Here is a 72,089-nt window from a genome sequence, read left to right on the forward strand (position 1 = left end):
AATTGAGTGAGTGCAAGACAATGGACCAGGATTACATGAGGTGCAGTGCAAAGGACCAGAAGATGCCAAAGCTCAGCTCACAGGTGCTGCAAAGGCAGGAAGAAAAGTCGAGGAGGAAGACACAACTTGCAGGGGAAGATATGAGAGCCAAGGCATTGTTGCTGAAAAAAAAGAAAAAAAAATCATCGGCAAACACAAACCCATCAAAAGGCATGAGACGCTGTCAAGTGCTGGGACTTGGTCCAAAGAAAGCCCAATTGATTCCCATTGAAATCGCAAGATTTCGTTTCCCTTCCCGAAAGGAAATTTCATTTCCTTTCGGGAAGGGAAACGAAATCTTGCGACCCTGCAAAGAAAGGCTTACAAACGCTTGGGAAAGGAGATATGATCAAATGAAATGCGCCGGCAAAAAATCCCAAAAAACAGAAAATTGGGACATTTAGTGACTACAAGAAAATGGTGTGGGAGGAAACGGGGTGCAGTGCAAGGGACCAAAAGGTACAAAACCGAAGCTCAGACATGCAGGCAAGGCAGGGCAAATAGACATGGAGGAAGATACAACTTGCAGGGGGAGCTATAAGAGCCATGGCATGGTTGATGAAGAAATGAAAAAAAAAATTTGGAAATTGAGTGAGTGCAAGACAATGGACCAGGATTACATGAGGTGCAGTGCAAAGGACCAGAAGATGCCAAAGCTCAGCTCACAGGTGCTGCAAAGGCAGGAAGAAAAGTCGAGGAGGAAGATACAACTTGCAAGGGGACGATATGAGAGCCAAGGCATTGTTGCTGAAAAAAAAGAAAAAAAATCATCGGCAAACAGAAACCCATCAATAGGCATGAGATGCTGTCAAGTGCTGGGACTTGGTCCAAAGAAAGCCCAATTTATTCCCATTGAAATCGCAAGATTTCGTTTCCCTTCCCGAAAGGAAATTTCATTTCCTTTCGGGAAGGGAAACGAAATCTTGCGACCCTGCAAAGAAAGGCTTACAAACGCTCTGGAAAGGAGATATGATCAAATGAAATGCGCCGGCAAAAAATCCCAAAAAGCAGAAAATTGGGACATTTAGTGACTACAAGAAAATGGTGTGGGAAGAAACGTGGTGCATTGCAAGGGACCAAAAGGTACAAAAACTAAGCTCAGACATGCAGGCAAGGCAGGGCAAATAGACATGGAGGAAGACACAACTTGCAGGGGGAGCTATAAGAGCCATGGCATGGTTGATGAAGAAAATAAAAAAAAAAAAATTTGGAAATTGAGTGAGTGCAAGACAATGGACCAGGATTACATGAGGTGCAGTGCCAAGGACCAGAAGATGCCAAAGCTCAGCTCACAGGTGCTGCAAAGGCAGGAAGAAAAGTCGAGGAGGAAGACACAACTTGCAGGGGAAGATATGAGAGCCAAGGCATTGTTGCTGAAAAAAAAGAAAAAAAAATCATCGGCAAACACAAACCCATCAATAGGCATGAGACGCTGTCAAGTGCTGGGAGTTGGTCCAAAGAAAGCCCAATTGATTCCCATTGAAATCGCAAGATTTCGTTTCCCTTCCCGAAAGGAAATTTCATTTCCTTTCGGGAAGGGAAACGAAATCTTGCGACCCTGCAAAGAAAGGCTTACAAACGCTCCGGAAAGGAGATATGATCAAATGAAATGCGCCGGCAAAAAATCCCAAAAAGCAGAAAATTGGGACATTTAGTGACTACAAGAAAATGGTGTGGGAGGAAACGGGGTGCAGTGCAAGGGACCAAAAGGTAGAAAACCGAAGCTCAGACATGCAGGCAAGGCAGGGCAAATAGACATGGAGGAAGATACAACTTGCAGGGGGAGCTATAAGAGCCATGGCATGGTTGATGAAGAAATGAAAAAAAAAATTTGGAAATTGAGTGAGTGCAAGACAATGGACCAGGATTACATGAGGTGCAGTGCAAAGGACCAGAAGATGCCAAAGCTCAGCTCACAGGTGCTGCAAAGGCAGGAAGAAAAGTCGAGGAGGAAGATACAACTTGCAAGGGAAGATATGAGAGCCAAGGCATTGTTGCTGAAAAAAAAGAAAAAAATCATCGGCAAACACAAACCCATCAATAGGCATGAGACGCTGTCAAGTGCTGGGACTTGGTCCAAAGAAAGCCCAATTGATTCTCATTGAAATCGCAAGATTTCGTTTCCCTTCCCGAAAGGAAATTTCATTTCCTTTCGGGAAGGGAAACGAAACCTTGCGACCCTGCAAAGAAAGGCTGACAAACGCTCTGGAAAGGAGATATGATCAAATGAAATGCGCCGGCAAAAAATCCCACAAACCAGAAAATTGGGACATTTAGTGACTACAAGAAAATGGTGTGGGAGGAAACGGGGTGCAGTGCAAGGGACCAAAAGGTAGAAAACCTAAGCTCAGACATGCAGGCAAGGCAGGGCAAATAGACATGGAGGAAGATACAACATGCAGGGGGAGCTATAAGAGCCATGGCATGGTTGAGGAAGAAAATAAAAAAAAAAAATTTGGAAATTGAGTGAGTGCAAGACAATGGACCAGGATTACATGAGGTGCAGTGCAAAGGACCAGAAGATGCCAAAGCTCAGCTCACAGGTGCTGCAAAGGCAGGAAGAAAAGTCGAGGAGGAAGACACAACTTGCAGGGGAAGATATGAGAGCCAAGGCATTGTTGCTGATAAAAAAGAAAAAAAATCATCGGCAAACACAAACCCATCAAAAGGCTTGAGACGCTGTCAAGTGCTGGGACTTGGTCCAAAGAAAGCCCAATTGATTCCCATTGAAATCGCAAGATTTCGTTTCCCTTCCCGAAAGGAAATTTCATTTCCTTTCGGGAAGGGAAACGAAATCTTGCGACCCTGCAAAGAAAGGCTTACAAACGCTCTGGAAAGGAGATATGATCAAATGAAATGCACCGGCAAAAAATCCCAAAAAGCAGAAAATTGGGACATTTAGTGACTACAAGAAAATGGTGTGGGAGGAAACGTGGTGCAGTGCAAGGGACCAAAAGGTAGAAAACCGAAGCTCAGACATGCAGGCAAGGCAGGGCAAATAGACATGGAGGAAGACACAACTTGCAGGGGGAGCTATAAGAGCCATGGCATGGTTGATGAAGAAATGAAAAAAAAAATATGGAAATTGAGTGAGTGCAAGACAATGGACCAGGATTACATGAGGTGCAGTGCCAAGGACCAGAAGATGCCAAAGCTCAGCTCACAGGTGCTGCAAAGGCAGGAAGAAAAGTCGAGGAGGAAGACACAACTTGCAGGGGAAGATATGAGAGCCAAGGCATTGTTGCTGAAAAAAAAGAAAAAAAAATCATCGGCAAACACAAACCCATCAATAGGCATGAGACGCTGTCAAGTGCTGGGACTTGGTCCAAAGAAAGCCCAATTGATTCCCATTGAAATCGCAAGATTTCGTTTCCCTTCCCGAAAGGAAATTTCATTTCCTTTCGGGAAGGGAAACGAAATCTTGCGACCCTGCAAAGAAAGGCTTACAAACGCTCTGGAAAGGAGATATGATCAAATGAAATGCGCCGGCAAAAAATCCCAAAAAACAGAAAATTGGGACATTTAGTGACTACAAGAAAATGGTGTGGGAGGAAACGTGGTGCAGTGCAAGGGACCAAAAGGTAGAAAACCTAAGCTCAGACATGCAGGCAAGGCAGGGCAAATAGACATGGAGGAAGACACAACTTGCAGGGGGAACTACAAGAGCCATGGCATGGTTGCTGAAGAAATGAAAAAAAAAATTTGGAAATTGAGTGAGTGCAAGAAAATGGACCAGGATTACATGAGGTGCAGTACAAAGGACCAGAAGATGCCAAAGCTCAGCTCACATATGCTGCAAAGGCAGGAAGAAAAGTCGAGGAGGAAGACACAACTTGCAGGGGAAGATATGAGAGCCAAGGCATTGTTGCTGAAAAAAAAGAAAAAAAATCATCGGCAAACACAAACCCATCAATAGGCATGAGACGCTGTCAAGTGCTGGGACTTGGTCCAAAGAAAGCCCAATTGATTCCCATTGAAATCGCAAGATTTCGTTTCCCTTCCCGAAAGGAAATTTCATTTCCTTTCGGGAAGGGAAACGAAATCTTGCGACCCTGCAAAGAAAGGCTTACAAACGCTCCGGAAAGGAGATATGATCAAATGAAATGCGCCGGCAAAAAATCCCAAAAAACAGAAAATTGGGACATTTAGTGACTACAAGAAAATGGTGTGGGAGGAAACGGGGTGCAGTGCAAGGGACCAAAAGGTAGAAAACCGAAGCTCAGACATGCAGGCAAGGCAGGGCAAATAGACATGGAGGAAGATACAACTTGCAGGGGGAGCTATAAGAGCCATGGCATGGTTGATGAAGAAAGTAAAAAAAAAAAAATTTGGAAATTGAGTGAGTGCAAGACAATGGACCAGGATTACATGAGGTGCAGTGCAAAGGACGAGAAGATGCCAAAGCTCAGCTCACAGGTGCTGCAAAGGCAGGAAGAAAAGTCGAGGAGGAAGATACAACTTGCAAGGGAAGATATGAGAGCCAAGGCATTGTTGCTGAAAAAAAAGAAAAAAAAATCATCGGCAAACACAAACCCATCAAAAGGCATGAGACGCTGTCAAGTGCTGGGACTTGGTCCAAAGAAAGCCCAATTGATTCCCATTGAAATCGCAAGATTTCGTTTCCCTTCCCGAAAGGAAATTTCATTTCCTTTCGGGAAGGGAAACGAAATCTTGCGACCCTGCAAAGAAAGGCTTACAAACGCTTGGGAAAGGAGATATGATCAAATGAAATGCGCCGGCAAAAAATCCCAAAAAACAGAAAATTGGGACATTTAGTGACTACAAGAAAATGGTGTGGGAGGAAACGTGGTGCAGTGCAAGGGACCAAAAGGTAGAAAACCTAAGCTCAGACATGCAGGCAAGGCAGGGCAAATAGACATGGAGGAAGATACAACTTGCAGGGGGAGCTATAAGAGCCATGGCATGGTTGATGAAGAAATGAAAAAAAAAATTTGGAAATTGAGTGAGTGCAAGACAATGGACCAGGATTACATGAGGTGCAGTGCAAAGGACCAGAAGATGCCAAAGCTCAGCTCACAGATGCTGCAAAGGCAGGAAGAAAAGTCGAGGAGGAAGACACAACTTGCAGGGGACGATATGAGAGCCAAGGCATTGTTGCTGAAAAAAAAGAAAAAAAATCATCGGCAAACACAAACCCATCAATAGGCATGAGATGCTGTCAAGTGCTGGGACTTGGTCCAAAGAAAGCCCAATTGATTCCCATTGAAATCGCAAGATTTCGTTTCCCTTCCCGAAAGGAAATTTCATTTCCTTTCGGGAAGGGAAACGAAATCTTGCGACCCTGCAAAGAAAGGCTTACAAACGCTCTGGAAAGGAGATATGATCAAATGAAATGCGCCGGCAAAAAATCCCAAAAAGCAGAAAATTGGGACATTTAGTGACTACAAGAAAATGGTGTGGGAAGAAACGTGGTGCAGTGCAAGGGACCAAAAGGTAGAAAACCTAAGCTCAGACATGCAGGCAAGGCAGGGCAAATAGACATGGAGGAAGACACAACTTGCAGGAGGATCTATAAGAGCCATGGCATGGTTGAGGAAGAAAATAAAAAAAAAAAATTTGGAAATTGATTGAGTGCAAGAAAATGGACCAGGATTACATGAGGTGCAGTGCAAAGGACCAGAAGATGCCAAAGCTCAGCTCACAGGTGCTGCAAAGGCAGGAAGAAAAGTCGAGGAGGAAGATACAACTTGCAAGGGAAGATATGAGAGCCAAGGCATTGTTGCTGAAAAAAAAGAAAAAAAATCATCGGCAAACACAAACCCATCAATAGGCATGAGACGCTGTCAAGTGCTGGGACTTGGTCCAAAGAGAGCCCAATTGATTCCCATTGAAATCGCAAGATTTCGTTTCCCTTCCCGAAAGGAAATTTCATTTCCTTTCGGGAAGGGAAACGAAATCTTGTGACCCTGCAAAGAAAGGCTTACAAACGCTCTGGAAAGGAGATATGATCAAATGAAATGCGCCGGCAAAAAAACCCAGAAAAGTGGGACATTTAGTAACTACAAGTAAATGGTGTGGGAGGAAACGGGGTGCAGTGCAAGGGACCAAAAGGTAGAAAACCTAAGCTCAGACATGCAGGCAAGGCAGGGCAAATAGACGAGGAGGAAGACACAACTTGCAGGGGGAGCTACAAGAACCATGGCATGGTTGCTGATGAAAATAAAAAAAAATTTGGAAATTGAGTGAGTGCAAGACAATGGACCAGGATTACATGAGGTGCAGTGCCAAGGACCAGAAGATGCCAAAGCTCAGCTCACAGGTGCTGCAAAGGCAGGAAGAAAAGTCGAGGAGGAAGATACAACTTGCAAGGGAAGATATGAGAGCCAAGGCATTGTTGCTGAAAAAAAAGAAAAAAAAATCATCGGCAAACACAAACCCATCAAAAGGCATGAGACGCTGTCAAGTGCTGGGACTTGGTCCAAAGAAAGCCCAATTGATTCTCATTGAAATCGCAAGATTTCGTTTCCCTTCCCGAAAGGAAATTTCATTTCCTTTCGGGAAGGGAAACGAAATTTTGCGACCCTGCAAAGAAAGGCTTACAAACGCTCTGGAAAGGAGATATGATCAAATGAAATGCACCGGGAAAAAATCCCAAAAAGCAGAAAATTGGGACATTTAGTGACTACAAGAAAATGGTGTGGGAGGAAACGTGGTGCAGTGCAAGGGACCAAAAGGTAGAAAACCTAAGCTCAGACATGCAGGCAAGGCAGGGCAAATAGACATGGAGGAAGACACAACTTGCAGGGGGAGCTATAAGAGCCATGGCATGGTTGATGAAGAAAATAAAAAAAAAAAATTTGGAAATTGAGTGAGTGCAAGACAATGGACCAGGATTACATGAGGTGCAGTGCCAAGGACCAGAAGATGCCAAAGCTCAGCTCACAGGTGCTGCAAAGGCAGGAAGAAAAGTCGAGGAGGAAGATACAACTTGCAAGGGAAGATATGAGAGCCAAGGCATTGTTGCTGAAAAAAAAGAAAAAAATCATCGGCAAACACAAACCCATCAATAGGCATGAGACGCTGTCAAGTGCTGGGACTTGGTCCAAAGAAAGCCCAATTGATTCTCATTGAAATCGCAAGATTTCGTTTCCCTTCCCGAAAGGAAATTTCATTTCCTTTCGGGAAGGGAAACGAAACCTTGCGACCCTGCAAAGAAAGGCTGACAAACGCTCTGGAAAGGAGATATGATCAAATGAAATGCGCCGGCAAAAAATCCCAAAAAGCAGAAAATTGGGACATTTAGTGACTACAAGAAAATGGTGTGGGAGGAAACGTGGTGCAGTGCAAGGGACCAAAAGGTAGAAAACCTAAGCTCAGACATGCAGGCAAGGCAGGGCAAATAGACATGGAGGAAGACACAACTTGCAGGGGGAGCTACAAGAGCCATGGCATGGTTGATGAAGAAATGAAAAAAAAAAATTTGGAAATTGAGTGAGTGCAAGAAAATGGACCAGGATTACATGAGGTGCAGTGCCAAGGACCAGAAGATGCCAAAGCTCAGCTCACAGGTGCTGCAAAGGCAGGAAGAAAAGTCGAGGAGGAAGACACAACTTGCAGGGGAAGATATGAGAGCCAAGGCATTGTTGCTGAAAAAAAAGAAAAAAAAATCATCGGCAAACACAAACCCATCAATAGGCATGAGACGCTGTCAAGTGCTGGGACTTGGTCCAAAGAAAGCCCAATTGATTCCCATTGAAATCGCAAGATTTCGTTTCCCTTCCCGAAAGGAAATTTCATTTCCTTTCGGGAAGGGAAACGAAATCTTGCGACCCTGCAAAGAAAGGCTTACAAACGCTTGGGAAAGGAGATATGATCAAATGAAATGCGCCGGCAAAAAATCCCAAAAAACAGAAAATTGGGACATTTAGTGACTACAAGAAAATGGTGTGGGAGGAAACGGGGTGCAGTGCAAGGGACCAAAAGGTAGAAAACCTAAGCTCAGACATGCAGGCAAGGCAGGGCAAATAGACATGGAGGAAGACACAACTTGCAGGGGGAACTACAAGAGCCATGGCATGGTTGCTGAAGAAATGAAAAAAAAAATTTGGAAATTGAGTGAGTGCAAGAAAATGGACCAGGATTACATGAGGTGCAGTACAAAGGACCAGAAGATGCCAAAGCTCAGCTCACATATGCTGCAAAGGCAGGAAGAAAAGTCGAGGAGGAAGACACAACTTGCAGGGGAAGATATGAGAGCCAAGGCATTGTTGCTGAAAAAAAAGAAAAAAAATCATCGGCAAACACAAACCCATCAAAAGGCATGAGACGCTGTCAAGTGCTGGGACTTGGTCCAAAGAAAGCCCAATTGATTCCCATTGAAATCGCAAGATTTCGTTTCCCTTCCCGAAAGGAAATTTCATTTCCTTTCGGGAAGGGAAACGAAATCTTGCGACCCTGCAAAGAAAGGCTTACAAACGCTCTGGAAAGGAGATATGATCAAATGAAATGCGCCGGCAAAAAATCCCAAAAAGCAGAAAATTGGGACATTTAGCGACTACAAGAAATTGGTGTGGGAGGAAACGTGGTGCAGTGCAAGGGACCAAAAGGTAGAAAACCGAAGCTCAGACATGCAGGCAAGGCAGGGCAAATAGACATGGAGGAAGACACAACTTGCAGGGGGAGCTATAAGAGCCATGGCATGGTTGATGAAGAAATGAAAAAAAAAATTTGGAAATTGAGTGAGTGCAAGACAATGGACCAGGATTACATGAGGTGCAGTGCCAAGGACCAGAAGATGCCAAAGCTCAGCTCACAGGTGCTGCAAAGGCAGGAAGAAAAGTCGAGGAGGAAGACACAACTTGCAGGGGAAGATATGAGAGCCAAGGCATTGTTGCTGAAAAAAAAGAAAAAAAAATCATCGGCAAACACAAACCCATCAATAGGCATGAGACGCTGTCAAGTGCTGGGACTTGGTCCAAAGAAAGCCCAATTGATTCCCATTGAAATCGCAAGATTTCGTTTCCCTTCCCGAAAGGAAATTTCATTTCCTTTCGGGAAGGGAAACGAAATCTTGCGACCCTGCAAAGAAAGGCTTACAAACGCTCTGGAAAGGAGATATGATCAAATGAAATGCGCCGGCAAAAAATCCCAAAAAGCAGAAAATTGGGACATTTAGTGACTACAAGAAAATGGTGTGGGAGGAAACGGGGTGCAGTGCAAGGGACCAAAAGGTAGAAAACCTAAGCTCAGACATGCAGGCAAGGCAGGGCAAATAGACATGGAGGAAGACACAACTTGCAGGGGGAGCTACAAGAGCCATGGCATGGTTGCTGAAGAAATGAAAAAAAAAAATTTGGAAATTGAGTGAGTGCAAGAAAATGGACCAGGATTAGATGAGGTGCAGTGCAAAGGACCAGAAGATGCCAAAGCTCAGCTCACAGGTGCTGCAAAGGCAGGAAGAAAAGTCGAGGAGGAAGACACAACTTGCAGGGGAAGATATGAGAGCCAAGGCATTGTTGCTGAAAAAAAAGAAAAAAAAATCATCGGCAAACACAAACCCATCAATAGGCATGAGACGCTGTCAAGTGCTGGGACTTGGTCCAAAGAAAGCCCAATTGATTCCCATTGAAATCGCAAGATTTCGTTTCCCTTCCCGAAAGGAAATTTCATTTCCTTTCGGGAAGGGAAACGAAATCTTGCGACCCTGCAAAGAAAGGCTTACAAACGCTCTGGAAAGGAGATATGATCAAATGAAATGCGCCGGCAAAAAATCCCAAAAAACAGAAAATTGGGACATTTAGTGACTACAAGAAAATGGTGTGGGAGGAAACGTGGTGCAGTGCAAGGGACCAAAAGGTAGAAAACCTAAGCTCAGACATGCAGGCAAGGCAGGGCAAATAGACATGGAGGAAGACACAACTTGCAGGGGGAACTACAAGAGCCATGGCATGGTTGCTGAAGAAATGAAAAAAAAAATTTGGAAATTGAGTGAGTGCAAGAAAATGGACCAGGATTACATGAGGTGCAGTACAAAGGACCAGAAGATGCCAAAGCTCAGCTCACATATGCTGCAAAGGCAGGAAGAAAAGTCGAGGAGGAAGACACAACTTGCAGGGGAAGATATGAGAGCCAAGGCATTGTTGCTGAAAAAAAAGAAAAAAAATCATCGGCAAACACAAACCCATCAAAAGGCATGAGACGCTGTCAAGTGCGGGGACTTGGTCCAAAGAAAGCCCAATTGATTCCCATTGAAATCGCAAGATTTCGTTTCCCTTCCCGAAAGGAAATTTCATTTCCTTTCGGGAAGGGAAACGAAATCTTGCGACCCTGCAAAGAAAGGCTTACAAACGCTCTGGAAAGGAGATATGATCAAATGAAATGCACCGGCAAAAAATCCCAAAAAGCAGAAAATTGGGACATTTAGTGACTACAAGAAAATGGTGTGGGAGGAAACGTGGTGCAGTGCAAGGGACCAAAAGGTAGAAAACCTAAGCTCAGACATGCAGGCAAGGCAGGGCAAATAGACATGGAGGAAGACACAACTTGCAGGGGGAGCTACAAGAGCCATGGCATGGTTGCTGAAGAAATGAAAAAAAAAAATTTGGAAATTGAGTGAGTGCAAGAAAATGGACCAGGATTACATGAGGTGCAGTGCCAAGGACCAGAAGATGCCAAAGCTCAGCTCACAGGTGCTGCAAAGGCAGGAAGAAAAGTCGAGGAGGAAGACACAACTTGCAGGGGAAGATATGAGAGCCAAGGCATTGTTGCTGAAAAAAAAGAAAAAAAAAATCATCGGCAAACACAAACCCATCAATAGGCATGAGACGCTGTCAAGTGCTGGGACTTGGTCCAAAGAAAGCCCAATTGATTCCCATTGAAATCGCAAGATTTCGTTTCCCTTCCCGAAAGGAAATTTCATTTCCTTTCGGGAAGGGAAACGAAATCTTGCGACCCTGCAAAGAAAGGCTTACAAACGCTTGGGAAAGGAGATATGATCAAATGAAATGCGCCGGCAAAAAATCCCAAAAAACAGAAAATTGGGACATTTAGTGACTACAAGAAAATGGTGTGGGAGGAAACGTGGTGCAGTGCAAGGGACCAAAAGGTAGAAAACCTAAGCTCAGACATGCAGGCAAGGCAGGGCAAATAGACATGGAGGAAGACACAACTTGCAGGGGGAACTACAAGAGCCATGGCATGGTTGCTGAAGAAATGAAAAAAAAAATTTGGAAATTGAGTGAGTGCAAGAAAATGGACCAGGATTACATGAGGTGCAGTACAAAGGACCAGAAGATGCCAAAGCTCAGCTCACATATGCTGCAAAGGCAGGAAGAAAAGTCGAGGAGGAAGACACAACTTGCAGGGGAAGATATGAGAGCCAAGGCATTGTTGCTGAAAAAAAAGAAAAAAAATCATCGGCAAACACAAACCCATCAAAAGGCATGAGACGCTGTCAAGTGCTGGGACTTGGTCCAAAGAAAGCCCAATTGATTCCCATTGAAATCGCAAGATTTCGTTTCCCTTCCCGAAAGGAAATTTCATTTCCTTTCGGGAAGGGAAACGAAATCTTGCGACCCTGCAAAGAAAGGCTTACAAACGCTCTGGAAAGGAGATATGATCAAATGAAATGCGCCGGCAAAAAATCCCAAAAAGCAGAAAATTGGGACATTTAGCGACTACAAGAAATTGGTGTGGGAGGAAACGTGGTGCAGTGCAAGGGACCAAAAGGTAGAAAACCGAAGCTCAGAGATGCAGGCAAGGCAGGGCAAATAGACATGGAGGAAGACACAACTTGCAGGGGGAGCTATAAGAGCCATGGCATGGTTGATGAAGAAATGAAAAAAAAAATATGGAAATTGAGTGAGTGCAAGACAATGGACCAGGATTACATGAGGTGCAGTGCCAAGGACCAGAAGATGCCAAAGCTCAGCTCACAGGTGCTGCAAAGGCAGGAAGAAAAGTCGAGGAGGAAGACACAACTTGCAGGGGAAGATATGAGAGCCAAGGCATTGTTGCTGAAAAAAAAGAAAAAAAAATCATCGGCAAACACAAACCCATCAATAGGCATGAGACGCTGTCAAGTGCTGGGACTTGGTCCAAAGAAAGCCCAATTGATTCCCATTGAAATCGCAAGATTTCGTTTCCCTTCCCGAAAGGAAATTTCATTTCCTTTCGGGAAGGGAAACGAAATCTTGCGACCCTGCAAAGAAAGGCTTACAAACGCTTGGGAAAGGAGATATGATCAAATGAAATGCGCCGGCAAAAAATCCCAAAAAACAGAAAATTGGGACATTTAGTGACTACAAGAAAATGGTGTGGGAGGAAACGTGGTGCAGTGCAAGGGACCAAAAGGTAGAAAACCTAAGCTCAGACATGCAGGCAAGGCAGAGCAAATAGACATGGAGGAAGACACAACTTGCAGGGGGAACTACAAGAGCCATGGCATGGTTGCTGAAGAAATGAAAAAAAAAATTTGGAAATTGAGTGAGTGCAAGAAAATGGACCAGGATTACATGAGGTGCAGTACAAAGGACCAGAAGATGCCAAAGCTCAGCTCACATATGCTGCAAAGGCAGGAAGAAAAGTCGAGGAGGAAGACACAACTTGCAGGGGAAGATATGAGAGCCAAGGCATTGTTGCTGAAAAAAAAGAAAAAAAATCATCGGCAAACACAAACCCATCAATAGGCATGAGACGCTGTCAAGTGCTGGGACTTGGTCCAAAGAAAGCCCAATTGATTCCCATTGAAATCGCAAGATTTCGTTTCCCTTCCCGAAAGGAAATTTCATTTCCTTTCGGGAAGGGAAACGAAATCTTGCGACCCTGCAAAGAAAGGCTTACAAACGCTCTGGAAAGGAGATATGATCAAATGAAATGCGCCGGCAAAAAATCCCAAAAAGCAGAAAATTGGGACATTTAGTGACTACAAGAAAATGGTGTGGGAGGAAACGGGGTGCAGTGCAAGGGACCAAAAGGTAGAAAACCGAAGCTCAGACATGCAGGCAAGGCAGGGCAAATAGACATGGAGGAAGACACAACTTGCAGGGGGAGCTACAAGAGCCATGGCATGGTTGCTGAAGAAATGAAAAAAAAAAATTTGGAAATTGAGTGAGTGCAAGAAAATGGACCAGGATTACATGAGGTGCAGTGCAAAGGACCAGAAGATGCCAAAGCTCAGCTCACAGGTGCTGCAAAGGCAGGAAGAAAAGTCGAGGAGGAAGACACAACTTGCAGGGGAAGATATGAGAGCCAAGGCATTGTTGCTGATAAAAGAGAAAAAAAAATCATCGGCAAACACAAACCCATCAATAGGCATGAGACGCTGTCAAGTGCTGGGACTTGGTCCAAAGAAAGCCCAATTGATTCCCATTGAAATCGCAAGATTTCGTTTCCCTTCCCGAAAGGAAATTTCATTTCCTTTCGGGAAGGGAAACGAAATCTTGCGACCCTGCAAAGAAAGGCTTACAAACGCTTGGGAAAGGAGATATGATCAAATGAAATGCGCCGGCAAAAAATCCCAAAAAACAGAAAATTGGGACATTTAGTGACTACAAGAAAATGGTGTGGGAGGAAACGTGGTGCAGTGCAAGGGACCAAAAGGTAGAAAACCTAAGCTCAGACATGCAGGCAAGGCAGGGCAAATAGACATGGAGGAAGATACAACTTGCAGGGGGAGCTATAAGAGCCATGGCATGGTTGATGAAGAAATGAAAAAAAAAATTTGGAAATTGAGTGAGTGCAAGACAATGGACCAGGATTACATGAGGTGCAGTGCAAAGGACCAGAAGATGCCAAAGCTCAGCTCACAGATGCTGCAAAGGCAGGAAGAAAAGTCGAGGAGGAAGACACAACTTGCAGGGGACGATATGAGAGCCAAGGCATTGTTGCTGAAAAAAAAGAAAAAAATCATCGGCAAACACAAACCCATCAATAGGCATGAGATGCTGTCAAGTGCTGGGACTTGGTCCAAAGAAAGCCCAATTGATTCCCATTGAAATCGCAAGATTTCGTTTCCCTTCCCGAAAGGAAATTTCATTTCCTTTCGGGAAGGGAAACGAAATCTTGCGACCCTGCAAAGAAAGGCTTACAAACGCTCTGGAAAGGAGATATGATCAAATGAAATGCGCCGGCAAAAAATCCCAAAAAGCAGAAAATTGGGACATTTAGTGACTACAAGAAAATGGTGTGGGAAGAAACGTGGTGCAGTGCAAGGGACCAAAAGGTAGAAAACCTAAGCTCAGACATGCAGGCAAGGCAGGGCAAATAGACATGGAGGAAGACACAACTTGCAGGAGGATCTATAAGAGCCATGGCATGGTTGAGGAAGAAAATAAAAAAAAAAAATTTGGAAATTTATTGAGTGCAAGAAAATGGACCAGGATTACATGAGGTGCAGTGCAAAGGACCAGAAGATGCCAAAGCTCAGCTCACAGGTGCTGCAAAGGCAGGAAGAAAAGTCGAGGAGGAAGATACAACTTGCAAGGGAAGATATGAGAGCCAAGGCATTGTTGCTGATAAAAAAGAAAAAAAAATCATCGGCAAACACAAACCCATCAAAAGGCTTGAGACGCTGTCAAGTGCTGGGACTTGGTCCAAAGAGAGCCCAATTGATTCCCATTGAAATCGCAAGATTTCGTTTCCCTTCCCGAAAGGAAATTTCATTTCCTTTCGGGAAGGGAAACGAAATCTTGCGACCCTGCAAAGAAAGGCTTACAAACGCTCTGGAAAGGAGATATGATCAAATGAAATGCGCCGGCAAAAAATCCCAGAAAAGTGGGACATTTAGTAACTACAAGTAAATGGTGTGGGAGGAAACGGGGTGCAGTGCAAGGGACCAAAAGGTAGAAAACCTAAGCTCAGACATGCAGGCAAGGCAGGGCAAATAGACGAGGAGGAAGACACAACTTGCAGGGGGAGCTACAAGAGCCATGGCATGGTTGCTGATGAAAATAAAAAAAAATTTGGAAATTGAGTGAGTGCAAGACAATGGACCAGGATTACATGAGGTGCAGTGCCAAGGACCAGAAGATGCCAAAGCTCAGCTCACAGGTGCTGCAAAGGCAGGAAGAAAAGTCGAGGAGGAAGACACAACTTGTAGGGGAAGATATGAGAGCCATGGCATTGTTGCTGAAAAAAACGAAAAAAATCACCGGCAAAGACAAACCCATCAATAGGCATGAGACGCTGTCAAGTGCTGGGACTTGGTCCAAAGATAGCCCAATTGATTCCCATTGAAATCGCAAGATTTCGTTTCCCTTCCCAAAAAGAAATTTTTTTTTTCTTTTTTTTCCGCAACCATGCCCTGTGTCTCCTATCTCCCCCCGCAAATTTTGTCTTCCATCTCATCTATTTGCCCTGCCTTTCCAGTATGTCTGTGCTTAGTTTTTGTACCTTTTGGTCCCTTGCACTCCACATATATTTCTTCCTCCTTGAACTGACTTTCATTTCAGGTGTAGTGCTTCCCCAATACTTTTTTTTTTATTTCAGTAGAACATTTCATATGACTGAACTGAGTGCCTGTGCACATGAATTTTCATATCATTTCCAGTTTTCTGCAAAGTAAAGTGTATGCATTTAAAAACAGGGATTCATAATAATCTTTTTATACATAGGCATTCATCCCTTTTTGTATGTTCAAATAACACAACAGTGACATTGTGAAAGTAGGCATTTGTAACTACAACTCTGCCTTCTGTTAGAGATAAAACAGCAGTTTTCTTATGAGACATAGTACACTATTGCAATTATGTGATTTATTAGCTGCTTTGTCTTAAACCTTTCTTCCATGATAACAAAAGTAAATGAGTTTATTTGAATATATTTATCTGCTTAAATTACTTGAAATAAAATACTGGGTATTCACACAAAATAATACTGCAGGCTCTAGTTGCCAATTTAATTTTGTTTAAGAAATTAATTTTGTGTATGAACTGTGGGAGAAATTAATTTGAGAATTTCATTTCTTCAATCCATTTCTTTAATGAATGCATACACACACACAGGCAACCCCCTTAGACACCAATAAATTTAAATATTTTTTTTATTGATATCCTGCTGACTTTTAGGTTTTGTTAATACCAAATGAAATGCCAAAATATAGCTAAATCTCTGTAGTTTTATCTAATGCCAAATAATCAAAAACTCTATTATAAAAATGTGCTTTTGTTTAAATCTTAATACTCAAAAGAAATTTCATAAAGTACTGAAAAGGACTTCACATGCTCCCACAGATAGTATGATTATCCAGGGTTTCTGTATAAAATGTCAGTAGATGAACATTTTTGTAATTTAGAAAGATTTTTATTTGTAAATTAAAACAATATAGTTCATCTGGAATTATGTGTCTAATTTTTTTTTCCTTGGAGTTCTAAATCACATATTATGAAGAATTGACTGAAATGGTGTATTGAAGAAGATGAGTAATTTTATAAAGGAAATTAAGAGCATACATTATGATTTAGGGCAGTTGCATTATTTTCCCCATACATTTCACCATTGTTAAATGCTAAAAATCTTACATATGAGCAAACTACAATCTAATCACTAAATAAACCTAGTGAAATTTTTCTAGTCTATCATGACTGAAAGGAATTGGAAGAGATAAGCTCATCAGATACATTTTATGGTTCTAGAAAAATTTCAAGTGAAGTGTTTTTTTAAATAATAATAGGTAAGAAGTAATTGGAAATAAGTTGTACATAATTTTAAATACTTGAAAAAGCTAAGGAAGAAGTTCTGACTTTGATATGCATAATTTAATATCAAATCTCCCCTTGACTTTTGAGAGAACACTCTTTGTATGGGAGATTCTCAGGGTAACTCAAGGACCAGACTTTCACCAGGCTGCTCAGGTTTCTCCGCTCTTCCTGCCTTGAGAAAAATGTCTACACATTTTCTATTGGAAAATCCTTTCCGTATGGGGGTAAAAAAGGAGTAGAAATCCCTGGAATCTCTTGCCAGTCATTTCTGAATCTCCCATGGAGTGACTGGAGCAGTTGCAGAAATGTTCATGAATTCCAGATGTTTCACTGTTGAGAATGTGCTAGTCTTACTGCATAGACAGAACCTGGGAAAGGCACAACTAACCTAATGCACATAGGATATGAATATAGGATGTACAGAATATGCTGAACTTTTGAGCAGGAGGACATTGAGGGTGTTGGCCAAAGGCTTCATCAGTGCCTTGGTCTTTTCTCTTTTCATCAAAAAAGATGTTTCTCTTCTCAGTACTTTTGCAAATGTGATCTTCTTCAACACCTTGAAACTTTACACATAAGCAACTTCTTTTGTGATAGTTGCTGACTATTCCTTTCCCACTTAGAATGAGGAATGAAAAAAAAAATAATTGCATGGAACAAAACAAAACCACTTAGAAATATCCTGTAAAGTACTCCTCCTACCCACTGTGGTTCTGAGTAGTAGAAATCCAACCTTTTTATGTCCTTTCCAAAACTTTTGACTGTTAATTTTAATATAAAAGTTATTTTAATAAGGATTATTTTAAAATATTTTTCCACATAATCTTAACATACAAACCAAGTTTGCACTAAAACTCCATGTATAATAATGTTTAACTAATGACCCAAAAGCATTTGCATTTGATGAACCCACCTTCTGCAGCTGTGAGGTATCACAGAATCGCAGCATCACTAGATAGGCATGGCTTAGCTACTGTAATGTTGCCTTTTTCCCAACCTGGAAATGAAATTCGAGATATTTTTAGTAAGGAGGTAGTGTAAAAGGGGAGGGGATCTTTATTTGAAGACCTTCAGAAACAGTTATGGAAAGAAGTCCACAAAAGCCTAACACCCCCCCACAATTGGTGAGCACATTTTTATAGGTTTTAGAAAATTAAGTCTCCCCCTCGACACTGGCTGTTCTTTGCCTGTGAAAATATATCTAAAGAGTTGTTCTTGGCCTTGGTTCCTAGGAAGAGCCAAGACTGCACTGGGGCCATGTGCCCCCCAGGGCTTGGAGCTCTGCAATTTGTTTCAGCTTTCTGCATAGGGAAAGACCATGGAAAAGTACTGTGTACAGTAAAATGAATCATTAATACAATAGGTGACAGAGTTACAAATATATGTGTGAAGAATAGAGAAAACATATTAAAAAAATCAAAAAGGCAACACCCAAACTGGCATCACCAGTCTAGAAAAGTATGGCATCAAGCAGCTGAGTAAAATGACCATGACTAGCTGCAGACCTGCCATAACATTGGGAATGAAGGACAAAGCTATATCCTATATCTGTTCTGCAAGGTCAGACGCGAACTGAGTACTAGACGTACTTTTGCTTGCCCCATCATTAGTGGGATTCTTGATTAGATATTTGAAGCCTTTGGTAGGGAAATAATTCACCTATTATATTATTATTATTAATTATTAAAAAAATTATTTTACCTAGTTTTCGAATTTAAGAAAATCATATCTACTGAGTCTAGTGATTTTTCAAAGCCTCTACCTGCAGCAAATTAAGCTATAAATTGTTGTTGTCCTATTGCAAAGGTTTCGTACCTTCTCAGTGGTTTCTCATGAGCAGCTCCTCTGCAGCACTGCCTCCTTCTTCTCAGCACAGCCAACAAACTCCATCTCTCCTCTCGACCAGCCAACCTGCTCTTTTATAATATCCCTCTTAATTGAATACAGCTGTGGCCTATTAAGAGCAGGCTTGTTCTTAATGCTTGATAATTAGCACAGCTGTACCTCCTTAGGAGCCAGATTACCTTCACCACTGTCTCTATTCTCCTACCTTTTATCTAACCACAATTCCCCCTTTTCTTTTAATTACAAGTTTTCCATTCTTTTAAAGTCTTATAGAATGATTTCCAAGTGGCAGCCAAATCTGCAGCTGCCTTGCCCCCTTTTTGACACTATATTTCACAGTTCTTTGTTGTTTTTTTTGGTTTTTTTCCCTTTCTTTTTTTTTCTTTTTCTTTTTTTTTTTTTCTGTTTCTCTCCAACAATCTGTTTGGCACTCGGTATGTTATTTCTCATTGTGTCCCCAGCGGCTCACCTGTACTTCAGGTGTCAAAATCTGTCAGGTCCAGCTCAGGCAGCTTCCCCTGCTGCTCTCATTGCTACACTGGGCTCCATCTCCGGATGCACCTTGCCCTGCAGCCCACTCCCAATCACGTTGGGTTACTGTGGAGATGGCCACTATACAATTTTAGAGGGCTTCTTATATCTCACAGTTTTTCCTTAACTTCTTTCCATGTATATCAAGCACTATATGTTATTTCTCATTGTGTCCCCAGTGGCTCACCTGTAGTTCAGGTGTTGAAATCTGTCAGGTCCAGATCAGGCAGCTTCTCCTGCTGCTCTCAATGCTACGCTGGGCTCCATCTCTGGCTGCACCTCACCCTGCAGCCCACTCCCAATCACATCGGGTTACTGTGGAGATGGCTACTATATATTTTTAGAGAGCTTCTCTTACATGTTGTCTGTGCACTCCATATGTTATTTCTCATTGTGTCCCCAGCGGCTCACCTGTACCTCAGGTATCAAAATCTGTCAGGTCCAGATCAGACAGCTTCCCCTGCTGCTCTCATTCCTACACTGGGCTCCATCTCTGGCTGCACCTTGCCCTGCAGCCTACTCCCAATCACGTTGGGTTACTGTGGAGATGGCCACTATACAATTTTAGAATGCTTCTCTTACATGTTGTCTGTGCAGCCTTGACTCTGCCTCTCAGAGCTCCATGTTGCTGTTGTTCCAGTGCTCATGTTGCAATGACTTAGCAAACCTTCCCCCATACTCCTCAGGTGCCATGCTATTACTGAGGCACCCCCTGCTGCTGTGGCCGTGCCATTTGCCACTTCTGTCACACATCTTATGTCCTGCTGCACACACTGCCATTCAGGGGGAACCCAGCACCATCCTGGGGTCCTTGATCACATCAGGGCACCAATTGTTGCTATCTTATTGCAAAGGTTTCATACCTTCTTGAAGATATCTCAGGGGCAGCTCCTCTGCTCTTTTATAATACCCCTCTTAATTGAATACAGCTGTGGCCTATTAAGAGCAGGCTTGTTCTTAATGCTTGATAATTAGCACAGCTGTAACTCCTTAGGGGCCAGATTACCTTCACCACTGTCTCTATTCTCCCACCTTTTATCTAACCACAATAAATAGGTTTATATCCATTTCAAGTCTAGATGAAGCCTTTAAGATGCAATGCTTTCCCATCCTTCACAGAAAGTGGATGTGAAGTTTAAGGAATTAAAAGTTCAAAAAATTGCATTCAGAAGGCTAAGATTAGAAAGATTCTGCATATTTATCATGGTTGGTGAATTGTTCTCCTGAGATCCGATGTGCTATTTCAAGTGCTGAATTAATTTAAAAATGTGATTATATATCACACATTTATTTTAGTGATTTTTCTGAGAAGTAGTGAGGCTAGTTAAAATTCTACTACACCTCACAGAGAAGAAATAGCTTTGAGTATCCTCAAAGTACTCCCACCTCCTGCAATAAATGGATTAAAAGCATTGAGAGGCTGTTAATTAGTCACACTATCACTTATTATTACTAAAGTACATTATTAATATCAGAAAAACAATTTTCAAAATAAAACACTGTAATCTCTTGTTTATCCTGATTTTGTATCAATAGAAAAAGGAAGCTAGTAGGTAATTTAGTCATATCCACTGCTCAATTTAGAAAGAAGTTTCAACTCTCATGCCAAAGAGGTCTCCTTGTGCAGGTAAGTAAAAACGGAGAGTGATATATTTTGAACATTTTCTTTAAGATGATATGATATTCTTTTCAGTAACAAATCAGATGTTACCTGTCTGAAAGCATTATAAATGTGCAATAATTTACAGTAATCTGCTCTACCCACTTTGAAGCTCACCTCTTGCACCATTCTGACAAACCTTAAAGTTGGCAGTCTTGCCAGTTTGGACTTAGCACAGTAGAAAAATAATTTTTTGTGATCATTATGTTCTGAAATATCAGAACTACATCCTTACAACTGGCTATAGAGTCAGTTCTTCCAGGTTCATGATTTTTGTCAGTTTTTGAAAACGGACAATATGGAATTACTATTCCTGTTCAGGCTGCTCTACAGCCTTGGGGTTCTTTGTCTTTTTTATAGGATGTTTAACAAAATTGATTCTGAAGAAGACGGATTATAATAATCCTTTGATTCTGAAATGAAGATATCAGTGCTATCTTTTTGTGCTGTAAAGGAGCCTACAGCATGCTGAAAACACAATCAACACATAATACTTGGCCTTTGAGCAGGGTTGAGCCTTCTCTCCTTTCTGCATATGAATTGCTACAGTTTTTATTAGGGATTATTTATAAATCACTCAATGAACATCACAACTCTTTTAGATCTACTGAGATTTGGAACCTCTACTATTCAGTAGCAGAAGTCAGGAAAGAAAGGCAGTGGGTGATTGAGTAGCATAAGGGCAAGCATCTTGCCCTGACATTTCAAATATTATGAAGAAGGTGTGGTGAGGAAAAGTTCAATGCAGCTCAGCTATTTCCTTCTCCTCAGACCAGGTTCTTTCTTTATATTTCCAGGGTTAATGCAGCAGTAATTACCTGAGGGATAATATTTGCATTGATGCAAATATCTTTAAGTTAGGTCCCCCTCTATTCTTCATATCAGTCCAAAAGACTGAGAATGACCAAACCAATTCAACTCAACTTTGTTGGGATGGAAAGACTAATGTTTGCTGACTACTGAATGCATGTTGCTAGCAAGAGCTCTATCCTCTAATATCTCAGTATCAAACATATATGGCTTCAGCAAAAAGCCATACATTTGATCTTGGTAGGTTTTAGTGAACAAGCCCTAAATGCCCTCTCTTTCCAAAACTTTAACTCTTTTAATTCCTATTATTTTCTTTCCCCCTCCCTGATGTATATGTGCACATTCCTAGCAACATCCCAACATTTTAACTGAAGCAGTTTTAAATTTATCTGGACCTGACAGTAATTTCAAATAAGAAAAACGGAGAGGAAAGTATGTAACAAGAAACACACTCCTGATCACATAAGGTTTTCAACAGATGGGAAAATGGACTGAAAAATGAAGCATGAAATTTGATGTTATTGAGTGGAAGGAAATATTTTGGTTTTTTTATCAGTTCCTCATGCTACTTAGCAGAAGAGAAAGGGGTCTAAAAATAAACTGATGTATTAGAGCTATAGAAAATGTGTAAGAAAGAATGACTTGCATCAAGCTTGTAGAAAAATAAATAAATAAGGCCATTAAAGAAGATGGGTGCAGTCATCAGAAAACCTCTGACATTAACTTTTATGAAGCAGTTAAAATTCTCACTGCAGCTCCTGATTTGCATGTGAACTATGACCAATCATTCAGTCTGAAAACAATATGAGATAAATTTACAATTTAGCTTGTGTTCTGTATGGCTCAACACAAATGAATCAAACAATATGCAATAAATTTCATGGACTGTTAAGTTTTAGCTCTGGTGATGTAAATCACAGGTGGGATTGTAGCACAGAGAGAGTGCTGTTGGGTTGAGGAAACAGTAAAGCAGAGAACCAGACCTTGTTTTGACTAGACAGGATCAGTATAGTGAAAAACGCAATAGAGACATAAAGAATTGTGGAAAAAAGAAAAGCCTATTACCTTAAAGAAACTTGCATAAATAACAGCCATGAAATCACCTGTTTAACCTAACTGGAGAGGGACTGCAGAGCTTCTTCAGTGAGCTCCATTTAAAGACCGAAAATACTTAGAGGAAATTTCTACAGTAACAGTCCACAAATACAGCTATTATGATTTCTTTCAAGCTCATCTAGTTCTGTCAGCTGAAAACAAAAGTATTTTATTCTCTGGTCTTAAAACAGGATTTCGATGTCATGGCAATATTTGTACTGTATTTTACTCATGATCAGAAGATCACGCTTATTATGAAGGGGAAAATAGTCTTAGAGTTCCACTTTATGAAAATAAACTCTTATGATGGGTTTCCTGCTTGCTCATCTTGACACAAGGTTCTGAATGCACGTTCCACAGTAAATTTGGTGTTTCCAGTCAGCTACTGAGTCTGCAGATATCATTTGTGTGAATTCCATCATGACTTTTCTTCTTAAACAATCTTTTCTTTATGTGTGCATAAAGTATCCATCCTAATATCTTGGTTTGGGTATATTTAGTTTTCTTTCCAATTTAGAATTGTCTCCTGGAAAGTATGTGTTTGTGGAAAAGTCTACCCTTGACACATATATCTTTTTAGATGCTGAAAATAAAGTAAATATCAATCACTGTCACAAACACCATATAAAGAGCCTTTGCAAATAGCATCTTCTAAATAAACACTTCAGACAAATATTGTAAGGGATTTGATAATTTTTCTTTGGGGGGTGAGGTGGTGGTTATGGTGGTTTGGGTTTATTTTCTGTTTTAAGATCACTACACTTTTATAATTCACTACTGAGCTAGAAAAATAAAGAAAACCTTCCCTTGGGAGTTTTCTTAATAGGTTTTATTAGTGAAAATGTAAGCTTTAGTATTTATGGTTCCAGGTTTGCATAACCTAGTAAAGACTAGTAAAATTTTACACTTTACATGAGCAATTTTGAGAATATTTCTGTTCCAAAATCTTGGTGTGGGGGATATGTGATTTTTAATCTACTTAGGCTGTACTGTAAGACTGGTTGTAGAGAACTGAAAGACTACAGCTTTGTATTATTAAGCTTTTGATGGGAGAGGACAAATGATTCATTTACATCTAATTAATGACACAAGACTTGTGGAGACCAGTCATGAAAGACTGGTAGTAGGCTTCAAATTCAAAAAAGCAAGAAGCTCACTCGCCCACCAGCTCGTGCAAAGAAATGGTGGCTCTTAGAAGATGAAGGTGGTTCTGAAATACCTTGACCCAATGGTTAAATTGTGGTCTTTTCCTGCTTTTCTCTAAGGAAAGTAACTTCCCTTCATCTGGAGGAATAATGGCCCCTTAAGTACATTAAAAAGAAAGCACAACAATTGAAAGTGACTCAAAATGATAACTAAGTTTCAGAAGGATATCAATCTCACTTCTGATTACACTGGACCAATAGTTAACAAAAAAGTTCAAACATTTCAGAAAGAGTGAATAAAATTAATTTTAGACAACCAAACCATAGAAAAATAATAAGAACAATGAAAGGAAAGAGGAGGGGGAAGGGCATAAAAAGAAGTAAGAGGAGATAAAGAATGTATTTTAATATTTATACCCACATTTCTACAAAATCGCTTTCATCACCCAGCAATAAATTCACTGACCACTGTCTTTGTACAAAACCAAAACAGCAGCTGTGCCTCTCTGCCTGTCATTACAGAGCTCTCTCCGATGTTCTCAGAAGCAACTCATTTAGCCTGCCTTGAGCAAATGTCTTATTAATAATCTTCTTTGTTTTTGTGGGTTGGTTCATTAAGTTCATGCATGCATAAAGTTGCTGTTGCTGCAGATAATGTGCAAAACATTTATAAATTTAGGCTTTTCAGACTTTCAAAACATTTATTAATTCAGGAAAATGTTACGTGCTTCTAAAATCTTACTTCAACCAAAGCACTTAATTAGTCTTTTGTTTTTTTCTCTTTCACAACATGAGTATAGACTTTCCAAATTTTCTGAAATCAACTCTCTGCTGTGCAGACATCTTTTCTAGCAAGTGTGTCTCTCTGCACTTTCCCCACTTATTTTTATTCACACCATAATTCCTTGTGGATGGAAGCTAGGATACCAGGGTGCTGGGCATAGCTGTACAAGTCCCTTTCTTCTTTGTCTGAACTGCATGCAGAAAATAGCTGTAAGTATATGTCCAAAAATGTAAAATGCATTTTTATTTTCTCTGCTGCAAAATGGAATCAAAATGTTTTTGCTTCTGAAATGTTTCATCTGACACAACATAAACCACCAGTTTTCTAAGCTGTGGGGACATCCTGGGAAAGTGCTTTCAGTCTCTCCTACAGAGTCTGTCACACTTCAGATAAATTGTTAGATATTTGCTAGTGCATTATCTGGAATTCATCAACAAGGCAAATGGCCTAACTGCCAGGCTGGAATAATTTTTGCAGTCTGAGATAATGACTATTTAAGTATTTTTATACAAAGAGGAAACATACAAGCAAAAGACTGTGAAAGATCTGCATCAGAATATTTAAATAGCTAGAGATCAAGACATTCATGCAAAAAGTAAAGGCTACAAGTTCAAATTTTTGTCCTGTATGAAATGGAGGCTTTGAATTTTTTTTTTCCATGTGAATTTCTATTCAACAAACTATCCCATTTCTAGAACTGGGATACTTTCTATTTTTTCCATTGGCATTTCCAGTTTCTAGAATGTTGAATGCATATATATACATATATATGTATATATGTATATAATATATATATGCTCACAGTGAAGCTGGAACTTTGTACACTCCATGTAAACAACCCATTGCTAAAATGATGAATACAAGCAGTTGACACCACTTTGTTTCTTTGTTTCTTCTTTAAATGTAGGTTTCAAAATATTTCCCTTGATAAAATTATTTATTGTATAAATTACACCTAAATTGAAAAAAATAGTTTTCTGGTACAGAAAAGTAATTTTAGGCCAGTCATAGTGTTCAGAAACAAACAAACAAAAGCAAAATCTCAGATGTAGTGGTAAGAGGTGTTCAGAAAACAATAGATGCATTGTTGTGAGACAAGACAAAAAATATACAAGGTAAAGAGAACATGAGGGAGACCAAATTTAGAAAAACCCTTCATATTTCACCTATAGCTATACTTATGGCACTTAATGAATTTTGGCCTGATTGTGCATGCATTTGAACAGAAAACAATTATTATCAACTCACACTCTTAGATATGCTCTGTCAGTGTTAGCTAAACAAGAAATGGTTAATTCATTTCTGCCATAAGAAATTTTACTTCATTGTGTTCCTGGAAGATCATGTCTGAATTCTTCTTCAGCAACATATGAGAGGCACAGTAGCAACAATCTCTCTCACATTGTCCACAGAAAGAACATCACAGGCCATTTTATTCACTATTTTACTTATTAAACTATTAGAATATTATTTTATTTTATTCATAATATAATCTTTTATTATTCAATTTCATCATGTCCAAATTCTACTGTATTTGTAAAGTAAGTCCAAAGAGACAGGAAAACATAGAAATCCCTATATTGGACTGGAAATAACTAAATATAATATTTGAAATATATGTAAATATACATAGCAGAGATTACCTTCAAACTCCACATTACTTTTTTGTCTTAGCAATTCATCCTCTTGTCCCATTCCAAATGGGAATTCTACATAGTTTCCAAGTTGTCTGCTTTATGCAAAGATTTAAGTTGCAGTGCTACTGATTTTAAATGTTATTTTAACTCCTAACTTGTGATTTTGATAAAAAGCTACCTTTTTCCTCCATGTATTTGTAAGTTGTATTTTACTACAAAAGGAAACATAAAATTAATGAGGCTTATAGTTTAAAATAAAAAAATAACATTCTTCAACACCTGAGAATTTGTGTGACAGTGCTGGATCTCATTATTTCAGCCATTCTTGCTATTTTTGCTTTTCAATCCTCATGTTCATTTAATGCAGTAAGAGTATGAGAAAAAAAAAAGAGTTGTGTTCTGATTTTCTAATTTACCAGTTCACCAGTGCAGACTTCATAGACTCACTGCCTTCAAAGTAGTGGAGTGGAATTCAATATATATTGTATCACTTAAAAGGAATATAAATAGCATGAAAACTGTATTTTGCTGGTTTCTGATGCTTGAATTTCAAAATCCTGCACACTAAGAGAGATGGCATCAGTCCACACAAGTAATGTAGTTCCTTATGTACTGTTTCCGAAGAAATATAAAGTGTGGAAAGACTCCCTCTGCATTTAAAACTAGGTAAAGTGGTTTTTACAGAGACTGTGAAGGAATATTGATAGGCAGAGCCTATTGATGAGCAACTACAGGGAAGCACCTTGCAACAGTCTTTGGGGCTCTGCATGACTGTGTGGCCAGCTCAGCTGAGCTGACTTTGTCTTTGGGGTTTTTTGGGCTTTTTTTTTTTGGCTGGACTCAGTGATCTTAAACGTCTTTCCCAACCTAAATGATTTTCTGATTCTGTGATAACAGAGGTATGTGCCATCTCCATTCTGTCTCAGCAGAGAAAACAGTCTCGCTTGGTTGACCTCTGTCTTGCAATAGTTTTTGGTTCTGTGCTTCTGGAAACTAGATGTGCTGAGATAAGGTTGCACTTCTGAGAAATCTAAAGAACTTTCTATAGAAATCTAAAGAAATCTATAGAAGTTTCTATAGAAATCTTACTGTCTTTACCAGATTGCTTCACTATTTCCTAGGGTTCTAATATTGGGAATTTATTTTTCCTCCTGTACCTTTAGTTCATAGAAAAAAATGGAACTTCCTAAAACAATGTTCTGGTTTTGAGGTGGAATTAAGGATGTTTACCAGATTGAAACATTTACTTTGAAGGAAAAGCAATCAAAATAAAAGCATTACATGATACATTTTTCCATTCTTTTCCAGAAATTTGGATAGCAGTTCTGGATCTCATTATTTCAGCCATTTGGACCTTTGGCATCTGATTCACCAAATGATAATGGATGTCAGTAGTGGTGATCCTTTTAAAGTGACTGCTGTCTTCTGGAAAAGTTTTTGACTTTCTGAAACAGTAAGGTGTGGATACTTATTTAAGTTTGTGATCAGAATACTTCAAAGGAACATACATCCAAGTACTGTGCTATGAAACTCTTCAAGAAGAAAATTGTTAAATGCACATCTAAAGTTCTTAATAATCTGCAGTGACCTTGGCAACAGCTACACTTATTTGTAATGTATTACTTCAATTTTACTTTTAATGAAAATATAGGTGCAAGAACAAGACTGATATAATTAGAATAAATATTTTCAGTGTGCTGTGACAGCAGAGTGCTAATAAGTGTATTTCCAAAAAGAGGAATAATAGATGAAAAAAATGGATACTCATCATTACTAATGGAGAGGAGTGAGGTCTAATACATTGTGACATGTTTTACCTAATGGAATCTCCATTGTTTCAGTGGTTTCAGATCAGATTTACCAGAAGATGCAATGTTATACTATAACAAAATGTTAGCAAATACCAGTTAATATTACAAAGATTTTTTTAATATCTCTACTGCCTTTTCTAATGAATAAGGAAAGAAAAATGCCATTATTTTCAAAATACCATTTAAAAAATGGTGAAAGTGCACATTCTCCTTTTTGTACCCCAGAAAAACTGAAGTAAGCAGTGTTTAGTTTATTTGCTTAGAAACTTGATCTGACCAGAAAGTTATTCCATTCATTTTAGTACCTACTGGTTGCAGTAGCAGTGCCGTGTTTCAAAGGATGAGGATGATTTAGTACTGCTTATTGAAATCTTCCCTAAGACCTCAACACCCAGTCTCTTAAGACTCAAAAATATTTGTTTTAAAACTCTTCAGGCACAGCTTTTTGTTTGCTCAATAGCGTCAGTTTACATGATGGTTACTGTAGCAGAGAGTTAATAATAATATTGTGTTACTCAGCAGTTCACAACTTTGGCCTTCCTTCCACTAGTTTATCCACCCTAAGACCAAATTATTACCCTATAATAAAATGAAAAGCCACTATTACTTCTTTATGTAAGTACACTTAAAATTATTATTAGTAGTGTACTTGGTAAGGTTAAATCATGAGGTCTTTGATGCTAACTTCAAAGATTACATCTCTGATTTAACTAGAATAAATGAGATGGTTGCTTCTCTCTAATTAAAGACAAAAGTGTATCTATAGTACTCAGCAATTATCTGTCACTTAACACTGTATTATAGCAACATTTATTGCATTCATTTTATTATAATTACAATTATCTTACATTTACTGAGGGCCAATCTTCAGAAAACCAAGCAGCCTGAGGAAATGAATCATGTTTTTTGAAACCTAAGGAAGCCTGTGTACCAAACTGAAGGTGAAGTTCAGTTTGCAGAGAATTAGGATGATACTGCCAGCAGCTAGAGCCATCCTCTAGGGCCCTGTTTGCAGGGACAGATTTACAGGTGCCTTCCAAAAAGTGAAGAAGAACATTCTCTTTGGTTCATTCCTGAATTTTGGGCTGTAAGTGTAGTGAAAAGACCACATTTCCACTTACCTCTTTTTCAGGCCGTGGCAAACAGAAACTGATGACTGGTGAAGAGAAAGGGTACTCTAGCTGGTTTTACTCTTGCAGGGAGTGAAAGCAGCACAGAAAGAACAGGGCACCAGTTGAGCTGAAAGTTTAAGAGAAAGGAAAATGGGTACCCTGGAGTGAACAATGAGTGCTATTCTGACTAAACAGAACCATTCCTAAAATGATCACCTTTTTAAAAATTATTGTGAGGCAAGTGATGTTTCTTCTTCCTTCCTCTTTCCTGCTCCTGTCTGCATTCATGTTCTTTCTATTTTGTCTTTAACCATTAGCAAAATCATGCTTTGCTTGCCTGAATACTCCCTGGAAAAGAGATCCAAAACTTTAAAGCTTGAATAATTATTATAAGATTTTAAATTTTTTTTTAAACAGGGTCTTTGATTGCACAGTGTAAAGCTCATGCTGTGTGAGTTTCTTTAATCAGTGGAGAGAAAAAATTTAATGCAATCTAACTATGACCATGCAAATTATGAATATTAACAGTCTACAAAACAAGAGCTTTAGTTTTTCAGTTCTTCAAAAGAGCTGTGAAAATTTCTAAGTCCTTATTCCCCGAGACATTCAGAATAAAAGATAATTAGTATTAATTATGTTCTTATTTGCAGTGGGAAGGCAATGTTTATGAAAGGTGAAATGACTGCTTCTGTTTGTAGATTGAATACAGACAAGCAGTGAATGCAAATTCTGAATGAGTGATCAATATACTTAGAGGTAATCAAAGAGCATTTTTGTATTGTTCAAACAAAAGAGCGGGCCAATTTGTCTGTGTAAGGTCATCATATTTTGTGAGCAGCATACCTTCAAAACATTCAGAGTACAGCACAGTAGACATTTGTAGTCTCACAAACATGTCCCTACTTGTTACTGTTATAATTTACTTGGCAGATCCTGCTGCTTCATTAAGATCTCTGCCTATGCCATTGAAAGCAAAGGAAACCTTGATTTTATTGGGCACAGGATCAACGTTTGGGCATTTAACATGTCCTTGAGCCAAAACAAAACTTAGAAGGAGGCTGAGGTTAATGCTGAGAGCATTGTTTTGATTGCATAATGATGCCGACCAGCAAGGCAGGAAAAGTCTTTGGGCTGCACTGAAATGGAAAGTGTACTTGTCTGTTTTAAACTGCTAATACCTCATCTAACCTACTGTGCTGAACAGTCACAAAATGAACCTATGCAGTGACTGAATTGCTGTCCATAAAGCAAAAGCAAGCAATAGACTGTTATTCCATTTCTATAATATAGTCATTTCTATAATGTAGTTATTTCTATAATACAGTTATTTCTATGTTATTGCAGCAGTAATGAAAACCAGTATCTTAACACTGAGATGCTGCATTCTGGGAATCATTTACAGTTATATTGTTCTAAACCAGCATTTTCTGTGAAAACGGAAAATGCAGTCTTTACAAAATGAAATTATTCAGCAAGGTGATCAAAAATTTACTCCCTGAGTATATTTGTCCACCAGTACAGCAGAAAATGTAAAGCTACTGTCTTCCAAAAGATAAACGTAATAGGAATTAATCTTTAAATTAAAACCCTGTGGAAGCATATTTACTCCATCCTCAGTACTCGTCTGTGGCTTGAGGTGTCATAGCATTTTTTAGGATCTGTTTTTAACATGTGAATTTTCCTGGAAGAGTGCAATCCTAGTAGGAAAGCTACAGAGCCACATACGCATAAATTCCAGGAAAAAATATTAATATGCTAAAAGTTTTTTAAAATATGAGGATCTCCTAAACAATTTGAAGGTGTTCACAAAATAAATTTTCTTTTTAAACTGTATTTTCTTAATTCTATTGTTGAGAAAACATGATTCTCATTTTTAAACATCTCCAGTAGAATATATAAATTTTAGTACTGACCTTGGAATATGATGCTTTTTTCCTCTTCCTAACTTCATGCAGTAACTGAGGATGTGGATATCCTCACAGAATGGTGAATATGATTCTCTTCACTGACACATTACAAAGAATTCAAGAAAAAACCTGAATCTAGCTTTGGATTCAGCAGTGAATTGTTAAATTAATTTTATTAATACTGTGAAAAAACATTCCATTATGGTGAGTCAATCTGTATATTTATTTGTCAGCTGGAAGTTATACTAAATGTCTTTATAAGCACAGTTGCAAGGGTATGCACCCCACAGTTTTCACTTGCAAAATTTGTTTTCATATGTTATATGGCAACTTCTCTGGAATTATTTTCTGTTATTCTGTTAACTATTATAATTTATATATTTTAATTTTATTCTACAGTTTTAAAGTTGCTTCCATAGTCTTGTTGAAATACTTCATCCATTAATAGGAAATTTTTCTTATTGAGAAAGATAATAAGAATAGATAGGAAGATATAAAATTTTAATAGTCTTTTCAAGACTTAATGATGCAAATCAGCCAGTGCATCTGTGCATATTAATTCCAAGCAATCCTACAGTTATGAAAACAAAAACCTGTTTTTCTAAAACAATGGAAAATGCAATTAACTGAACATTTTAAGGGAAAGTGCACTCTTACTTGTTTTATTAAACATTTCATAACAATACTAAAGTATTGAATGATGTAAGCATCTGGTGTTTATGCTTTTTCTGTGGTACCACAGGTGACTAATTATTTTCCAGGTGTCATGGAGAAAAAAATTGGTTAATTACTCAGTCAATTTACCTTAATTTTCAGCAACTGAGAGCTGCTGCTTCAAGTTTTGTGTGTGTAGACATATGCACGTGGATGTGAGTCTGCACATATGCATGTAACCACATTCTGGACCTTATTCCACTTCTTAAAAGACAGAGAGCTCCAGGTTTTCGCAATGAAGTTGCACTGATAGATCCAGATCAAAGTCTTTGTGGCACAGAGAACTTAGAATCACAGAAACATTTAGGTTAGGAAAGACCTATGAGACTCCAAGCATTAACTTGGTAGTGCCAAGTCCACCACTAAACCATTTCCCTAAGTATCACATCTACACATCTTCTAAATTCCTACACGTGAAGTGGTGACTCAACCACTTCTCTGGCTAGCCTCTTCCAGTGCCTGATAACCCCTTTGGTGAAGAACTTTTCCTGACAACCAGTCTAAACGTCCCCTCACACAGCTTGAGGCCATTTTCTCCTGTCTTAACCTGAGGATATAGGGGATGAAGGAGCAGATTAAAGAAAACTTAAATTCTTTACTGACACAGATCAGAGAGACAAAAAAAGATTGAAATATGTTGAATGTCTTCTCTAGTTAATAATTGCCTAAAATGTACTGAAATGAAGACTTAGGATAAGAATAAAGTTTTGGTGAATTGGATGATCTGGCCTAACAATGCTTATCTCAACCAAGACCATTGCTGCAACTTTCCTTTATAATTAATTTGTCATCACTGCTGTATGTGAGGAGGGCAGTTGTATATTAAAAGCCATAATTAACACTTCTCTTTTTCTCAATATTTGATTTTTTGCACAGTTCAGACACTTATTTAAATCTCCAAAGATATCTACCATTCTTCTGTTTAACTGAGCAGGTAGATTCATGGGGGCTTAAAAAACTGAATTTACTCAGTCTGATCTCTAAAAGAGAGTAATTCTTCTGAAGTAAACTCTTCTTTTATTCATCTGATGCCATGACCCAGAATTCATCCTTCTACCTATCACTTAGATAAATTTACAAAGATACACATGCTTATTTTGAGAATAATTTTTGATTTTTTTTTCTGACACTCCCAGCCCCCCATAAAACCTCCAACTATGGCATAACATTTAAAAACCTGTATAGAAAAAATTTTCTAGAGTTCAAGATAATGAAAGATGTGAAAAATAATTCTTAAAAAAATTGAAAAAGTGACCATAAGCCAGAGAACAGAAGAGGATGAAGCAGGGCCATATGGAGTACAAAGATAGCTGTATTGTGTAGACTGGCTTGACACCGATCTTCATCCCCAAGAAATGAAAATTGCTCTTCCTCCTCAGCTGCTCCTATTCTTTCTGTCTCTTATGTCTCCTCATTTTTGCAACCCTACACGTGAGCCCCTCTTACGCAGATGATGTGCATTTAATGTACCATGCTCATTTAATGACTCTTTAACTTCAGCACAAGTTTACAATACAATCGTGTGTGAACACAGCCACTTCAGACCCACAAACTGGGTGAAAATTTTTAATGAAGGATGAAAAAGTGCTGAATTTCTCCTATTCAATTATTTTATATTAATAACTGGAATCTGTGGCTTCTTTTTTTTTCTTCATACTGAAGTAGGAAAACTTTCAGTACTGAAGTTCAGCATGACAAGTGCAGTAATTCAGCTGCCCACTAACTTTCCTTTCCTTTCCTTTCCTTTCCTTTCCTTTCCTTTCCTTTCCTTTCCTTTCCTTTCCTTTCCTTTCCTTTCCTTTCCTTTCCTTTCCTTTCCTTTCCTTTCCTTTCCTTTCCTTTCCTTTCCTTTCCTTTCCTTTCCTTTCCTTTCCTTTCCTTTCCTTTCCTTTCCTTTCCTTTCCTTTCCTTTCCTTTCCTTTCCTTTCCTTTCCTTTCCTTTCCTTTCCTTTCCTTTCCTTTCCTTTCCTTTCCTTTCCTTTCCCTTCCCTTCCCTTCCCTCTCCCTCTCCCTCTCCCTCTCCCTCTCCCTCTTCCTCTTCCTCTTCCTCTCCCCTGTTTACTGTGCAGGGGGCTGGGCACTGGAACAGGCTGCCCAGAGAGTTTGTGGAGTCTCCTTCACTGGCAATATTCAAGAATTGTCTGGATGCAACCCTGTGCCATGTGCTCTGGGATGACCCTGCTTGAGCAGGGAGGTTGGACCAGATGACCCACTGTGGTGTCTTTCAACCTAACCTATTCTGTGATTCTCTGATTTTCAGGTCCAAGCAAATCATTAGGATCATAGTGGTTAAATCATAGTCCAGTTGTATGAACATAGGGAAGTTAGTGTCATAAAACTTTGTAATAGAGTATATTTCCACACAGCCCCTGGGAGAAGAAGAACTGTCATGTTAATCCTAGGGCTGAACCTGTGGTTGTGGCCAGGCTCTTCCACAGGCTTTATTAGTGCTCTGAAGAGCAGACAGATGGATGAGACAGATGCAGGAGTTGCTGTGCTGATTAAACAAGGTGCCAGTGGCAGCCAGTCTCAGTGCAAGCCTTAGCAGATGTTGGGCTTTAGTGCTGCCCTGCTCTCACCACCACACTACATGGACAACATCTGTACTGTTGTCTGTAAGGTCAAGCCAGAGAAAAGAGTCAGCTTGACTCTAACTCATCTTTCTTGCATTGCCCAATGCAGAAACACCAGGCTGTTTCCAAAACTGTGACACGGGAAGGTTGGACCGCTCTGGAAAGCAGGTGATCTGTACACCTGATTTTGATCTTGGGGCAGCACTGTGAGATTATATAGGATATTCAGGCATCCAGCTATTCATGATCAGCAGCCTACAATGTAAGGAAGGCAGATCTTGGTGTCCTGGACAGTCAGAGGCGAGTAATCACAGTTGATAAACTACTGAGTCCTCTAGAGGTAAGCATTTAATTTACACATCATTCCAACATCCCTTCAGTAATAAAATGAACATGTGACATCTGTCTGCCCAGGGTATTTGAAATTCTGAATACAGACCATTGTTTAAACAGGACAAACCCAAAATCAAGTTTGCAATACCTTTAAATGAAAATACTCTTAAAAACCTGGATCTAGCAATTATTTTTTATCGTCTGACATTGTCTTAGAATGTTGAAATTCAAGACATATTATGATATTACCCTTTTCCTTTTGCTCCCTCAAAAGTGCTTTAATGGTCTTTAAAACCAGCATAAACAAGCCATGATTCTATTGTCAACATTCTAGAATAAAACTTGCTCTTTGGAATTTAGCTGTTAGGTAACACAGTCACGTTTCTTTCAACTGTGCTGTGAACACAGAATAAATGGGTTGTGATGTTTAGCACTCTTGGTTAAAATCCCATTTTTACGGTTCAAGAAAAGTGCTATGACCCATGCACTGCAACTACTGATTTATCTGCACGACAGCTTGGGTGCCAAACCAGTTTTAAAATACTTCTGAAAGCATCAAATGTGTTATGACTTAAACAACAAACAACAACAAAAAAATAACATTGTTAAGTTTCTGTCAAGGGTAGAAATTTAGAGAATTTCTTAGAAAAACTGAATGCAAGCAAAACAATGCATGTAGTATTAAAGGCACCTTGCTTGAGAGAGATTTTGTCACCAACAGTAAAGAATTATCATACCCTAATGTAAGAGGGCAAGTTTAGGCACCCAGATATGTGAAAATGTCAATATTTAAATTTTGTGAAAATTATATATTTAATTTTTTTTTCCCCTAAAACATCCTGAAAAATCTTCCCTAGTGAGTTCACAGAATGGAAAAAGCTAGGAACATATTTGCACTCTTGGCTACCTCACTACAACCAATCCAACCAACATCAAGCTGACTGGAAATGCTGGCATGCTGTCGTACAACATGGACTGGTTCCCAGCTCCAGCCTGGTTATGGATGCCTGTGCAACTCTTGTTTTGAAATTTGTTTAAAATTACAGAGTATACAAAGCTAAGCTGTCTCACCTGGAAGAGCTGCCGCTCTGAAAATTTGTTGTGTGTGCCTCAGCAGAATAGGACTTCTCCTGGACTTCTAAAATTTTCTGGACTTCTAAAATTCTCTGCTGTATAAACTTTATTCGGGTAAACTTGGACATTTTTTCAGGAATAAATATAAAATTAAGGCAGATGTGAGCTCTCTGCCACCAGTCCCAGCACAGGACTATACCCTTCTGTGGTAAAATTCATGGACTTTCCTTTGCTCCATCACACTCTGTGTCTTTCTTTATGCAGCAGGAAATACATTGCTAAAGAAATATATTTCTTAATTGAAATATAATTTGGGAAGGGGAAACTACCTACTATTAGATTTGTGGAAAAAATTTATTTACAGCTGTCTTGGTTATCTTTAACAGGAGAGAATTTTACAAAAATTGTAGCAAATTTACCTAAATTACATAACCTATATATCTAGAGTCTAAATCCAAATGTAAGATTGGAAGAACTTTTCTTTAAAGCTGTGCTTTTAAACAGAGACCAAACAACAATTATCTAATGCTAGGGTAGTTCCTCTCTCTATTCCATACCTCCCTTGATGAGCCAGAGGATCCACCTTGCTCGACAGCAATTCACTCTTCAAAAAGGATGGTCAGCTGTGCTTAAACCCATGGCAAATCCCTGGCTGCACTATGAGAATACAGGGGAGTTGCTCTGTCTCTGCTCCTGTAGCCAGGAGGCTTCAAAGGAGACAGTGCTTTGACCTTGCCCATATGCTGGCCAGCAAATTTGGCTGGTTGAGCTGGCACTCCTCCAGGAGCAGAGAGATTCTGCACTGCCCAGGTTCAAGGTTATGTCTGGGTACCTAAAACAATCCTCTAGTGTTACAGATGTTGCCAAAAGCTCATTCCCAGTGAATATTGCAAAACTGTCCTTTAAAACAACGCAGAGTTGATGACTCAAAAGTATCTATCATACTGTGTTGTTCTGAGGAGGAATTTTGGTATCCAAAAGACTGCTGAAACAAGGTGAGAAACATGAATAATACTATTAGAAGGCTTTATTTTACAGGTAGAAGTTGCTTGTTTAACCACCAGCTTTGTTAAAGTATTAACAATAGTCTATTACAGGAATTTCTACAGTGTATTCCATATAATCCTAGGACAGTTGAATCAAATATTTTGGAAGGGACTTCCAGAGGTCATCTACTTCAACTTCCTGATCAGAGAAATTCTAGGTAGAGCAAGTTTCTCTGGGCCCTGTACAGTGAAATATTTTGTGTCTCCAAGGATGGATATTTCACAGCATTCTGAGCAACTAGTCGAGTGTCTTATTATGCTCACAGTGAATGCTTTGTTTCCTTATCAAGTTGGTTTCTCATGTTCCAAGCTGTGCCCATTGTCTCACATATTCTACAGTACATTTCGGACCTCTGTTTTTTGTTTCAGACTATGTCTTACCTCATTTGAAAGCATTATTATATTGCCTGATTATCTTATTTTTAAGACTGGGCTGAGCAGACTTTATTGTCTTTTAGTTGTATGCCACAAGTTCCAGCCCTCTAACCATCTTAATGCCTCACTTCTAGACTTTCTCCAATCTATCCATACCCTCTTGTACTGTGGAGCCAAAGAATGGACACAGTGCTTGATGAAGTTTCACAAGAGATAAGTAGAGAGGAATAAACAATTTCTTTGGTCTGATGTTTACAGTCTTGCCCAGCCACACTTAGGGCTCTTTGCTGCAGGAGCACATTGCTGACTTATGTTGAAAATATGAATTGAACCTATACTTCCAAATTGAGCTCTCTCAATAATTCCAGGCATTTAAAATATTTCCACTGAATTTCCAGCTAAGGTTTTATTTCTGCTTCAGAAAGAAAGAATAACAAATACTTTTTAAAATTGCTTGGAATGAAAATGGGATTTCCCATAAAATGCACTAAATTTACTTTTCAAAGTTTCCAGTCTGTGAAAGTACTGTAAATAGGAAAATAAGGCAGATAGATATAACTGCAGAGACATGTTTAAGTTTTCCTGTCCCTGTAAGTATGTCTCTCATTAACCAAAATTTTTAAGGAGATACACTTTTTCCTAAACAAATTTATATCTTTCCAGAGCTTCGACTTGTAAAGTAATATAAAGATAAGTAAATAAGTAAAAGAATTTTTATACAACAGAAATATATCTATTGTGCCATGGCATATTAATGGAAATATTTTTGGTACTGTACTTTTGCATTTCTGTTAGCTCAATCAACCCTTCTAATCGCTCAGAATGATGTGCAGCATATTTCATTAAATCAGCTACTGGGGCTGCACTGTACAGAAAATAAGAGTGTATAAACACAGCATGCAGCAGACAAATAGTTTTAACAAGTATACAACTACACATACAAGTCATACCACTAGATAATACATAGATACTGGGCCAAAAACTCATATAAGGAAGAGACACAGATATTTCTTTCTCATTCTTACATAAAATGTACTGTATACTTCCCATGACTCTAAATTAGCAGTTCTGGGGGATTACACAGGATTGTCTTATTCTTCTGTAGATGTGTTGCTACTTGAAGTATGGAGCTGAAAGAAAGCTTTGTCCATCACATGCAATGGCTGATGTTTATTTGTTTGCTTTACGTAACTATTGTCAGCACAGTTTGAAAATAAAGACAGGAATATATTTCTGAGTCTGTTTCATAGGAATATAAAATAATTATGCAAATAGTTGACGCATTGATTATGCATTTAGATTATGCACTTTTGTTTATATTGCAGCTCTTAATGAAAGTGACAAATGGTAGACAATTCTGTAGTGTTTACTGTCCCCATTCATTTTTTTTCATGACAGAATCTGTCCATAAGAGTCAATATTAATGGTGTAGGACTATTTGTAAATCTTAGAAAAGTATTTTTCAGTGTCTGCCACTGTGGGAGTTGTGTCCACAGAGGAAAAACTAGTAGAAGCAGGAAACAAAGTAGGCATCTGGTGAAAACAAAGATTTATTTGTCTACACAACAGTAATATGAAAGGATTTTTTTGGTAACCAGCTATTGCCACATATAGGTAAAGCCTTACAAAAGAAAGGTCTTGTAAAATCTTAGTTCAGGCCTTGTTACTTCAACTAAGTTCCTATGAGAAAAGAATGAGTGAGAATCAGCTTGCAATCAATCTATTCTTGATGGAAAACAATTTGCACCTATGAGGAGAAAAGATTCTGCCTGTGTGAAACAGCTTCTTCCCAGGGGACAAAAAACGTAAACATCTGTAAAGAGGAAAGCCCTTACAATGTACGTACATGAACAGCTACTAACCAATGAACTGAGTGGAGAAAGATTACTGACCAATTGGAATTAAACTCAGTGCCCTCTGACAACCATATCAATATGGGCTATGAACATTAAAATTTGGCTTTTGCTGCTTGAACTTTGAAGTGCTGTGTCTGTCTTTGTCTGTCCTCACAGTGCCAGCTATGACTTTTTTCTTGTCAGCAACCCTGGTGAGGCAACTGGCTTACAGAACCTATAGTCTGAAATGAATCAGATCTAAAGGAACAAAGAGATATATATCTAATCCCCTTCAGCATCTTTCTTATTCTTCAAAGAACCTGGCAAACCATTCTGTAGTTCTTTATCACTATAAAGGTTGCACACCCAAGAGGAGAATGGATTCATCGCCAGGTGATTTTTGTGTCCTTTAGCATGACTTCTGAGCAGTCTCTTTGACAAAGAGTTGGAATGGAACTTACGAGATGGTGAACTTGTGACTGAGATTTCCCTCCTGATGAGGACTTTTGATGAACCTTCTCTCTCTTTCAGAAACCCAGTAGTTCTCAAAGTAATAAAAGGCATTTCTCCTAGGCATAGCAGAGTCTTACCTTGAGTCAGCACCAGGCTTCTTCAGTTCATTTGTCTTCTGTTCCTTTCCTAATTACTTCATTTACACTCGGCATATTTGGCAGGTATCTCAGGAGGAAGTCTACACTGGTCAGACCATTAGGATCTTTTAAACTGTGGCCTGAGGTAGGGTTGAGACACCTCCTTATATTACTCATACTTGTTTCCTTTCAGAACATTGAAAGGTCACCGGTACATTAGGTTCTCAATGAAATCAGGTATGAAAAATCCCCAGAGTACATTACCTTATGTTTCTTTCTCAGTATTGATGATAAGAAAAAAAGGAGTCTTACATTTTCATTGGATTTGTTTAGCTCATGGACATAAAACAAGTTTTTTGAAAAGAACTGAAGGAGTAATTGTAAATAAGTCTATAAAGCTGGATTTTTCTCCAGTGAGGTTTGAAAAAATACTTTGATAATCACATACTTTTCTTTGCTATCACAACTCATTAAAAAGAAGATAATTTTATAAGAAGAAAATTTTAGAGCCTCTCAGATCACCTCAGGTGTCATGACATTCTGTCCTTTATTAATTTGAATTTGTCAGACCAGTTACCTTGATAACTGCATGTGCTGCCTGTACAGCACCCACTCTGTGACTTGACAAAAGGACCTCAATTATACTCAAATTATTTTCAGATATGTACTTCTTCGGAGAAAAACAAATATCTTGACAGGTGAGTTATTTTTTTTTTTTTTTTGGCCTGAACTTCACAAATATCAGACAACAAACCCTGGGAGAAAATGCTATTAGAAACTCTATTTATCTAGGTTCCTCTTTAGCTGGGTAATTAACACTTGTTTTGCTTGTTCGATGTCACCATGTATATAACTCTTCGTGAATCTTGTCACAGATTGTTCTCTTGTCCCAGGCCTTGTCTTCTGGTGAAGATTTTCAAACTATCAAGGCAGTATTTCTCTAGTTGTAACAGGAATTCAACTTCCTTTATCTCCACTGATTTGAATATCAGTTAAGTGTTGTGAAGACATTGCTTTCTCACACAGAGAAGTTCATAAAGTCAGTGACACTGTAATTTTAGGATGTTTTCAGATTCTTGTGGTGATGGGAGCTATATATGTAAATAAAATAATGAGTTTGCTATACTGAAAAAAACCAACATCTCCTACCAGGAAGACCACAACAGACCTTTAAAAATCAATAAAAAGCTTGTTTTGGAGCTTGCATGCATTATAGCATATGCTTCAAATTGACCTAGTGCTCTCTTACACTAGGAAAAAGTAGATGTATCATGTTATAGAAAATCAAGTGTACATTAACAATGCTATTTGGAAGTCTTACTGAATCATACATGTGACACTGCCTTTAGGGCACCACAGAAGTAAAACATATCTTCAGTTTCCAAGAACACACTTATCCATCACTAGCTTCACTAAATAACAGTAAAATATGAAGGTATATGAGCCCATCTAATTAATTACATTAAAAAGAACTGTAATTGAGAGATTAGTACAGGGAATTTGGGCTTAACTTTTGCCTCTTCCTCTCTTGTCCAAATTGTGAGAACCATCTTTTCTTCCTCCATGTCTGACAATAACTCAGACTAAGTAATAAAAAGGTGCTAGGTACATTTTTACTTTGTGTTTTCCTTCTCTTGAATTTTTTCATCCTAGCACAAAAACCAGTGACTTCCTCTTCCCTACCCCAACACTTTTCAGTACTGGTTTTGCTTTTTTCCTACTGCAGGTCTCCTGGATATCACCCAAGTAGGATATAAAGGTTAGTAGGTTAGTAGGCCAGTAAGGTAGAGTCCAGATGAGTCTCTCCATTAAGTGCTGTTTACAAGTTGCTTCAAGGATATTTCCTCTAGTGCCTCTAATACAGTATGATGGCTAAACATCTCTCTTAGGTCCTTCTGACAATGAAATCAAGGCAAGAAACAAATTTGACCATCTGTTGCAAAGGGGCCTGGTGTAGCATGGTTAAACCATGTAACTGGTTTTGCTGCCAGTTTTTCATGTCACAGATTGGATTACTTTAATGTAATGGTTTGCATACTCTTCTCCAGAAAGAGAAGAATATGTAAATATTCTTCTGAAATATAAGTTGGTGTCTGAGCCCACTGACCACACTACTACAATTACCTTGTCTAAAATCAGTTCCATGCCAAAATATTTTGGAATAATCTATCTCAGAAGAGTTTCTTTCACATCATTCATGTAGAAGCTGCCAGACAGAGTCCAATCCATCAGAGTTTATCAGAAACCACAGGTATCCATTAGTTTTGATACCCAAAGAATTGACAGGTCTTTGTTATTTTGCTGTCTGCTCTGCAGGGGTACTTACCATGAGGTGAAACAGGCATTTATCTTCAAGGAAGGCAGAATTTCGTTGCATATCTCTGTCTGCAGCCAAACTTCAAAACAGCTCTCACAGCCTTTGTGTGCCTAGCCAGTGCTATAGGACAGTGTAGGCATTTGTTTTACAAGTTATCTGCTTTATGACTGAATTCACACAGATAAGAGAACTCCAAATACTGAATCTGTGACAATTGCTTTCAAAAATTCACAGAGCAAAAAGGTCATAAGGCAAAGCAGGCATTATTCTAGAGCAAGGACATTTACACTTAGACACAGTTTGTGACTGAGTCTCAGAAAACAAAAACTATTGTGTTATGTTGTAAATGGGGAATGGGAGAAAACAGCCTAAAAGCAATGTGGTATTTACAATCTTATATTTCATATTGGGATTTTGTTATTTCTTTTTCTTTCTATTTAAACTTTTACATCAGTTTTGATTTTCTAGCAAGAGTGAGTAAACTCTTTGGCAGAAGTTCACACTTGCTTTTCTGCAGAGAACAGACAGATAGAGCAATGTTCCAGTCTGATCACTGATTTAGACTTCATTGTATTAATCATCATGTGAACTGCTGATCCATGTGGCTAATTATAGCAGCAAATCTTTATTGCCTTTTGCTCAGGAAAATTGTTAATAAAAAACAGTCTTTCTTATCAGAAAGGTAGTATGAAAGAAGTCCTGTGGGTTTTTTTGTTCACTTTGTATTAAATTCCTTTCTCTTTTTGAAGCAAGAATGAAATTAGCATTGGTTCTTTAAATGAGAATTGACTTGTGTTGTGTTTTTTGTTCTTGTTGCTTAGCAGCAGCAATGCAGGCACATGGGTGGGTCTGCTTCCAGACCACTTCTACTGGGATTTGAGATCTTCAGGGCATTTTCAACATTAACGAGATAATGTTGAATCAGATGTTCTTTCAAAAAAAACCAAAAAACAAACCAAGATCCTGAAGTTAAGTCACTGTTACTTATTTTAACTGTAAAGTGGTTAAAAAGAAGGACAGATAAATGTGGTGATGCCTGCTATGCAAGACAAATTCATGTGTCATGGTGTCAATGCAATTTTAAATTCAATAGTTGTATATAATTTTCTTTTGTCTTGTTTTAGGAAAACAAGACAAATTCTATAAACTGAAATAATTGGAGAATTTGAAAAGCTTAGGAATGAAAGATGTAAATTTTTTAGGAGTATCTACCATTAAGTGGTTGTGGTTGTAAATGATTAACAGTTCCATTTGCTATGAAAGTCTAAACCCCTGAAAAAGCAGGGAATTTAGATCTTCTATCTTGTCTTTGCCTGTCTGCTATAAGGGAATGCCTGCAAAGACAGCATGAAATCAATATCTCTTCTCTATGATTTCTGGACTTTGAGACATATTTATATGCAGCATCTGGCTGCTGGAGGTCACAGAAGATTTGTTTACACCTCTTTTACTACAACTCAGTTGCTTTAGTGGATTTAGTAGAGGAAGAAACTTCAGATTCTCTATATATTTGCATTACATATAAAAGTACATGTTCATTGAAAAAGAGGAATATGCAGGAAAAGACACTTAGGTAACTAACCAACTGAGTTTGTTGCAGTAGGAATTGTTGTATGCAGACCCATGACCAGCAGTCTATTAATGTTGGTTATAATGTAAAACTAATTTGTTCCCTATAGGGACATAAATATTTAAATTATTTTAATGGGCCATTAAGTGAAATAATCAATTTCTGTCCATTTAAAAATTAATTTAAAATATTATAAATTTTTTACATTTTTCCAAACTTTTAAAAACCCCACTTATTTTAAAGATTTTAAAAAAGTTGTTGTTGAGATACTTTTACAATCATATCAGTTGTGATCATTCAGGAGGACATGTTGGCTAGGTTTAGAAGATAGAAAGTAGATGCAGAATGGGCTACTCAGTTCTGCAATTTTTAACAAGTTTATCTTTCTCAGACTTTCCAAACCACTTCTGTTTTACCTCATATTAAAGCATGAGTTTAAATTCCACGAATTGAACTAGTTTAAAGATTTTTGTGGACCAAAAAATCTCTCATTGCCACCCCTGTGCATCCAAAATTATGTGTTACTAAGCATCTGTCAAAATGAACTAAATTTGTTTGTCTAAATATTTAAATCACTAGGAAAAACATTTCAGACTTGTAAATGAGAAAAGGTAGTACACTGGAGAGTGATATTATACTGTGGTTATTACTTTGTCTGGAAAAAAATCAATACAAATGGCATGAACCTGTAGCAAGTAGAGTAAGAAATACATTTAAGGTTGGATGACGTTCATTTACCTGTCAGTCCTGTACATTCATATGGATTATTTGGTATGCTAAGGATTTTATGGGGTAGTTCACTCAAGTCCACGCTAATGGATGGTCTGGGGCAGGGGGAGCAAGCAAATGTACTTTATTTACCATTAGTGCCATTATAAATATTTTAGACAGCTGAATATTTGTTTCTAGTAAATTTCCTAACTTTACTTCAGCCTTATTTTAATGACTGCAAAACTACTTCTTTACCAAACTCTGGTAAACCAGTATTATTTCTGTAAGCAAAAGTCAAAACAGGTTTGACTTTTATGTAGGAAGGTTCAAAATAACAAACATTTGTTATTTTGAACCTTCCTACATAAAAGTCAAACCTGTTATCCATACCTGACTTTTGTATAGATGCTCTGAAAGTGAAAGTCAATTACATCCTAAGACAAAAAGCAGTGACCTATGTAAATTTTTTCTTCCTACTAATTACTTTTTTCCTTGATTGTTAGATCAGTACATTATGTATTGTTTCTGTGTTTCTGTTTCTAAGACAAATTAGAACCACAGTTGTTGTTAGCTGTTTTCCAAAATTATTATCTTTCCCAACTGGTGACTTTATTAGCTGAGCTTGCTTGGTATAATGTATAAGTATTAAATTTTAATTGACCTTCCGCACAAAGATACCTTCCTTTCTGTATCAAAAGATGACATGCTGATCACCACAGTATTTGGTTAGATCAAAGAAAAGGCCTCCAGTAGCCATTTATAATTAGAATGCATAAAGAAGTCTTCCTTCAGCTCCAGTTCAAATACAAACTGAGCGCTTCCCAGGGTCAAGGCTCCCGCACTGCAAAAGTCAGTCCTGGATCTGAGCTGAGGAATCTGAGAAATTCACAAGTCTGGCCAATTAGTCTGGCAAGAGTAATCACTGACATCAGTCATACAAGCCTCTGCTTTCATGACTCATTCTTTTAACCTCCAATCTATCAGGTGCCATGCTGAGTCCTGCGATCACATCATTATTTTGTTTGTAAAGAGGAAATCAGGAAACAAACTGTGGTAAGGAGTTTGTTTCAGAAAAAAAACCAACTATTTTGAGCTAAAATTAAATACACTATTCCTAACTGACTTTCCTATTAAACATTAATTAACTAAAAGCTACTTGTAAATAAATCATTGTTCTGGGTACTCAAAGGCGTATTTTATAAGGTCAATCTCTTTGGTAGATGGCTATATAAAGACTGCAGAATGGGTAATTTTTTAAAGCACTATATTATTGAGTTTTAATCTGTGCCATAAACATCTTGTTTCTCACCAGTCTCTAGGGGAGATCCACCTTGAGAGAAACACTCACTCCATACATAAGCACCAAAATAAGGTCCATATGCAGAATTCACATATGGTTTTTGTACTTTCCCACAAATGTGACTATTTCCTAGAAATTTGAATTTGTTTTATTTATTCTTCCCTAATTCATGGCATGTGAGACTATTCACAGTCATATTCAAAACATATTCTTTTCAAGGGAATGTTTTAAAGAAGCAAGAGAATTATTCCATTTTAATCAAATGGATAAAGATATTATCTGGGATGTCTGTAGGTAAGGAATGTACACTGAAGTATGGAAATGTATGGTTTCTATGACAAGCTTATTTGTTTGGGGCTTTTTTAAGATGTCATAGCAGAACATTCATGTTGGCCAGAGTAATACCAGTGTAAGTCAGAAAAAGTGAGTAATAGCAACTAATTTTTATTTGGTAACCACATGTGAAATCTCTTGTGGTTCAACAATGACAGTTAGTGACCTCGAAAATTGCTGTCTTAGAGACAGACCCAGGGTATTTATTTTAAACAGGAAGACTTAATAATGCCCTACTGTTGGGAAATTACAACATATAAGTGATTTAAATGTCAGAGCCCTTTGTCTGCTTCATTTTTTCAAATATTATGTCTCTGCAGATTTTATAAAATATGTTATAGTCTGTAAAAAGATTTTATGGTCAAGGGTTGCTGAATCATTCAATATTTTCAGTTACACAGTGTCTACATATCTCCTTTGACAACTCTTCATTGTGATAAAATGTATGGGAATAAACATATACAGTGAATGTCTATCCTAATTTGTCAGCTTTAAAGGAATCCTGTTCACTATCAGTTTTTTTGTAATTAAAGTGAGCACATTGTTATTAGAAGTAATGGCATAGTTGGTAGTTTTTATTGATTAACAACATACATTAGAAAGAGATAAATGACCAATCTAATTGTTTGTGGATTATTGTTTCCTGTGCAGTCATTACACTGGGTCACACTGAAATAACGGATACATTTCTCAAAGAAAGCAAATATTGCTTTTTATTAGCTGAGCCAAATGTTTGTGCATGCTGATAGAAAAACATCTAGGTGCAGGTCTTCCTGGGTACATAAATAAAGACTCAAGGGCAGGAGTCGAGTTGTAGACCCAGGAACACTGAGAGATATCAGGAGGACACATTCCTCAGTAAAAGGATGAGTGACAGAACCAAAGAATCATTTGGTTGAAAGGGACTCCTTATATCAGCTGGTCCCACCCTTGATTCAAAGCAGGGGAATTGCAATGTTTGTCAGGTTGCTCAGGTTGCTGCCTTTCCAACATCTCCATCAACTAAGGTTCTGGCATCTCTTTGGGCAATATGCTATAGTATTTGGCTGCCCTCATGGTGACTTTTATTTCTTAATATTTAGTAGGAATTTATTTTATAATACTTCTCCAAATGGAGTTTGAGTTGTTCTCCATAAGTATCAATATGTAGTTGAAGACATCAGTAAAATTTTTGATCTTTTCTTACAACTAAAGAAACTCAGCTACCTTAGTGTCTTCCCTCACATCCTTTACTCCAGCACACTGGCCAACCTGTGGCACTCCATAGGGCATCTCCTGTTTTTCTGCTTTGTGTTGAAAAGGCTCCAAACTGGACAGAGTGCTCCAAATGTAGATTGATAAATGCAGACAGAAGGGAATAATTGGTTTTATTTCTGTTTGTGTTTTTATTAAACCTTGCTCTCTTTTTCACTTTACATGTACTTTTGCATGTAATGGCATTATTTTGCTTCTTTTCAACAATGATAATGGTGAACCCAGGCCCTCCATCTGTCCTGGTTTTGGCTGAGATGGAGTTAATTTTATTCACAATAGCTTTTATGGGGCTTTTGCATTTGTGCTGGAGACTGTTGATAACCCTGAGACATTTTAGTTATGGTTGAGCAGAACTTACAGACAGTTAGACAGTTAGAGCCCTTTTTGCTCCTCACACCACCTCACCAGTGTGAGGATATCCCTTCAGAAACTTGGGTTCAGATGTCTCAGCCAAGTCTTCTCCCAACTCCTTGTGCATACCCAGCCATCCTCAGTGAGGGTGAGACAGGTGATCCCAATTTCCAAAGGGATATCCCACATCATGTGGTGTCATGTTTAGCTTATATAGCTGGTGGAAGAAGAAAGGGGAGATGTTTGGAGTGATGAAATGTGTCCTCCCTAGTCACAGCAATGTGTGATGAAGCCCTGCTTTCCTAGGGATGGATGAACACCTGCTTGCCCATGGGAGACAGTGAACAAATTCAGGTTTTCTTTTTTTTCTGGACTTGCATGCACAGCCTATGCTTTACTTATTAAATTGTCCTTACCTCAACCCATGAGTTTTCTCATTTTTTCTCTTCTTCTCTCCCCCATTTCACTGTGAAGGGAGTGAGTGAGAGGCTGGGTGGTGTTTAGTTGCCCGGTGGGATGAAATTACGACACTATCCAAAGTAATTCAGCTTCTAACTTTATTCCAAACTAAAATTTTTCCTGGTGAGAATGTTGTCTAATTCTTTTATTGTAAGTACATCTGTACACCCCTAGATACCAACAGTATATTAGAGGATGGGTCACTCAGTTACTACAATGGAATTAATTTTGCAAAGTTTAGAAGTAGTTCTCAAAACTCTCTATTTTCTTTGCTTCTGTAAAAGGGCTATATTTAGATTCCAGGTGTTCTGTGAGACATGATGAGAACTTTAGGATTCTGGAATCAAAATTCAAAACTTTTGGGTCAGATTCCCTTTGAGGAGGAACTTAAAGTGGTCACTATCCTTTTGAACAAATTTCACTTCAGATACTCTCTAATAGGATCTTTAGGACACACAGTTAATGTGAAAGCAGATATTTGCTACCTTGAAGAAACTGAGTTACGCCCAGTTGCTATGCACATGCTAGAAACAATGAACTGTGAATCCACCCATAATCAGCTGAAGAGGAAAAAGAAGTAATGCCAACAATGAAGAAATCAGACATATTCCATGTAGTGGTTTTGGTTTGCCAATTTGAGATCACTTCTGTGATGCTGAACCAGCACATTTCCTCATCTCCCTGCTAACTTCAGAGAAACAACTCTGAAAACTTCTGAAAATTTATGGAAAAGAAGGGATGAGAGTGCCACTAGATAAAAGAAAAAAAAGAAGTACAAAAAATAGGGGTTGAAATACTCCTCTGTGATATGGATAAGGGAAGGTTAAATAAGAAAAGGTAAATGTCTCTCTTTGCTTGTTTGAAAAAAGGGTTCACAAGGTACTAGTCAGTAGGTTTGGCATGGACTGGCACCTACCTAAATTTTGCACAAATAATTAAAAATTCATTTTAGCCAGAGGAGAGATAGAAGCACCCTGGTCTCATAGTACTCATAGTGTACTGGCTGGGATAGTTGAGAGATGCAACACAAGGTTATAGGTTCAGTTTAAAGTCTCAGCCTTTGGACTGTGCTAGAATGTCTCTTCATTTTTTTCTTTGAAATGTTCTACTGCACACCTGAGAGATATTACTGTCCATAAAAATTTTTCAAACTATTTTTTTTGCCAACAATTTTAGTTCTGACAAGTCACTGTTTTCTAACTGAAAAATAGTTTTAGAAAAACCACCCTTTTCCATTTTAACTACAAAATTTTTTTCTGAAATGATCCTAACTTTTATACCTGCTTTGTAGTCATTTCAGGGGAGTAAAATTACTCGTACCATGGAATTTCATCAGAACAGATGAAAAATCTGAGTGAGAGGCATAATGAATAGGTACAGCAGTATTTTATAGCTCAGACAAGCTATATGCCAGAGGAGTGGAGATATTCATAATCCTGAACTCTGCAATTGAATAGAGATGGAGTTAGGTATTGTGGCAATGGCAACACAATTTGGCATTGTTTTTTTCTGAGGGTTGCTGGGTTCAAGAATATAAATTTCTGAGGGAACCAATCATGATGGAGATTTTGCTGTATCAGAACTATCAGACATTTTTTTTCCTTCATATGACCACAACTGAAGCAAGGGAAGACTCTCTTCTACTCTTAGGCTTGTACTCTCTAGCCTAAGAACTACAGGACTATTTAATAGTAATAGTAATAATATTTTTACTTTAATGTATACACTAATGTATACACTTCATACTCATTGAGAATATGCATAGTATTTTCTTTGGGTTAAATGTCATAAAATTAACATCTATTTTAAGTTTTGATAGATGTATTTAATAGAAGTAATTTAAAATACTGACATATATCAATGTAATCTTCAAAATTACTTGCAGATTCTCTTTATTTTTTGGGCTGCAAATACATGAAAATTAACTTTTTTTCACATTTGTTATGTCTAGGAAGAATTAATCTATTTAATCTCTTATCCTTTGGGTTTCTTTTAAAAAAAATCTACATTTTTTAAAATTGAAACTAATACAGAAGAATTTAGTTTGTGTTATCTGTATGATCATTAAAACCAGGATTTTTAAATGATAATAACAAAGATTGGTTGATTCAGTCCATTATATTACAAAACAGCTACTCTTTAACCTTTAGTATTTTTATAAAATCTATATTCATCATGTAAAATCATATCTATTCCTTATTTGATCATGTTTCCCCAGGCATGTGGTAGGAAACCAGTTCTTCTGGTGTTTTCTCTATGGCCAGATTGTTCCCTTTAAAACAAGGTAGGAGGGAATGCCAACTATGCACTTTACTACAGCAGCATATGCTGATCAGTGGAGCTCAGGGTGTAGTTACATATGTTGTTTTATCCTACATTATGTCCTTCTATTTTCTTACATTTTGTATTTCAGTTCGAACTCAAAATCAAACATATAGACCCATTACTGGTATTCCCTGTTGATGTTCTATTCCTAGGATCCTAAATCAGCTCTATTATAAATTAGTGTATTTCTCTGCATTAGCCTTAAATGATTGCAGTCAAATACTCTTTTTATTAAGAAGTATTTCCTGTAATCTCTCTTTTTTTTTACTTAACCCTATAACCTAATTCAAAACATAAAAAAAAAAAATGCAGTAAATTTAATCTAAGATGAAGGGTGAAAAACTATTCAGGAATCCCCTGATTCATAATCTAGTTATGTGCTCAATTAGGTAAGGCATGTCTGGTCTAGGAATGAAAATCAATAGTACCTGTTGTTCTCAGTGCAGGGTGTAAATGTTTGACACACTGTGGAGTCACAGATCAGCCGAGGTGGAATGGCACCTCTGGGGATCATCTTGCCCAACCTCTGCTCAGAGCAGGGTCTGCTGGAAAAGGTTGGCCAGCTGGTGTTTGAGTATTTCCAAAGCTGGATAGTCTATTAATTAATTGAGAAGCTTCTTGCAGTATTTGACCACCATCACAGTTAAAGCCTCCTTATTTTAAAGTGGAATTCCCCATAATTCTCTGTGTGTGTTGCCATTTGCAACTGGGTACTGCTGAGAAGAGGCTCTCTCTGTCTTTTTGAATCCTTGGCATCTCGGATTTTTTAATAGGCATCAATGATATCTCCCCTGTGTCTTCTATGTTTTTGCATACTGTGAAAAATAAGGGGATGTGCTATCAGATGGGCAGAGGCACAAGAGAAATAGTGTTCCATACTCCCAATACAATATTTGATTTACAAGTATCTTGCATATAATGCACATTCACTTACACAAACAACACCTTGGAAGTTCTGACAGCCAAAGTAGAGGATATTTCTGGTTTAAAATGGAGATTCCCAGACTTGTATATGTGTACCTTGTGGCTCTGTCTTTTTCATGTCCTCCTCATTTACCTTCTACCTCTATCACTGACTTCATCATCATGGGCACTCATGCCTTTCCTGCACCTACACAGGCATGTGTCACTGCTTGTTTCAGAAAGTGGTACAAGACCTGGAGTGACCCTGACTCTCCTTTGTTCAGCTTCTTTGTACCACACCACTGAGGATCACTCTCACTTTCTTCACCCTACATTTGTTTAATGAATGTCAACCCTGAAGACCCAGAACAGCAGCTGAGCAGTTCCCTGTGTGTTTTAGTCAATACCATCCCATAAAAGACAACTTAGCTTGTGTATGTTGTGCTATTATAAAGATAAAAATAACACTGTTTGGAAGTTTCAGTCTCTGAAAAGATAAGCCTGTGTCAGTGAGAGTTGGTCCCAAGCTGATTCACTTCTCCTTTTCAGTAGCAGTAAATTATCTTTGACAGGTCACTGTGCTTAGGAGAGTGCAATAATTCTAGTTCTGGAGCTAGCTGAAGAATCTGTAGAGTATAGACATACTCTATATACATGTATTCCCTGTATAACTTTCCAGCACTCCCTTAAAAAATCCCAACTTTCACTTGCAAAATAGACTTAGGTGCTGTGCCTGGTCAGGAACAATACTGGAACTGGTCTTGAGGTGAGGGTGATAAGTGGATATTCTTACATGTTTGTTTTTTTTGGTCAGTAGACAGGTTCTGCTGTTATGTGCTCTGTAACATCTCTAGGATGTATTTGCTTTCCTTCCTCTGGGCCTGTTCTTACAACCTGTGATGCTTGTTTGCTGGTGTCACACACAAGTCCTATATTACACATAAGATATTAAGAGCATACATATTATTGTGAACAAATCTCAGAGATGGTTTCTGTACATCCAGAAACATCTCTTGCCTATTTACTTGAGATAAATTGAAGTAATACCACCAGCTTCAGTGGTCTTTGTTTCTAGAAACATTTTAAGCCTCAGAAATGTGTTGAAGACTTTCTTAAAATTACAGTGTGATTGAAAACAAAACAACAAAAGAAACATGGGGCATCAATGCAGTAGGCATTTCTCAAATTTATTGGGAAATGACAGTCCTTGTCCCACAGGATTATTCTCTCTGATGCTGATCTGGCAGAGAGAGCCATCTCTCTCAGCCCTGAATGGGAAATGTTGATACTTCAGCTTTCTGTCACAGTCAATTCAAGTGGAGCCCAATACAGATACACACATCTGTGTAAACTGTTCTTTGTTTTGCTTCCTAGGATAATTAAGTAAAAGCCTACTAGATGAGCACAATTAGTCAAAATTAATCACTTTCAAGCTAGTTAAATCATGACAGATTTATTGCTTGTATCTATTCCTACATTAGGATTTGTTTTATCAGCAAAAATACCCGAGTAGCTCTTCTGTTTTGGTAAATCATTGCTCTTTTAATGGGAAAATTGTAAATATTTGTTGATTATAATAAATTATTCTTTTAATTAACCTTTAAAAATAAGGTGGTTTTTATTACATTTTGAATGGATGATATTTGGCTACACTTTTTCCAAGCAAATTTTTAAATCTTGGAAGAGTTCAAGGCCAAGTTGGATGGGTGTTTGAGAACCCTGGTCTAGTGAGAGGTGTCCCTGCCCAGGATCTCTAAATTCTCTTCCAACCCAAACCATTCTATATTTCTGTGATTACCCTGATGCCACTCAGCTTCTTTCTGAAAATTTGGGGTATGTAATGAGACTCTGGGAAAAATTGTCTGACATTAACAATGTATGTACTTTTTGACAGAAGATAGGTCTCAGTTTGTAGAGGCAGTTCAGGAATTTAAACACATTATGATGTTCTGTGGTATAAGGAAGAAATTTTTTATGTTGAAGGTGGTGAAAAACTGCAACAGCTTTCCTAGAGAAATGGTGGATACCCCACCTCTGGAAACACTCAAGGTCTGGTTGGGCTAATTTAATCTAATTTAGTTTAAAATATTTTTGCTCATTGCAGCGGAGTTTGAACTAAATTAATTTTAGAGAATGCCTCCCACTCAAACATGCTTGATTCTGTGATTCTGTTTCAAACAAGTTTGGTATCTTCTCTCTGGTGATGAGATTTCACATTAATTACTTGGACAGTCAAGAAAGTAGATTCTGTCTATTACTAACATGTGAAGGATCTGTTACTTATTTGCTTTAAGCCATGCAAAATTTTTCTCTGTGAAGAGCAGTTACAGTTTGCCAAGGTTTGAAGTCACCTTAGGTTTAGCCATCCAGATGTTGAGTTTATAAATTGTTCTGGTTATCTCATTCTGTAATCACTGGGAAGGAAATAAAAGAGGCATTGTCAAAGGATGATTGATTCCACCCAGGAAACTATAATGTGGTCACATTAATTAATTGTTCTTAATGATTAAAGTTATGTGAGATGACTATAAGCACTTGTTGCAAGTACCAAAGACTGCAAAACTGAAAGACTACTGAGCAGATCTTGCAAGGTTGGATAAGAAATCTGATATTCTGTCTCACTGACATTATATGGTAGTTTATCCTCTCTTTTCAATTTAGTAAGGTAAGCCGAGTCCTTTGTAGGCAGATCTCTCTATACTGAGTCTAAACACCTCAAGGACCCCTTAGGTTTGATATCTTGCCTTAAAATATCTTATGTTAAATTAATGCCATTCATGAAGTCTAGAAAGTCGAATGGTTATTTGGATATTATTGTGGTTTTGGGTTCAGGACAATTACTTACTGCTAAAAAACGCTTAAAAACTAGATTAAATGTCTGAAGGTGTATTTTTCAAAACATGACTTTAATGTTTTCAATTAATGACTTTACAGATTTTAATGTTAAAAAACCCCACAATGCTCTAATACATGCAATGATAATAAATATTAGAAAAGCTAATTCAAATGGATGACAGACCCTCTGCATTTTACTGTTATTGTTTCAAGAATGTAGTACTGGGTTGAAAACAGATTTTCTGAAGGAAAAGAACCAAAACCTTGACAATCTTTAATTTTATTTTTGGGTTCAGGTAGAAGTCACTGGGAAAAAAAGCTTAGCTCCTGTGTCAGAGAATAATTGGGAAAATCATAATGCAAAAGAACAAGAAAAGGATACCTTAAATATATATTTCAAAAAATCTCAGTAGAAAGTAACAGGGTGCTGACCTAGAACAGATTGAGATTAATGACAAGTGATTCTGCCGTTGTATTGATCAGTGCCTGTGGCTATTTAGTAGATAATAAAACACACAACATTGGTTAGGGCTACTGGCAAAGTGTTTTAGATGTCAAAGCTTTGGCACTTTTCTAAAGCTCAAAATAAAGCTTTTAATTACTTGTCTATGTTGGAATATATGTATAAACACATGAATGAAATAAATAGTTATGTCTATATAATAAAATGCTTAAGCACTACTGGCAAAGGCATTTATTTAGTAGTACAAAGCCATTTAAGTTTAATACATGTCCTTTAGCACTATTTTAGCAAGCTATCATGTAACTAGTAGATCATACAGTGAATAAAATTAGAAAAATATTATATACATGAAAACCCAAATATTATAGCTCTTATTTTATAGAGACTTATCATAAAAAAGGATATTAAAATGTTCGTTACCTGAAAAATCTGTTCCACACTTAGAATCTTCCTGTGGGGAAAAATATAGATCTGAACTCATTAGCGACACAGTAGAAATTGCTGAAACATTGAAAAGATTTAAGAGAAAATGAATGAAATAGGAAGAAGACATAAAAAAATAAACATCATCATAATGTAAAGAACTAATTATAGTAGCATTGGTTACTTTGGCAAATTGTCATTGGGACTGTAAGACATAATTGAACTTCCAGAAAGTACAGCAATTACCTCAGAAATGAATGTCAGCTTTGTAGAGTCTACCAGGAAGAAAAAAAATAGTGCTGGCACAAGCATAGAAACGTGTTGTGAATTTCTAGGCTTTGTTTTTATCTGGTTTCTGGAGTTGCAAAATAGTCTGTTCTATTTCTTCTTGGAGCAAATAGACTCAGTGTGGTCTTGGTCAGAGCAATAACTGGCATACACTGAGTTCGTTCACAGACTATCAAAGTGTGCAAGTATGTGAAAACCTCAGTGGGAGGAGTATGTTTCACATGCAGAAGCTGTTCCCCAGTGTAAAATGAGGAACTGCAATCTCCTTAATTGGGTCACTCATGTTCAGGCATCTTTTGCCATTCACAGAGATCCTGCAAGAAGGATATACAAATCAAATGTTGAAAACAATTATTTATTTTCTCATATACACAGATGATAGAAATTCATGCTACTACATTCAGCATTAATTTGCTCACTGGCCCTGAGGAGTCATCAGATGACTCTTTGCTGCCCAGGCAATCATTAGTCAGCTGTAAAAGTGCTGCCTCTGCTCCTTGTAGAGGGCTGATCCTCAGTCTTGCTGAGGATCATGCCCATCTACTGATCCTCTGTGGTTTTTTTCTTAGGACTCTATTGCTTAAGAAAACTTGTCAGAAATTTTTCTGGTTTAGTAGGGATTTTTTTTGGTTGATTTTGGTTTTTTTTCTCCCTTTAATTTTGAATTGGTAATTGTTATTATCTCAACAGTTTTACTTCTGTGTATGTTTTTGTTTTTCTTACCTCGCTTGGCTTCAATCTGTGTACTCTGTCACACAGCAGCAATTTTCTCTGACAGAAAGTCATCCAGCTGTGCTATACAAAATTGGGGGTTTGATCACAGAGAGATAAACCCTTTGGCTATGGGTTATAGGGTCTTGTATATTTGTGCTTCCTATCTGGTAACTTGATCAAGGTCATGTGCAAACGCCAGCCATCTGGAGGTTGAGGATACAAATAAATTCCTGAAATTATCTCAGTGCTTTTCAGCTTCCTGATCCCCAGCCCTTTTGTCCTACAGTCAACCTGGCAAAATTCCAGAAAAACATCTACAACACTATTTTGTAAAAAGTGTAATCTAAATCATAGATGGGTGAATACAAGTTTGATAAAAGATGTTGTGTTTCTTTGTGTGATTCGTTTTTATTTGTGCAGGGCATAGAAATGATAGATGTCAAAATGAAAACGTCAGCATCTACTCTTCTTATACCATTTTACTTCTGTGTTTACCCTCTGAATGAATCTTTCTTCAAAAGCACTACAAATTTTTTAGCTTAATCAATTCTGTCCCTGGAGTCAATAGAAGTCAAGATGTTCTTTTTTCTTCTGTGGAGCGGTCACTGGGTGGTTTGTTCAGTTCTCAATATGTGGACACCAATAGGAGGGAAGGAATAATGAAAAAATAATACTTTTTGATCATAAAAGATAGCAGTGAGGATCAGTGAAAACAAAGAACTGGTAACCTAGGTATTTATGTTATAATATTTATAGCTGAACTATTGCCCCATAGTCCCTATATATTCTGTGTGAGAAATTGTTTCATATAAGAGATTATTTCTGTCCTGCAGCAGTCATCTCATGATCTAATCAGCAGATGGATTATTCAGGTGAAGTCCCCAATGACTAGAAGAATAGAAACACCACATCCATTTAAAAAAATGTGAAAATGAGGGCCCTGAAAACTTCCAAACAATTAATCTCAATTCTGTGCTTGTTATGATCATGGACCCAGTACTTCTGGAAGCTCTTTCAAGAAATATGGAAGGCAGAGGTGATTAGACAGTGATCATGTCTTGACCAAGAGCAAGTCATGCCTGACAAATCTAGCAATGGAGCAACAGTCTTGGTGGATAAGGGCAGAGCAAATGATGTAATCTACTTTGATTTCTCTAAGGCCTTTGATGTGGTCCTATACATTATTACTTGTAAATTGGAGTTGTTGGATATGGGTTTAATGGATAGACAGGTGGATGGATAAGAAATTGACTGGAGGACCACATCCAAGGAGATACAGTCAATAACTCAACGTCCAAGTGCCAACCAGAAATAAGGGGTATCCCTCAGAGGTCCATCCTGTGAGCAATGCTGTTCAATATCTTTGTTGATGGCACAGACGGTGGAACTGAGAGCACCCACAGCAATTTTGAGGGTAACACCAAACCAAGTGGTGCAGTTGATGCACTAAAGAGATGCCAGTCAGAGGGTCTACACAGGCTTCAGTGGAATAACTTTTTGAAGTTCAACAGGACAAGTCCTGCACTTGAGTTGAGACAATCCCTGATATCAGTATAGATGGTGGGTTAAATGGATAGAGAATAGTCCTGAAGAGAAGGGCCTGGGGATAGAGGTGAGTGAAAAACTGGACTTGAACCAGCAATGTGATCTTGCAACCCATGGCCAGTTTGTAAAAGGAGGTGATTCTTCCCTTCTACTGCACTCTTGTGAGACTCCACCTGGAGATCTGCATTCAACCCTTGGGCTGGTAGTACAAGAAATGCATGAAACCATCGGAGTCCTTGGGAGGGCCATAAAAATGATCAGAGATCTGGAATACCATTTCTGTGTGGAAAGGCTGAGAGAGGTGTTCAGCCTGGAGAAGAAAAGGCTCCAGAACTTATTGTGGGCTTTTAGTACTTTAATGAGCTTGTAAGAAGGAAGAAGAGAGCCTTTTTGCCAGGGCCTGTAGTGACAGGACAAGGAGCAATGATGTTAAACTGAAAGAGGGTAGGTTTAGATTTGGTATATGGAAGCAATATTTTAATGGTGACGGGGGTGAGATAATGGGACAGGTTGCCCAGAGGGGTTGGGCAGCAGCAACTTCTCCATCTTTTGTAGTGATCAAGGCCATTTGGATGGGAATTTGAGCAATCTCATCTAGATCTAGTGGGAGATGTTTCTGTGCATTACAATGAGGGCTGAATTACGTGATCTTTAGAGGTAGTTTCCAATCCAAACAATTTTATCATATTAAATATGCTACTTTCTATTTGCTTAATGTAATTGAAATAAGTACTTCACATGAAGACCTTCAATACAGATGTCTAAAGTCAGGTGAATTGAATCCTATCCATGGTGTTTTTAATGACTAAATGAATGTTTGACATTGAAAAAAGAGATTTAAAAAGGGAATAGAAGAAAACATTATCTGTGGAATTCCTTTCAATACTTGAAATTGTTGTTTAAGGAAGTGGAGACTTGGCATTTGTAATTGTTTTCTTATTTCAATTTTGTTTCAAGGGAAATTTTGGGAAAAGTGTTCTTTTTAAATGTAAAAGTATTGCTGAGGCAATATGGCAAGACCATAATTATTTCATTGTAAAAAATTGGAAATATGGGAGATTGAGTAGCACTTTGTTAGCATTTAAAAATATTACAATAAATATTAAAAAGACTTTTAGTGTTTTTGTTTCCCCTGCATGATAAAATACTACATAGCACTATTAATACTTTTCCATTTTATAGTATTTTCTTTCACTTGAAGCATGTAGAATGTGTTTTCAGAAAATGAAGAAACTTTCACAACAAAAAACCAGTAACACAAAACTGATTGGAAACTCCAGAAATTGTAATAATTGAATATTTGAAACCTGAAGTTGTAGGAATATGTACTGAAGAAGATATATTTGAGAGACTATATGACATGTAGATGAGATTAGCAGGTATTGTCAAATCTTATTTTTGAAAATCTGAGACTCATCTTTGACTAAAACGTTTTGTTTTTTTTACAATGGTGACAATGAAAGAGTACAGGAAAATGTACCCTTCAATGTTTTATCTTAAATTATTAAACCTCTAATAATGCAAAGTGAAATCACATAAATAATGGTCCTTATTTATGTCAGGATGTAGTTATAAGTGCTTTGCTAAACATAAGTAACATTGAAATAGGGGTATCCTCTAAGGCAATTTGCAGCGACGGCGGCTGGCCTCTGAGTCTCTGACTCTCCTGGTAAGCTGCGGCCAGCACCGCCAGCAGCACTGAGGGGGGAAGGGCACCCTCCTGCTGGGAGACTTCCTGGGGAGAGTGCTTAAGGCGGAATGCCTTCAGAAGAGCGAGAATCCACGGAGCTGTTTGCAGAGGAGCCAGGCTGCGACCCACAGGACAAAAAGACCGGACCGCGTCGACAGGGAAAACGAGAGGGTTTATTGAAAGTGCGTCGAGCGCGGACAAAAATGCATGCCCGGCAGGGCCTTATAACCAGAACACAATGACCAATCTAAATTTTTGAGAGGAGGGAATAACATGTAACAAACATCTCGGATCTCCAGTGGGAATAAACTGAGGGTTGAACCCTGACCCCTGGTCCAATCATTCAATGTCCAAGGCAGAAGGTTCTGGATGGAAGGGTGTGGGCACCGAATAACAGACAGACAGCCAGGGAGGGATTAGGAGAGATAAATCGTAGGGAAAGGGAGTGGAAAAGTGCAACTGACGGGATGATCAAGAAGAGGGGGAGAGAGAGCCCGGGCAGAACCATAAACAGGAATGGGGGGTACAGGAATAAACCAACTTAAAACTAATGCACCCCAACAGCAATTCACAGGATTTCCTATATTTACTAAAATACAATTAACTTTTTCACCTGTCTTATCAAGTCATACATTCTGTGCATGCATCTAAATAAAAAGTCTCAATTTTTAGCTTTATCAGAAAGAGCTTTGGGTAATATGGTAGGCATTTGTCAAAACCTAGAGTTCAGTGTCTTAAACTATTTGAAGATCTCAGTTTTTTAAAGGAAAATGTCATGGGTTCCTCTGCATTTATGTGTCATTTGAGAGACCTTGCAGACTTTATCCAAACGAGGTAGCCAGGCAATATTGGTGCTGCTGCTGATGAACAGTTTCCATAAAAATCTGATTTTGGTGACTGATCTCATTTATTTTCCAGGTGTTATGCTGAGTCTGCCAAGCAGCTCTATAGTTTTCTCTAGTAAAGTTATGTCATATCTGTACCATATCACAGAATCACAGAATGGTTGGGATGGGATCTTAAAGATCATCTAGTTCCAACCCCCCTGCCATGCACATGGATACCTTACAGGAGACCAGGCTGTGCAAAGCCCCATCCAATCTGGTGTTGAGCTTCCAGGTGTGGGACATCCACAACTCTATAGCCTGTTCTAGTGCCTCACCATGCTCACAGTCAAGAATTTGTTTCTAATAACTAATATAAATGTATTCCCTTTCAAGTTACAGCCATTAACCTTTGTGCTGTTACAAGATGCCCATATGTGTGTGGTTAGGACATAAAGTCAAATGTGGGGCCTATGCTTCTCTGGGAGAAAAACAATTGGGGAATCCTGAAGCCAAGAGTCAGTTTAGAGCTTCCACACTCTCCATACCAGGGTAACTGTGTGATGAAGTTCATGTGTTTCCTCTTCTGTAGGCCAGTCTCTCCATCTTGCCTCTTCAGTTGAGAAAGAGTGAGCAAAATGCCAATTTTAGCCTTAAATGTATGTATTTATCTAATAAGCAAAAGTAAAAAAAAAAACAAAAACAAAACAACAAAAAAAAACCCCAAAACAAAGAAGGTAGCTTTCTTGGAATTTAAATATTTTCTAACTTCATTAGCAGTTATGGTGGTTGGAAAAGTGCATATGGTATCACACCAAGTAGATCCATATTTTGGTTCAGTTAGTCTGATGGATACAAAAGCTACTGCTATTCTTCTATTTCACCAATACTTTACTAAAACTTACAAGAACTAAAACTTGCAAGAAAATCCTAAAAAAACATTGTTTGGTTTTTTAAATTATTTTTCCCTTCAAGGGTTATTCTATACACTCTTGAAGTTTAAGTGTGTCATGAGAATTTTCATATCTTGACCATATGATGTAGGTACTGCTCTCTTGTATTCAGTTTGTATTTCAATAGAATTGTCCTAAACATGAGTTTGGGTAATATGGTAGGCATATTACCCAAGTAATGAGTAGTGAGTTTTTCTCAATATTTTTTCAAAGGAATTTTTTTTAGAGAAAACAGCAACAAAAAAGTTAATAACTATTGGCATATGAAGCAAGAAAAAGATAACATTTAAACATGCAAGTTGGTAGGAACTTTGATTGCTGAGCTAGAACTGAAAAAAAAGGCCTCTTAAAAATATGACATCAAAGTATTGTTAACCAGTGAAGAAGCAAACAGTATTCCTAAGCATATGAGAACCTTTCAGCTACTGTAGAAAAAATTCTCAGACATTTTGGAAGATTACTATAGGTTTAGTTGTATATTTGTCAAAGTATTCTATATTGTTTAAGATAGCATACAAGATTTTGTGCAGATAACCATCAAATTGATGAAAATGCATTGTTACTGGATTGTCTAGTTTTACATTTCCTGGTCTGAGAAGTGAAGCAGAAAAATCAAATATTATAAAACTCATCCCTGACAAAACACTTCCTTCTCTTTGTCTTGTGTGGCCCTTAGTGCATCTGGAAATGTAGCAACTGTCTTACTCTTTCTGGACTTGAGTCCTCAGGGGGTGAGTGAAATTATCTTCTCCCCTGCTCATATTATCATGCCTTATCTTTATTTTCTCTCTTGATTAGTTTAGGATTCACAGACATTATGGGTATTATCAGTGCTATCAAGTCATATCAAACTTGGCATTTAAGGTCAAACTTCCTGATTTTCCACATTGCCTATTTTGTGGTTCACCCTCTGGCATGGGATTATCTGGAGTTCACTGACCTGGGTCAATGCCAGAGACTTCACAGTGGGCAGCAAGAGTGTGGACATGGGCAGCAGGAGCTATGGGGTCTCTCTGGAACTGGCAGGGCAGCAAAACAAGGTGAAAATAGGCATGATGTTGGGACTGGGTTGAGAGTGGGAATTGCACACAAAAATGACAAGAAGCACTCCTTTTCCATAGCTGTAGAAGAGCAAGGTATTCAGTGCATTCCAAAGAGAGATTTTGAAAACAGTTTTTACTAATTAGAGACAATACCTTTTTCCAGAATTTGTACTCCTTGTCTCCTCATACATTCTTTTAGTTAGATCCAGGACACTAATTTGACATCAGATTTAGAGTTTACCTTTTGAACAGATAAAGTAAAGAGGAGAATTCAGATAGAAGATATTTTAGTTGTCTGCCAGAGAAAAGTTCCTGGATATGGAAACCATACTGAAGTATGATTAACCATCCATAGTTTATTTAAAAAAAAGTAATGTTATGATTTCTTCAACTTTTATGATTCCAAGTGAGTACTTTATTCCCCTGTATTTAATTTTTTAATTCTCATAGCACATGTATGTCAATGGCAATCTATTTACCTAATGTGATATTCAAAGTGCTATACAGTAAAAAAATGAAAGGGTCAAATTTTCAGGTTTTGAATGGCTCTAAATATAGTTTCCAATAAATTTATTGTATTTTTACATAAATTTTATACAATCAGTTATCTTTGAACATTCTCTGTTAAACAGTGGGGTATTTACACATATATTTGCTTTGAAGGGTCATAAGAGAAAACTTGCATAAGAAAAAACATTGAGACTGCCAGTGTATGAACATGTGATCATGCAAAGATCCTCACAGCTGTGACAGTTTTTCTTGAGAACTTTTTTTATCATAGAAATACAGAAGCATTTAGGTTGGAAAAGACATTTAAGATCATTGAATCCAAGTGTTAGACCAACACTGCTAAGCCCACCTCTAAACTGTGTCTGTAAGTGACACATCTACATGTCTTTTAAATATTTCCAGACATAAGGACTCAGACATTTTAAATATATCCTGACTAGTTGACGTCATGTTGAAGCAACATCCTGGCACATTGCTTCATTGCTTTCTTAACTTCCAGATGACCTCATAAGTTACTAATGTATTTCAGGACTCAGTTGAAACGTGGCCATAGGAATGAGAATACTGGAAACCAGATCTATGACAAAATGCTGTATTTAAAAGGGGAGACAACATAAACTGGCACAACAATTGTATATGTTCAAATCACTGCTGGCTGTTTGATTTATTGTCTATAATCTTACACCTTACTTATATTCTTAAATCCTTGTTTGCTCACCTTGAGCATCCTTTCTTTCCTACATGGGAGAAGTGTACTAAAATTAAACAAATATATGGCCCAAGAGTGATTATGTATAAGCCGTTTTTCTTCATTTCAGTGCTAGTTGTTTATGAAATATGCATGAGGCACAAAATTTGCATCTGCAGATGCACACACATTGCAGATCCTGCATCTGTTGGTTAAAATCAAAACAGAACAACAGTAACAAGAATTATCAAAAACATCAAATGGAAAACTTCCCCTTCAGAATCTCTTCAGTTAAATCTTGGGGGAATATTCAAAGCAATGCAGTCTTTGTATTGTGGTTGTTTTTTTTTTCTTCCCTGTTTTCTGGGTCTTTCTGAACTAGCACTGGAAATAAAGCTTTTGTAGCAACCTGTGACAAACCATTGTGTTCATTTTGTGTTGAAACATTACCTAGTTGTCTCATCACCATGACTTCAACTTCTTCAGTGGCTTTGAGACTTTGGTGGCTTTGGTTCCTGACAGAAACAGAGTTGTTCAATCTGTGATATAAGTTATGATGCTTTGCTTTGTAATTTGATGAAGTTTGTAAAAAAAAAGAAACCCTAAGGACAGTCATAATCAAAGCATGCAGATGCATCCCTCCAGATTTGTTACAATCTGTGGCCTTCTTTTTTCTGCTGCCATAATTCCATGATTACGCAGTACTGGATGCAAAGTTACCCAAGAAAGGCAATTCTCACAGCAATATCTGGGTTACTCTGCATTAGGAGGCTGAGAGGTAAGAAGAAATGAAGGATGTGATAGTCTGTGAATATCTAGGACAAGCTGCATTGTAAAATTTTATTGATAATTAAAATAGTGATAGAGCTTAATGAGAATATAACAATTGTATGTTATTTTTCAGAGTTGAGTTTTTAAACCTATTTTAGCAATCTGAGGTTGGAAATGTGTTCTGTACATTTAATTAAATAATTTGTTTAAATGATTTTCAGTGTGCCTAGAGGTTTTCATAAGGATGCTTCCTAGTTTTGCACAAATTCAATTTCCTTTCTGTTATTAAAGAAATTCTAATAAGATTAAGTTAAGCAGAACCTGCAGATTTCAGATGTTATTTCTCTGGCAAGATGAAAGAGAGCCCTTTTTACAAAAGAAGTCAGAGGGAACAGAAGGCAGCAGCTTTTTTTCAGCTCTTGCTGTATCCCACACTTTTTTTTTTTTACTCCTTTATTCACTGAAGTATGAGACCCCTTAGGTGAAAACCATTCTGAACACATTCAAAATGGATGCCACTAGAGCCACAGACCACAATGATTGTGGCTTTGGTGTGATGGCATTTATCTAAGATGTTTTTAATGTTTCTAAAAAAACTAGAAACAAATTGCTTCTATATTTAATATAGAGTGCTAGTAATTGTTCTAATTGTGCCTTGGTCCTTTTTCACTTGATAAACTCAGGATAATGAAAGTTAACTGTGAGGAGATCTTGGAGGATGCAGGCAGTCCTCTGTATATTGGTCAAGTCTGTGAAATTATTAAAAGTGTCTCATGCTATTGTGGAAATCTAAGAGTGTTATAGGCAGGTTTTTTGGCACTATAATCAAAATCTGGACAAAATTTTATGACTAAGTGTATCTAATTTTATATGTGAAAGAACATGAGAAGTCAGACAATCCAGTTGCAGCAGCTGTTTTTTCTGTTCCTAAAACTCAGGGTTATATGGGTTAAGAGTTGTAGTAGTCCGAGCTTTCAAAAAAAAATCCTGTAGAAAACATATACCCACTAACCACTGAAGCACAAGATCACTCAGCAGCAGTTAAAGCCCCCATGGAGGACTGGGAAGAAAAATAAAACACCAAAAGCATTTTATTTCTCTTTTGCAATGATTCTCTCGATATAAGAATGTTTCACATTAAAATTAAAAGTCCAAAAAGCTTCCATCTTTATTTAGTTTTAAAATAATAAAAGCAAGTCAACAAGGTGTAGGAGGTTTACTAATAAGGCTAATAATGTTATGATGGAACTTGGTTCCATCCAAACTCTTGTCCTCACATCTTTAATAAACAAAATCATAAATCTTGATGGATCCAGTTGTATCAGATTGTCTTTACAATTTGTCAAACATTTTCTGTCTTTAATGTGCTGAAATAGTTTCATACAAATAGAACTTGCTATTTAAACAAGTAACTGTTGTGGAAGCCCAGAAGATGGGGGACTTACATGTACATGTCACACAGCAGCAATAACTGGATAGCCATGGAACCAACCCAGGACTGTTGGTAAGAACATGCTGTACAAACACGCAAGAAAGAACAGGATGAAAGTGGAGATGTGGGATTTATGGAGGTAGGGCAGCCTTTTCCTGGACAAAAAATTCTGTCTCTTGGGGATAAGCACAACACACTGCCGTGCAAGTGCTGGAAGGAGGTCAAGAAGCTGACATGGACTGATGGCCAAAGGTTGGTCCAGTAGGGAGCGACCAAGACCGCCAAACACCCCCAAAAGCCCTTCAGCCCACTTCCAGAATCGTCTCAAAGAATGAACTGCTTATGGAAACTAATTAGCATAGAAAGGGCAAAACATAGCTCCAGGGTGGGGAAAATTTCGCTATTAAAAAATACTCTCACAGAGGCCAGGTGGTGCACCCCTAGGACCCTGGGCACCACATCAGCTGGGTCAGGGCTGGAGCCAAGACTGATGGTCATTCTTTCTTCTTTCATTGCTGTTCTGTTGAAGTTTAAAAAATAACTCTTACTTTTTAGTGATAACCTTTGTTGAAAGCTTGTCCTTTTCTCTGATCATTTTTCTACTGCAGCTTAAGGTTCCAGCTTCCTGGACTCACCAGTTTCCACTCCTTTGGCTAGGAGTCAACCATTTCTGATCCTTCATTTCTGAAAAATTTCTCAGGTACGTTAATATCTCTTGGGAATGTGTTGATGAACTTGTTTAGTAGATTTTCTATTACATCTATCTTCCTTTTTACCTGCAGCTAAAAGTAATTATTAAATCAATTAATTTTCTGCCCAAATCCTTGTTTTAAATTATTTCCTTAAAAATATATGTGCTATAGAAACAACAAAGGACACTTTTAGCCCTGATAGTATGCTGGAGTTTTTAAATGTTACTGAAATGGGCTTTGATATTTGTTGTGCATGGTCTTTGACAGTACAGATTTGGCAACAATGTCTAAACAACCAGAAGACAATATCCAAAGAAGGCCTTGAGGAGAATAACTAAAAGGTCTTCTCAATGTCTTACATTACTTCTCTGAAACTAATCCATCAGTTTAGGAAAGATGCAATCTCTACCTACTTCCTAAATTTCCAAAAATTTTCCAAAATCAATGCAGTCCTTAGAAGATTAGCATATAGGTCAGACATACAGACTCTTCCTGTGTTGTATTAGTTAACCTCTTATGGCATGTTCTTTCTTATTTTTCTCATGTTTGATTTTGAAAAGGAGTCTAGACAAATTAGTATTTTCAGGAAATGCTTAATTTCAAAGTTATCAGCTGTTACCATGGATAATATCTTCCTAATTGTATTTAGCAGCATGGACCTAATTGTCACAAGGATATATCATAGAAACCAAACACCAAGAAGTAAAGTTCTTTAGTGTTGAATGACAAGTAGAAAACAGGATTTAGTAAAGATTCTGTAAGAAAATATATCTTCCTTAATGGGAAGTCAATCTCCTCACAAGCAAACATCAAAATGTTTGTACAGGCATAGAAAGGAGGACTGACAGGACACTTCAGTACTGCTTTTATGACAGTTTAAAACATTTCAAAGGGCTTTCTTTCTGCATGCAGCCAAATTCCCAGTCCAACCCACACCTACATGAATGCAATGGCAAGGCTGCAGAGCACAAAAGGACAAAAGGCGAGGAAATGTGAAAGTAGAGCTTGCAGCACAGCATCGCTGAGAGTTCTGTGAATGATACAGAAGGTTTGCACACATGGGTATTTGTCATATGTTAAATAATGTCACCAGAATGGCAGGAAGACATTTTTAGGCCTGTGAGGAATTTTTAACCCTCCTCTTTCCCTCAGGCATCTTCTAACTCTTGTTAATGTCTCCTACTTACCAGAAGTGTGCAACTGTTCTCCCAGGACTGCAAGAATAGCTATCAACTTGGATCAGGCATAACTGCTTTAAGTTGGTGTCATTTCCTTACCCTGCCTTTGCTACAGGTCACAGAAGATAAGGATTCACAACTGGTCAAAATCTCTCTGCTTGCCCTAAACCAGTGCAATCCCCCAGGCATTACATTTCTTGAACTTGATGTAAGACGCTATTGAAGTATCCATTGACATTTGCATAATTCTGCAGTTCAAGAGTCTGACCATCTACAGCACTTATTAATTAGCATGAGCTAAAGTTTCAGCAGGAAGACGCCTTTTACATTCCAGGGAATGATGGCACTATTCATGGAATTAACTGGGCAAGGTTTATGGGGAAATGTAGCATATTTCACTTCATTTTAATAAGGGCTATTTTTCTGCTTACATCTTTTGCCCTGTTTTTACTGCCAGACCAAGTAGAATTCAGGGTCTATTTTTCAAATCAGATAGGAATCACAAACTTGAATCAGGTCCTTGGCCTCCATTTAGGAAATTAGTGTTTTTATAACGGGGAATAAATTATTTTCATTTCTTGGTGGCACATGAATGTTTCTGAAATGAGGAAGAGTGTTATTGGAATTTGTCCTGTCTTGGTTCAGCCTACAACCCTTTGTCATTTGATTATCTTGATCAAGGTGATTAAGGGCTTTATATTTTGCCTCTTCAATTTTCTGTCTTTGTGAATGCTGACATGGAGGAATGAAGAACAGAGAACTTCAAAGCAATTCCCACAACTCAAATGCAAACTACTACCTACACCAGAGACAGAAAAAGAATGTCAGTGAGACTGAGCATTTCTGAACGTTTTAAGGCTTTCTTTCACTCCTTCTCAGAAATGTGGATATTTTCAGACTGCAAGTGGAGGAAGTTAGATTGCTCTGGCTTTGCTCGTTTAATATCCACTACTTTATGATGAAAGAGATTATTAAAGAAAGCTGTGATGTGTCAATTCACAGCAAAATTGCACTGAACCCAAGGATAAATGTGCACAAACCTTGCATCTCCCTTTTCCATTCTAGCATTAATATATTATTTATGTCTGCACTGAGAAAATGAGAAAGATATTAATAAAGTCTTTTTTAATGTCACTTAGCAGTATTTCAACAACTACTTTCCTGCTACAGGCCACTAACAGTAAGTTTTATATATTCTCATTCAGAAAGGAACAGTAACTAGATGACCTTCTGATCTTATCATAACATATTACGCTTTGTTGTGATCAAATATAAAGATAAAAAATTGCATGTAAAGTAGCCTTGAACTTCCCTAGGGAGAAATAACAGATGCCAGCCATACTTATGTGTGTATCCTCAGATTTTTGTCTTTTGGGCAGACCGAGAACCTAAGCAAGAAAGCATGTCTCCTTTTTAACTTATTCCACTACAGAAATCACTTTCCATTTTGTGGAGTGCTGACTATGTAGTCCTCTATAAGCAAATTCTAACTATTTTGCTTAGGAAATAATAGTGTACCAGGCTAAATATGATGCTGTGCTGAAATATTTCCCTCTTTTTCCAGATACAATTTTGATCAAGCCATCAGGCTGCCTAAGCCTGCTGTGCTAGAATGCCCAATGACATGGATGATTATGAATTTAAGCTCTAAGCAAATCAAGAAATATTGAAAATATAAATGTAAACATTGCAAAAGGAAAATAGCACCTAAGGAATTTCTACCCCTTTCAACATCACCTGTTACCTCTGTCAGCACAGTGGCAGTAATTTTACAATGCCTTGTAGAACTCCAAATCCTGCATCCATTAATGGACATTAAAGCATTAAAGGTTCATTATTTCTATATCTTCTGAACCGAGTTAAGAAGACCTAAATCTCTATTTACTTCTTCCAGACCAAATGAAGTAGTTAGGTAACTTGAATAAGAATTTCTTATACAGCAGAATTAATAATTTATTCTTTGATTTCTTACTAAACAAGAAAAGGGAAAAATAAAGGCGTTGTTGAAGTATCATGCCAAATTTTTTTCCTCTGCTAAGAAAAACAATGAAACATACCTGGGAGAGTGATCTAGATAGTTTATTCCACTGAAATCAACTTTTTTCTTTTTTCCTATTTAAATGTTTCTGAGAGCCTTTGTTAGTAATAAGAACCACAGAAATAAACTTTAAATTAGTGTTGTGGTTCAACTCCATCCTAATTAACTACATAGCTGCTCACTAACTACTGCCATTCTTCTGTGGTGGCATGGGGAGGAGAATTGGAACTGACTAGCTTGGATCAGCTGTTCTGGCTGTGCTCCCTTCCAGCTTTTGTGCTGCCTCACTGGCAGACCAGGAGACACTGGAAAGTCCTTGACTTATAGCGATCACTGCTTAGCAACAAACAAAACATCAGTGAACATCAACTCAACGTTATTCTCATACTAAATCGAAAACACAGCACTGTACCAGCAACTAAGAAGAAAATGAACTCTGTCCCATCTGAAACCAGGACAATCAGACATTTTAGACTAAAAAAAAATGAAGTATCTTCACTTTCAAAGCAACTTCCTTAAACTGTTTAAAATGTCATTAGTTTCAGCACGTCTCTGGACATGTATTATAATCAGCTTTAAAGGAAGGCTTTGAAATCCTCAGTTTAGTTTTTTACTAACCATTGCTCATGACCGTTATGCAACACTCTGAGATCTGTAAGGCTTTCCATAAATAAGTTTAGGTGGAATGACCTAACTACATGGTGGAGAATTAGCTGTCCAGAACAGAGGAGAGTGCATGAGAATCTGAACTGAGCACCTGACACTGAGAAAAAGGCAGTATTGAAAAGCTCCTCATTTAACAACATTTTCTTCAGATGAAGAGAGCAAGATGAAGCCTAGCAAGGCGTTTTAGCTGCTAATTAGAATTAAAAAATAAACTTCCTTACAAATATGGTTTCATTTCCATTTTGGTTCCTTCTTTGAAGGCTTTCTGTACAAATGTCTGGTAATCATACCTTTCAGAAGACCTTCCACCTTTCCCTTGGCCAATCATTTGTTTACCAACCTCTCTAGATCTGTTTTTCAGCAGAACAGCTAACAAGTAAATTTCACCAAGAATTTTTTGTCTCTCCTACTATTTTGTTAGGCAATTTTCTCACAGCCCCAGTTTATTCTAGCCTTCTAACTTTGTTGTCCTCATATTCACCCACCTCCCTAATACATTTTCCAACTGGTCTGCTGCCCTTAGAGAGACCCTGCAGACATTGAAATTATACATCTGATGCCACTGTGCATTTTTCAGACTAATATGTAGACAATCTGGACTTGTCCTATCAGAGATCAGCCATCTTATTTTGATTAAAAGGGCCAGAAACAAGAAAGTGTATAATGTCACAGGAATGCTTTAAAGAGTAGGAAAAAATGGATTTAAGCATAAAGATGTCTGGAATAAAGTAAAGAGGAAAGTGTTAAAGATAATGATGTGTTAAGGAGGGAATACTTGGGTTTTATTAAGTGGGACTGCATTTAGTAGTCTAAAAGGACCCTAAAGAATCATAGAATGATTTGGTTTGGAAAGGACCTTCAAGATCATCTAGTTCTAACTCCATACAGCAGCTACAGTTATTTTAGATATTTTAGCTGTAAAGTTTTCTGAATATATCAGGAAACATAACAGTGCAGGTCAGCTGTCTGTGGCCAGATTTCTTTCTTTCCTCTTTCCATTTGAATAGTTAGATGATTTCTTTCATGCTATTTTAACTCCTTTGTAATTTTTTTCTTTTAATGAAAATATGAGCAGAGTGCATTCACCACTGCTGAAAATCTCCTCCTGGTATGCATTGTCACATATGACATAGTCTGTTATACTTCATAAAGCTGACACAAATCTCCCCAGTGTCTGTTTAGATAATGTAATTGAATTAATCACTTACAGCAAGCTGCTCATGAGAGGGATATAAAGTAGCAAATGTCAGAGCAGTATAAGACATTACTGGTAAAGAGAGTTTACATTATACCCAGTGGCAAATTCTGGAGTAGTCTTCATGTTTATATGAGGTTATATTTTGGTGGCTGAACTGAGAAAAAATTGTGAAGTTTACTTAATGATAATATCAACTGTAAAGACATGTGAGTGACTAGGTAATTTCCAAAGATTCATATGTGCTTTTTAAAAAAAACATATTCTCTTTTCTCCCTCGATACTTGTTATCCACAGGGTGGATAGCAATTGAAAATCCACCAGGATAATTCCATCTAATGTCTTAAATGACATTGCCTATGAAAAGCTATTCTGATAGCACAAAAATAATAGGAAAATGTCTCTCAAAATGCATAAGTATCTCAGCTGAAATTCTATTGCACAAATGTACAAAGTTAGGCCTCCAAAATAAGTAGAATAGCTTATTTCAGTTTCCTTTTCAATACTGTCTTATGTAAATTATCAGAGACCTGTGCATTTCAATAATTGAAATGTGTGGCCAGCTACTTTCAGAGATATTTAAATTATTTTACTAAGAAAACTTCATAGCCATCAGAACACGACCACAGAACATGGTTAAATAATTTTTCTGGATGATTTGTATTAGGTCTCTGGATTTTAGACTTTTTATGAATGTAGCCAATTTTATGGAAAAATCGCCCCAGGAAGCTCCTGATGGTCCTTGATTTTTTCTTCTTCAATGCCAAATATTCTATGAATAAGCTTCTTCATAGTGAAAGATGAGAAATACTTAATATGCTGTAAAACATTTGATATGTGCACAAGACCATGAATTTTGTTATCTCTAAGAGGTAAATTCTAGTCTCTGTTCTTTCTTAATTTTTAATTCCTCTGTAATTGAAGAGAGCATTTTTGTGCAACGACACTAGTTCTTGCTTTACTACTCAGTGCTTGCTATGCAAGCACAGCACGTAAAGCTAACAGATTGCATACAATATAAACATTTAAATATTTTCTTAGAAG

General features: G+C 37.9%; 3 long non-coding RNA genes across 4 annotated transcripts; 1 reads left to right on the forward strand and 2 right to left on the reverse strand.

Annotated features, from left to right (window-relative positions):
* Window positions 1–16,058: 16,058 nt before the first annotated feature.
* On the reverse strand, window positions 16,059–18,877 carry LOC135289613 (uncharacterized). Its single transcript, XR_010352376.1, has 3 exons — window positions 18,513–18,877; window positions 17,611–17,694; window positions 16,059–17,027 (listed from the first exon to the last, which is right to left on the reverse strand). It is a non-coding gene; the product is annotated as an uncharacterized LOC135289613 (long non-coding RNA).
* A 1,274-nt stretch (window positions 18,878–20,151) lies between these two features.
* Window positions 20,152–27,907, forward strand: LOC135289618 (uncharacterized). Of its 2 annotated transcripts, XR_010352383.1 has the most exons (3): window positions 20,152–20,279; window positions 20,610–20,700; window positions 27,513–27,907. It is a non-coding gene; the product is annotated as an uncharacterized LOC135289618 (long non-coding RNA). The 2 variants fall into 2 exon arrangements; XR_010352381.1 differs by having other exon boundaries at window positions 20,158–20,700.
* LOC135289627 (uncharacterized) lies at window positions 27,390–54,842 on the reverse strand. Its single transcript, XR_010352385.1, has 4 exons — window positions 54,816–54,842; window positions 29,344–29,475; window positions 29,137–29,254; window positions 27,390–27,649 (listed from the first exon to the last, which is right to left on the reverse strand). It is a non-coding gene; the product is annotated as an uncharacterized LOC135289627 (long non-coding RNA).
* Between the last annotated feature and the right edge of the window lie 17,247 nt (window positions 54,843–72,089).

This window comes from Passer domesticus, chromosome 1 (genome assembly GCF_036417665.1).
Source record: "Passer domesticus isolate bPasDom1 chromosome 1, bPasDom1.hap1, whole genome shotgun sequence".
NCBI classification, from domain to species: domain Eukaryota; kingdom Metazoa; phylum Chordata; class Aves; order Passeriformes; family Passeridae; genus Passer; species Passer domesticus.